The sequence below is a fragment of the Mastacembelus armatus genome, chromosome 16, assembly GCF_900324485.2.
Source record: "Mastacembelus armatus chromosome 16, fMasArm1.2, whole genome shotgun sequence".
In the NCBI taxonomy this organism is placed as follows: domain Eukaryota; kingdom Metazoa; phylum Chordata; class Actinopteri; order Synbranchiformes; family Mastacembelidae; genus Mastacembelus; species Mastacembelus armatus.
This window is the reverse complement of record NC_046648.1, coordinates 7,588,456-7,660,544: the sequence shown is the minus strand read 5'-3', so window position 1 is coordinate 7,660,544 and position 72,089 is coordinate 7,588,456. Positions and strand designations below refer to the sequence as shown.

Sequence of the window (72,089 nt, the reverse complement as noted above, 5' to 3'; positions counted from 1 at the left end):
TTTAGCAGTTAACCCGACAGCACTTACCACAGATTTAGTTTGTTTATGCCATCAAGGTAAGACATGCTAAATATACCACTGTAAGTTTGTTTAACCATGTGGTAGTTGTGACGGGTGTGAACTCCCACCATACTTTCAGTCAAGCACTTTAACTGATTCACCATGTATTCCTAAACCCTTAAGTCCATTAGAAGGGCAATACTGCTAACCTGGTATAAATAGAAATACAAAGGATTACAGCAACGATAGTAAAATTCATTCTCTGTGTGTCACCAGCAGGAATTAATATGATGCCTTTTACTGACACAGACTTTTTGGATCATCGGCTTGTCTGTCATTATTTAGCATTTGAACAGCCGAGGCATGAAATATAACATTCATCCCTTCAAAGCTGTTATGTTTGGAACAGAGCACAGCACGAGTGCCGATGTGCTCTATCATGGCAGGTTGTTGAGCCTCTTGAACAGAAACAGCACAAGACTTTCACGCCATACATTTTGTAATGTTGGGTGTTCTGAATTTTGAAATTATTGCTAGTTTCAGAAAGTTGTGGGATTTATTCTGATATGAACAATAACCTATTTTTCTGTAGCTTAACACACTGCACACTGGCATTAACCATAACACTGTCAACAGACATTTTTAGCTATTATTATATATTTTTGGCATAATCTGTATGACTGCAAGGATAAATGACCCTGCTCTCGTAGGGTGTAGTGTGGGACATGTCATATACTCTGCCATTAGCTGAAAAAGCTACTCCAAAACAGAGATGTGGGACTATAATTCCTGTCAGAGGTGCTGCTGAAAATATGTACCACACAGAGCAAGGAAATAATAAGCTGGCCTTACCAAACGGTACTAACTGTTGAGATTTATCACCATCAACCAGATAACCAATGTTAAACAGCAGCAAACATCCAGAAGGCATTGTACAACAGTACAAATAATAGGCGCTGAACTCAAACACAACTTAGTTGCAAAATCAGCCAACAGGGGGTGCTGGGGTCCCTCACCACTCCCTTTTCCTGGTCTATTCTTTAAAACTGACTACACCTCCAAGGTTATTTCATTATTTCTTTCATAATTCCCAATGTCATTCCAACCACAGTTATGAAGCATTTAATTGTTTCACAAAAGCAATGTAAATATAGATGTCATCCTACACGTTTGTCATCCTATATTTAAAAACGGTATGTGAATTTTTAAATAAGTAAAAATGAAAATGATTCATGAGATTGGTAAGAAACATATCTGTAGTTGTATTCAGGTCCCTGTGTTTAGTGTGAGATGGTCTGTAACCCCCCCCCCCCCCCCCCCCAAAAGGCTGAATCAGGTCGTAATGTCAAAAATGTTCTTTTGAAGATCAGGCCTGCTATAATTTTTCACACTTCCTGACTAATTGACCATAATTGCCAAATTAACTGGTCAGTAATTTAATTGTAATTATTCTGTTTTTTTTTTCTTCTTCCGTCATTTTCCTCCATATTATTAGACATGAAGACATGGCCTGTTTGCAGTGTCATGTTCAGTAAAGTGGACTAGAATGGGACCCAATTAATATCATCAGCTGAACCCTGAAACAGAAAAGAAAAAAAAAAAAGGCATCTAATGGGGACACATCCTCAGGACATAATTGAGTCTGATTACATCAGCTTTAATATGAGCAATTATGCCCAAAGGCTATATTGTAAGTTTGCCTTGAAGGTATCCACATTAAAGTACACTCACTTCTCTGATCTTAAATTACTTACCTGTGAATATCCAGCATTAGGCTACTACTAGCAAACCAGATCACTAATAAATCTGAAGACACAGTAGAATAGAAAAAAGTGCTAAATGGCTTCCTAAAGATTTACAAAGTACAGAAAATTGGTGGTACGCCATCTACTCAGAAAAATAAGTTGTTAATCCATTTTAGAAATAAAAGGAGTTTTAACAAATGAAATGTTTGTCCACTTAAGTACTGAGACAGTTCATATACATATTAAAAACATATAAGGGGTTGGATCCACATATGTTAGGATCCCTAGTGCATATATAGCAGCAGTGGGCCACCTCACACCATCCTGAATTAGACTGAACAGGAGCAAGAGCCAAACCAGTGCATGCAAATGTAAAGTATTATTTGCAAAAATTGCATATACAACATCAAAGACTCTGAAATGGTCGTTCACTTAAAGCAGGTTTGAGTGTAAACTGTTACCCTGAACAATCAGACCTTAGACAAAGTGTGACATTAAGCTAAATGCTCTTCAGCTGTGCTTCTTGGCCTGAAAACTCTTCCACCTCTGGCTTTGTCTGTCACTCTGAGGGACTAATAGCCTTACAAGGACCTCTGCACTGTGGACCTTCAGAGTGCATTACCCAGGGCTAGTCCAGACACTTGAAATTCTAACCTTATGATCCTCCAGGCCAAACTTAATGGGACACCAGAGTCCCAACCAGCACAGTGGATTAGTGTTACTCGGATCCGATCACACTCAGGCTTATCACAGAGGCCCTTCAGACCAACTAACTGCAAATGTGAAGCGGCACCTCTGGGCCCAAGACCTGCCTGAGTTTACTCATAGCCTCAGGTCATGTGGCATCGTTGACCAGGCTCAGCGGCCTCAGGGAAGTGAAACGGTAGCAGCAGAAAGGGAGAGAGAGGCTGACCGACCCAGAAAGACTAGCACAGTTAGACACATGATAGTCATGTGATGATGCCTCCCTGTTTTCTGTGGGCAAAGACCACAAGGAACATCTGGAGGGCATCACTGCAAAAAGCAAGAGGCGTGTCGTCGGCTGTGGGGTATGGTCAACAGGGAGATAGTAAAGAAGATGGACAAGTACAAAAGACAGAGATATCTGGTTCTTGGTTCTATGTCCTATGAAAAAGACATACCATCTCAGATGAGGGTGGAGTGGGAGAAGACAAAGTGTTCTAGCTCTGATTGGCTGAACACACCTGATCCAGATAATCAGCAGTGGGTAGGGATAGTTGGAAAACAAGGAAAGCGGTCCTCAAGGACCAGGGTTTCCCACCCCTTTCTTGTATTGTACATGGTTCTGTATGATATGGAACCCCACAAACTAGTTAGTTGATTATGTTTTGCCTGCCTTCGAAAATAAAGCTGCAGGAAGCTACTTTGCAGGTCAAGCCAATTACTTACACTAAAACAGATTCTCTGCATCCATACTTAGAAACTCCAACTTTATAAATATGATGTCCCCAATCCCAAGCTGAGGTAACCGCAGTCTTAGAGAACCACTATCAGTCCTATATGTAATATTTATAGCACATTCACAAAAGTGAGTGTGTTTAGCGTTCAACCTTTGTTTCACCAGCATTTATCCGAACAGCTGTTCAAGACAAGTTATCTGTGAAGGTCTCTAGCTGAGCAGCAACATTCATGAGGCATAGGATACTACAATAATCACTATGACTTTAAAACCAGGCTCACTGTAAGAACAAGGACAGATCAGAACAAGCACAGGAATTGCATGGTGAGAGAGAAAAAAAGATGCTGTATATTAATAAGGTACGGAGGCAGAGGGAAAGAGAGACATGGCTGAAGCTCTTTATTGTGCATGAGCACAAACAGAGGCAGATATCTGAGCTTAATCGCAAAACCCACTAAAAGAACAGCGTCAAAAGAATTAGGTCCTGCATATCAAAGCTCTGCGTAATGGAAGCCAACAAGTTGACAGGGAACTAGTGAATTTGTGGTGGGCGCACAGCGGCTGAGATATCCGGCAAAACTTGTATGTTGACTAGTCTTTTATCTGATTGGATTACTGTTACTTAGCCCATAGGCAGTCAAGCACGAGTAATGCAAAGCTCTTTTTTTTTTTCTTTTAGATTGACTCCCTCTTGTTGTGTTTAAGATCCTGGTGGGTGGAGGTGATGGATGGATGTAGACTCAGTGACCTATATGGGTGACATTTCCACACTCATGTATGTCATTTAAAACACGTATAAGCCTCATTTGGAGCATACACCACTATTACATCTCTAATTTCACTGCCCAGAGGCTCATATGAGTTGTGTGTATTCGTACCAATCAAAATGATGCATTAGTGAGCTGATGCATAACATTTTAAAAGCTGCCCCAGCAAATCAATGCTGTGCATCCTCCGATTGAGTATATCATGTTGGCTAACATGTCTATTCATTAATGTGCAGTTATCTTAAGTTATCGGTGTTGAGATTATTTTCTTTTAAACAACATCCACTTATCCATTCTTTTAAACAACATCCACTTAAATATAGTATTGATGGAAGCACCTGCAGTTTAACAACTATCAAAAAAAAAAAAAAAATCATACAACATTTTTGAGGCTACACTCAATACTTTCGCAACCTTTCATTTGGAACACACTCCCACCTTTCAACAGATAAAGCTTTTCATTTTGAAAGCCCACCTCCCTATTCAACAGCGTTGTCATTGTGAGACAACATGGTGATGATAGACTGTGTTTTCAATTAGGTTGCTCACTGTTTACAGGTATTGTGCTCGGGGCTGCTGGACCCGTGCAGCCTGGCCTCCAGGCCATTGTGCCTGCTGACAATAGCTAATGAGCCATCCACCCATATGCAGCCAGCAAAAGATGGACACACTTATATATATATATATATATATATATATATATATATATAGATTATAAATATACACACACACAAAGAGTAGGGTTTTACTAAGACACAAACACGCCAGCCAGTGTTATCGTCGGTACTGAGTCTGATGTATTCTCTTGCATTTATAGATTATTATATTTATTTTCATACAATAATCTGACCTGAGCTGCCTTCTCTGAGTGTTTGCATTGAGATTTGGGTTTGGAGTGGAGGAAATCACAGGGAGCATTCAACACAAGGTCAAGAGCCTCATCACGTACTCTTCACAGGCCAGAGCCATTCAGTGACCAGCATGACAAATAACTGTTTTAAAGAAGCTTTGGGATATAAAATTTGTTATTTCAGACTATGTTTGTAGATTCTATTCAAAGAATTATTTGTGGAGACGACACAGGTGCATCACCGATATTATAGGAAGTCTGCCTGCCTCCATGATGGAAGTCCAGTGGAGAGTTTGTCTGTATGGTTGTTTTGAAATGGCCAAATTTTACCCTAATTATTCTCTAAAGTAGATTTTACTATAACCTGAAACTTTTTAGTTGTTAGCAAGCTTGTTAGCAAACTGTTGCCAATAAACAGCAAATATAGAGCAAGATTAGCATTCAATGACTGCTCCACAACCTTTGCTCGCCTTTTCTTTCTGGCTTAGTCTTTACGAGCACCTGAAGAAAATTTTGTGCTATGTGCTAACTTTGTCTGCCTGCCAATTGCTGCTGAGCAGTTAGTGTATAACAAGCAACCAATAGTCATCTTTCAAACAAGAGTGACTACCAGAAACTCCCAGTCTTCATTTAAAATGGACAAAGAGTTTCCAGCATTCATTTTGTGTAAACTTTACACTACTCTAGAACAGTGTGTGATGTGGTACGCTACAAAGTATTGTGACATATTGATCAAAAAGAAACAACAGTGGGAGTGTGGGAGCTTTAATTTATCCATCATGTGGATAAACTCAGGTGGACCCTTGAGCAGTTAAGGAGATAACACAGCAGGCGGATTTACATGCCGCAAGTGATGCAAAAACAGGGGCCACCTTGCTCACACATCAAAGGGAACCTGGTTATTAATGGGCAAGGAGAGCACTGGAGGCTGCATTACCATCACATATACCTCCCTGTCCTCATCTCTAATCAACAACACACATGCTGACCATACGTTCAGCTTCATGGACCCACCATAACCACCCAAGCTAAGAGGCACAAACTACTTTTTATATCTATAACAACCAGAAGCTGTTGCTGCCTCTCACAATTAATTAGGCAACTTATTGAGCTCAAGATGCAATATGCATGTTAATTTAATGGGATATGTCTGGTTTCAGAGAAAAGGAAAAATGCTTTGATGTTCACAAAATTTGGCAGTAAATCGCTGGCAGCAGACAATTGCAGAATTAATGAAGATCCAGAAAACAATAGCAAAGACTATTGTTGCAAATACATGCATGTTAATATCTTAAAATGCATGCATGTTAAATATTTCTCAGCCAATAGTGAGAGCCTCACTGTAGTCAGGCTTATTATCGGTGCTCTCTTACTGGTCTTGAGTCTATCAGGTGGGATGGTGGGCTTACTTTCTTCTCTCTGGCAATTAGTTCAGTTTATTTTTGATAAGGTCCAAACGCATTACACGATACATAAAATAATACAGGTAAACAATGCAAAAATCATAGACCTATTACGCTCTGCCTGTACATAATACTCACTACTGCATGGTACATTACATACAAAGTAATAATGTAAATGTACTGTAGCATGATAGACAACATGATAACAACTCAACTGCGCTTTCAGCCATACTAATATCATAATGGAGCACAAGATCATGTAAGTATGGAAAATCTGAACCAAGCACTGAGGACACCTCAGAGTGAACATATAATATGCATTTTAAAGTAATCAACCAAAATCACCTAATTTAAACGGTTTCTAATATGGAAAAACAGACTGCACAGTTCTAATCTAGGGTCATTAAATAATGTCTTTAGATTCACTTGTTTGCATGGTGGAGCGGAAATGAGGGATTTAGGTCACATGCAAATGTCTTGCTTGTAATATTTTCAGCATGTGTTGATCCATCTGGAGCTTGCAATGGAATGATAAGCACAAGCCTGACCGGCATGTGCCGACATTCAAAAGGCAGCAAAGACATGCTAAAGAGCTAAAGGCAATGTGCTATGTTGTTTAACTAAATTAGGTTAGAACATGTTCAATTTTCTGAGTTTTACATTTGTAGCTATGTGAACAGAATCTGTGTCTTAAAGTACCCAAACCTGGACTTGTCACTTGTTGAATTGTGTCAAAATTCTGCAAACCTACATCCAGGAGTGCTACAAAGTGGCCTATTTTAGTAGAACATTGTTTTTTTCCAGTGCTTAGAGCTGCGGGGAATGATGTCTTTGCACTCCATGTTGCAACAAAAATTAATTAAACACGACTTTGGGTCGTGATCACACATGTCATGTTAGATTTTAGTGCAAGAATTGCCAGACTGAGCCAAGGCCTCATCTAATTATGGAAAAGTTGTCAAGTCGTTGGTGCTCCTGCTTGGTATCTGCGTGTGGTACCCGCCTGAGAAATAACAGGCTGTTGGAAACCTGTGCTGAGCACTGCCTCTCAGGCTAAAACCTGTGCGACGTACAGGCCTCGTGAACTGTCTGTGAAACAGGGACGTCTCTCTAAATTACTCACAAAGGTATAAAACTGCTGAGCAGCAGTGGTTTCTTGATTATAGTCCTCACTTGGTTCACCACCAGCCAGACAGGGCTGAGTTAAATTTGCTGAGAAAATAAAGGTCATTCTGCCTAGCAACGCGTCTTTTCTCACACCACAAAACAGTATTAACTATGAAAACTTACACCAGATTTTTTTTATATAAAGTATTTCCAGGTCTACTAAAAAGACAAATAAATAGCATAAAGTATCAAAAAGGTAATGAAGTTGCTTTTCAGTGTTACAGGTCCTCAAGATAAATTGTCTTTTAGTTACAGACTAGTCTCAATAGAGAGGTCAGAGGTCAGGGTTGAAGCTGATAATGTGCTGCTCAGGCACCATTCAGTAATGTGAAAAAGTGTCCACACCACACTATGCTAAATGACCATGCTGTTTTTGAGTCGCAGCTAAGACGTAAGAAAACATCACATATCATAAAATATCAATTGCAGACAACTGGTTAAAAACTCAAGGATTTACAGTGAGGTTTCAGGAAGAAAACAATATAGAGTTCACATTCTGCACAGACAGAATGCATGCAGAATGCATGTAGTGTTGAAGGTTGTTCTCTGAAAGGGTAAAGCAGAGATGACTTATGAAAAGAAAAGCAAATTTCAAACAGTACCTGCTTAAAACGCAGGTTCAGGGAAAAAACAAAACGAGATCTTACTCTTTAGACACCAACTGAATATAAACAAATTGATACTGAATTCATGCATTAAAATAATGTAATCTCACATTTAACACAACAGTGCCTCTTAGAAAATGACTGAACTACAGTTATTCATTTCCAAGACAGATATTAAGCTCATCCCCCAAATTAGTGTTTTTAGTGAAAGTGAAAGTGAAAGTGACTTGTGTAGCCAAGTATGGTGACCCATACTCGGAATTTTTGCTCTGCATTGAACCCATTCCAAAGTGCACACACACAGCAGTGAACACACAGTTAGCAGATGCTCTGACACTTGGAGGGGCTGCACAGTAGTACTACTTCACCACCTATGCAAGGTAATAATACGACTACTCCAGCCACTCACCTGAGAGCACACATAAATACCTCTGTACTGGCAGAAGTCCTCTGCAATTACAGCCATTTGCAGTTTCCAAACAGTAAAATCAAGACGCAGAGGCATCCTGAGACTTTAGTCTCGTCTCTTCATCTTACACTTTCTGATGTGGCGGCTTCTGTAAAACTTCGATTTTTTTTAAACAAGTTATGTATTGTATCTATTCAAGACTAAAAAAGGAAATTTAGAATGAATGAAACATTCATGAGAATGGAGGGGATACTAGCTTATTCTTCCAGGGAGCTTTTGTACTGTGATGGTTTCACTCCAGACAGTCATCATGAATGAGTCTATTTCAAATGGGCACAGACAAATTGCATGACGGTTACATATTATTAATATCTACTGGTTGTACCATGCAAACAATATATTTTAAGTTCAGCGCAGATAAAGTGCAATGTGTACTTGGCTGTATAAAACCCTGAATGTGTGAACTATTGTCCAGCAGACTGCCACACTGCTTTACAATAGGAGAAGATACAATACAGCAGGGAGCAGATGTTAGACTGCTGAAACAAACACAGCTGTTAAACCCACAGTTTGTCCAGGCGGTTTGGAATCTTATAAAAACTTCAAGGTTTTTGATTAGAAATAACTTTCTAATCTTTAGGAATAGTTGCAATTTCAAAATATTACAACAATACAATAAAATTAGTATTTATATAATATATAAGATACATAGGTAGTATCTTAACAATATATACCACAATTTGGAATAAAATTTGGACATATTACAAAACTGTCTAAAAATTATAGCCTCTTATTCCAGACTACTCATCTGCTGAATGTATGTGGCTATTGAATGTATGTGGCTATTGATCTGAGATATCTTGGTTTAGGTAAGGTGTAAAAACAAGAGTAGTAAAAAAAAAAAGTTCCCAGAGTTTATCCAATGTTTAATCAGGTTTGTTTCTCGTTTTAGGTTTGAGGTTCTGTGCTATATAATTATATATAGGCTACATATTAGTCATAAATTAGTTCTGAACAGAGCGGCAACAGGATATGTTAACATAATGTACTTCAATCTGTTTTGCCATTTATATATAATTCTGTTATCCATGCCTAACCAGAGAAAATGCAGCAATGCTGAAGTATTACTGTATTTATACCGGTCATTATTATTATTATGTTATTTTATCGATATTATATTAGTGACACAAGTTGCAGTAGACTTCCAGGAAAAGCTAATCATTAAATATGATGGCAAGGAGAGATGATAATAGACAAATGTGTGCTTTTAAATCACTATAATCAGAAATGTTATATTGCACTGGCACCTTTTGAGGCTCATCACTGACCCTTGTTCAAACAATATATCAGAGCACCCTCTGCTGGTCTTTTATCGACAGGTGTTCTTCACAGACCTGCAAATTTCAGCATAACCACTTAATGAGTAAAATTTGAGAACTGTACTGTCCAGTAATAAATCAATATATATGGAACATTTACTTAAGGCAAACTGAAACAAAGTAAAATACATCATAAACTTTGCAAGCAGACTAAAAAAGCAAAACAACAAATTGATATCCCTGAAAGGAAATTAATACTGTCCGATGCCGTGTGAACCATGATGTGTGAGCGGTGGCCCAGCAGATGGGTGAGGGTTTTGGGGGTTTAAGGACAGACATGCAACAGGGAGGATGGGTAGACAGAATCACACAGGCGACATTACCTCAGGGCCTTTACTGATTGGCACTGATCACAAGGTCTTTGCAAGGTGCCATTTAATGTGAGACTGTAAACAAGGTCAAAAGGATGTCAGGTTACAGCTGCCAGTCCCTCAGCCAGTCTGTGACCAGCAAGGTGCCACAAAGCACAGCAGGGTGATGTGTAAGGCTGAAAGAGGCAGTGATCAACAGCACAGTATATTTACTGAGCATTAGCTTTGGAAAGGCACATACATTTTGAGGAACAGTGATTTCCAATCACCTTGTACTCCAAAGGGTACAGTGTGCAGTTGTCATGGGGTATGTGGAACGACTGGAGTAGCACAACTAATTTAAAAGGAAAAATATATACTATTTAATTAAACCTAACTCTAACCCTAAGCTAACCAAACGACCTAACCTAAAATCAAGTCTTAACACTCAAGGTGAGGACCAGCTAATATGTCTTCACAAGAGTAGTAATAGAGTAAAACACACAACCATAGAAAGATGTGTACATACACCTCCACACACACAAGACATATATTGTATAAAGCTAAAAACATGTCCAAACAACAGTTTGAATGGGGGAAGAACCAAGGAAAACCAAATACAAGTTGACCTTGATGATTAACAATGTCCAGTTGCACTGTAGCTTTTTGAATGAAAGTTCAGGCTATAGAAGAAGATCCATGAAGCGACCACGTTTGAGGAGCAACACAAAAACTGATATGCTACAATGCTTGTGGGAGATTGAATGTTGGACAGATGAAATAAAATGAAAGCTATGGTAGAGACGAAGCTTTCAAAGACGAGAACACATGGATGTTAAACATGGACGAGGCTGTGTTATGTTATGGAATTGCTTTGCTGCATCTTGCACAGGGTGCTTTGAAATGTTGCAGGACACAATGCAATCCGAAGATTATCAAGACTTTCTGTAGAGAAACACTATCAGAGAGGTCTGTCTAAGATCATCAACCAGATAATGGCCCAGAACTCCCTGTGAGGGCACAAACAGTAGAAACAGGGTGTTCTGAAATGGCCTGCTATGAGTCCTGATCTTAATCCAGCTGAACATCTATGGAAAGAGCGGAAACAGGTGGGAGAAGGTACACATCTAATATAAGAGTTTGTTTAAGACAGAGCAGAGAGCAGTGGGACCAAACTACCAGTTGAGAATTCCAATATACAGAAAATAACCAAGGCATTCTGGAGAGAAACATAAGAGCTACCAAAAACACATTCCCCATACCAGTCTTATATGTGTTATTTAAAATGATACTGATGAGCTGATAGCAATGAATAAAGATTTGAAATGGTTAGTAAAAAGTAATGAAAGAATAGTTGAAATATGGAGCTAAAGCTAGAGAAATGATTGTTGAATTGTTAGATAGAAGAAAAGAACAATGGGTCATAGTTACTTTCAGTTAAAAAAAAAACAGTTGAAATGATTTTGGATAAATGGTCCAATAGTTAGATGAAAGTAAACTAAGGGACAAATTCTTAAAATAGCCTCAGGTAATGGAAATACAGATCAGGATATAAATACTAAAAAAAAGGATAAATAATTGAAAGAAACTTGAAACTTGTTTCTACCACTTTAAGAATGTTTATAGTATCCTTTTTATATGTAGTTATACTGTAAAATCAGCTTAACACATTTGTAACAACACGTGGGGTTGATGATGAGCTGTCAGGTCTGTTTATGTCTGACAAATAGTTTTTGGCACTGATGTACTGGCTCACCCAGGCTTCCTGGGTTCAGATCACCTTCATCTTATTTTTTCCTTAAACTCTTTCCTGTTTCTCTTAGAGCAGGAAGCTTATTCTCGTATGCACGTGCACAGCCAATGAAAGGTTGTGCATGTGTGACAAATTGTGACCCAGACAACTAACTGACAACTGGATGGTGTTGACATTGAGACATATTGATCATCATGTCAGAGCAGTGTTTGCCTGGGGCTGATCTGTGGATTTAAAGTAGAATGAAGCAAGGAAAGGCAACCAAATGTTTGTCTAACAGTCCTGCTCGGGGCGAAACGCTCATCACTGAACGCTGACTGGTCTGGTTGCTTCTCTATTGATTTCAGAATGGGATGGCCAGCGGGCCAGCCAAGGCCCCTGGTACTGACTGTCTGGCCTGAGATTGATTCATTAACGTAACATAATCCTCAGTTTAATTCAAACAGCACCAGAAAGACATAAAAAAATAGAAAAAGTTGCTGTCACATACTTTGTGCAATAATCAGAAATTGTGAGCATCAAAATATATTGACAATTGGTTACTTGTTTGTTAGTGTTAATTAAATCACCTCTAAACAGCCCTGATAAAGAAGATCTACTTATTAAAAAAATATCTAATATCTAATATATTAATATCTAAATATATCTTGAAAGTTCTTTTTAATGGTGCAGCTTCAGTTGTTGGATTGAGGTCATGGCTTTTAATCGTCTGAAAATTTTCCTGTTAATATCTGATGAGAAATTCAAATTTAAAAAAAAAAAAAAAAAACACAAATATGTACATAAAAAATTTATACTATATTTGCAATTTGCTTATCCTATTGCAATGATAATGGTTGACCTCTGGAGGGAGTCAGAGAACTATAGTAGACATTTTTAGAGACCCTTTGCCATAGCATTTTCAAGTTGGTTACTCACAATTAAACACACAAGAGATTATGTATTATAAAGTATGAAGTTAATGGAGAAGAAAAGGAAGGAAAGGAGGAAAGGTGGAGAGAAAGGTGGAGAGAAACTTCGGAATAGGGACCTAATTTCCCTCTTACCATCAGGTGCAACACACGATCTGTCAGCAGAGACGTAATAATCAAACATGGAGAACATTATATCAAATCTTTTTTTTTTATTTGACAGTGTTTTTGGATTATAGCTGAGACAGTCATAATGCCATACAATTAAAAATAAATTGTGTAGGGTTTTCCATAAATATATTATTGTAAAATATAAGATAACCATTAGTGCAATATTTTATAAGTAGTACAAACTGCTGTTTCAGGTTTCATTAGTTTAGAAATTATTATACATTGTTATACTATTATTAAGTATTCTATCATACTATCCTTTTCCTGAAGGGGAAATCAAGCCCAATAACTTGTAAAGAAGAAGCAGGAGAATCATGAAACATCACTGTACTGGCTGTGTTGCTTCCAGCAAAATGTACTGTCACCATTCATTTCACAAAAATATATTTATGAGAAAATTCTACACAAATCCTCAGCATCACATCTTATGATGTAATTGAATACCAGTATTTACCTTGCCCATCCAAAGCTCATCATTTCTGTGCAGTGAATTAAAGTTTGCATGACTGCACAGTCATACTGTCCTCTGGCCAGCGGTAAGAGTCTACAGCAAACTCATCATAGTCAGTGGTATAAATGAGCGACTGCACATATGCTTCTTTGTCAGATGGCTCAGGGTGAAGTGTTGCCATGTTGTGCTCATAGGCATATTCTGTGATCTGTAAGGCACAGGTTTCAGGAAACTTATGTTTTTGCAGTTTCACAAGCCCCTGAAAAACTGGTCTCAAACAGCCATGGTAAGGTACATCTGCTGGATGCTGTGTGTATGAGCGCTCACCTTGACAGCCAGTTTCAGAGAGACGTTCCTGATGGAGCTGAGAGGAGGATACAGTCTTCCCTCTGCCAGGTCCTTCTCTGTCACCAGGTGAGCAAGAGCCTGTAAGTGAATGTACACCTCATGTTACAGTGGAAAAGAAAATATGTTTATTAATGTTTGTTTTATTATTATAAAAGCTAAAAGTTAGTGCCACCTAAAGCATTTAAACATAAGCAATTTTAGTGTAGATATACAATATGAAATACTATTTAGTATTTAGCTTTAAACTGTACTAATGTCACTTAGGCAACATTGTAATATAGGACTATTATAGGTATTGGGGTTATTTTACAGGCTAGTTATGTATATAGTAAAAAGATGTGAACACTTCTATCACTATCAATAATATACCATGAAAGGTTTAAGACATTAATGACACAGTGTGTGTATTCTGTATATGTCAATGTATTACCTCTGCTGCAGTAAGGAAGATTTCATCACTGATGTGTGGAATAGCACAAGCCATGACGCCCAGACCCACACCAGGGAAGATGTAGGCATTGTTCCCTTGACCAGGGTAGAACGTCCTCCCATCAGGCAGGGTGACAGGATCAAATGGACTGCCACTAGCAAAAATGCCACGTCCCTGCAGCACAGAGTAACATAGAAAAGTGAAACCATCTTAACGCATTATTTCTCCTATTTTAGGATAAAAGAGAGAAATCATTCACAGCCATGAATGGGAGTAGAAAAAGACTTTCCAGTGTCCTGAGTAAATACCTCTGTAAACATGTAACACTGCTCAGCAGTGCATTCAGCTTTGCTGGTCGGGTTGCTGAGGGCAAAGATGATCGGGTGTTCATTGAAAGAAGCCATGTCCCTGATGATCTGCTCAGTGAAGGCTCCAGCAACAGCTGCCACACCTGAACCAGAACGTCATCAATGTTCAACCTGTTTGGTTTTAGAATATTTCTTAAGCACCTTTTCTAGCTGAAAGACGGAAGAACTTCAAAGACAAGCTGGTCCCCAAATTACCATAAGCAATCAATGAATCACTACAAATGCAGCCTACTATCTCTTCTTTCTTTCAGCGAGGCCTTGAATCCAGTGTATCAGTATTATCTATGTGAAAACAGCTACCAGACGCCTTTTGAAAGAAATCATGCTTGTTTTACCAATGATCGCAGTGGGTTTCAGTTCTCGAACTACATCCTCCAGTTTCTTCATCTGTGGGTGCTCATGGGCAAACCTCTCCTTCTCGTGAGTCAGGTGGTCTCGATCCTGAGCATTTGGAGAGGACGAACAAAGACGAGGACATTAAAGACATTACACCATCTGTGGAATAACCAGACGCTGCAAAACATGGCTGAGTTTTATGTGAGGAGTCACTGTTACTGAGTCCTAACAGTCTTGTAAGGGAGAAATAATTTATTGAAAGGGTCCCTTTCGGTGGGTGAATCGCCAGTTGGAAAAAGAAAGGGAGAAGAGATGAAGGTGAAGAGAGGAAGGAGGAATAGATGATGAATAACATGTATACTGTTGGACAGAACAGATGTATAATTCTCCGGAGAGCCTTTTGCAGTGATTCCAAGGAAAGATATCTGTCAAATAAATTAAGAAACCAAAGGAAATGTTTTTACATGATTGTGGATGTAGCTCTGATGCTAAACCTATATGGGGTAACTTACTTGAGTGAACATAAATCTGTCATGATTTTGTTGAAATACAAATACATCCATTTTGCTCAGTTACAGTGTAAAGATTTCACTAGACTGGTGTATTTATAACTGGTTGCATACACTATATATGTGTCTTTGTAGGACTGTAATAAATACCTTGACAATAAGACCCTTGGAATCAACCATCCAGATCTTTTTCAAGCACTCGTTATGAGTAAGTCCCTCCTTCTCCATTACCATGGTGATCAAGTCGGCAATTCCCATCGCTGCCTGGGAACGAGACAAAAACAACGACTTAAAAACGAAGGGCGGACGAGGAGCTGTTTCATCATTGTAACAGCTTTAGTGTCACAAAATCATATCAGCCTCGTTCAAACTGAAATCATGTCAAAACCGAAATCATAATGTTCTTTTTGTGCCTGACAATCTTGTGGAGGCACAAAAGGGCGTCACTAATAATATTAAAACTAAAGCACTAATATATTGAAAACATTCCTCTGCACATAAATCAAACAGGTCGAAATGTTTTCTGGCTAAAACCAGAAACCCCATGCACACCCATGCATGTGCACAAACACACGCACCCACACAGTCTTAAAACGCTATACCAGCAGAACATGACTGACTGAATCTGGACACAGCGACTGTTGTTCAGCCAAACTTAAATAGTCTGACTGTCCTAAAGTGTGCTATGCCTACCTCCCCTGCACCTTGGAACACAATAGTGTGGTCACTCATTTTATTCTTGGTGATCTGTAGGGCAGCCAGGAGTCCAGCTACTGCCACTGCAGCAGTGCCTATAGAAAATGATAAAACATTAACACAATGGAATCTTAATGGTAGTAAGGATTGTTCAAAGCAGCACCTCAGCTTCACACTACTTGTGAAGCTGAGGTGCTTTGGCGTTAGCAGGGCATTTGTTAAAAAGCTGACGACCAACTGTTCACTCACAGGGTCCCCGAACAAAGTTCATAAACATATTCGAAGGTGGCTAATACCATCCTGACATCGTACCATCCTGATATCTGATTCAGGCAAATACAGTTTAGCTTTTTTGTCATCTCAGCAAAAAGATATGAAATGAGAAGCCTGAGGCCCTTCTTCCTGTATCCTTGTTCTGACTGGGTACCAGCATCACGCACATGTGGTGTCATAGTTGGTGCACAGTGTTGACAACACTGATGTGACTGCATCCTGTCTGTCAGGCTCACAGGATATGGCCTTTCTCTTTCTTTTTTTGATAGTTAAGTGAAAATATAGTTTTAGCATATAGTTCTAGTTTTAAAAAACATACAATTCATATTTACAGATACTATACTTTTTTTACACTAATACTGTGAGAAGTGAATGGGGGGGATGTCAACATGCTTGTGTCTGTTGAGGTACAGTACCTTGTATGTCATCATTGAATGTGCAGTACTTGTTGCGGTACTTTCTCAGCAGACGGAAAGCATTTACATTTGCAAAGTCCTCAAACTGAATCAGACAGTCCATTCCAAACCTGCAAACAGAAGAGCCACATTTAATCTCAATCAACCAACAGAGAACTTAAGAAGACAGAAAATGAACGATATAGGAGGTAATCATGCTAATTGTTAATTTAAAGTTGAGAGGTTATTTAATAAACACTTGCACACATTCGGACACACACATAGAAATATTAGGAATTCAGCATCTCCTTTCCAATACTTTATTTCAGTCCAGACAGAGGCACTCTGTCCCTACACAGCACAAAGGAAGAGATGTGATGCTGGTTTCTAAGTGCTCAAACTTGTAACTACAGGCTGAATTCATTTTTCTTAAAAATACATAGCTGTGTGAAAATATTCAAAAATAAACAGAAAGTAATATTCTTACAGTTAGAAGTATTGACTAAATGAAAAATAACACACCTTTAATTCAATAAAAGAAGCCAAGCCTCTATAAAGGAGAAGAATCACAAAAACTCTGAAATAGAAGTGATAGAACCCAGACCCCTACAGTAAACATGCAGGGTTCAATTTTACGAGATGCTGCGCTGATAATTTGTCATATATAGCCAATACAGAAATATGTGCCAATAAGTGCCTACAAAAACATCATACAATAAAAATAAACTATAAGCCAAACATTATGAGTCTGTAAATTAGATTTAAGAGCAAAAAGGGGGAATCCCAGGTTCCTAGACTTCCAACAGATTAAACTTTAGTTCAGGAATTTACTGGATGTTTGCAGAACTGCTGATGTGTCTCGAAAATAGAAGGGAGGTAAAAGAAAGCATGACCTTTTGAAGGCGTGCAGGATAAACAATGCTAATGCTAATGACAGATAAATGTAGGAAAATACTATTTATTAGTGGAGACTTTTTACAGTGGCTATTACAGAAAAATGTCTGCCTTAATTTTGTGATATTCAGTATTAAAATCCAGTTTGCCAGAAAAAAGGATGTTAAGAAGTGCAGTAACAAGTTGGTTTGCAAATCAAACAATAAAAGTCTGGTTGGGCTGCTGTAGAATTAATATCCACAAATACATTACACAAAACACAGAGACGGGGCTGCTAACTTTCATCTAAGCTCTCATATAATTACTCTAGCAAACGGTCAAATTCTGTTTAAAGAAAATTCTCCCACAAAATCAAACTGCATTCAAGGTAAAGACTCTAAGATTCAATAATAGGCGACACAAGACGAATCTTTTTGCAACAGAAATGACAGGAGCAGGAGATAACTGATGTTTATAGGAACAGCATTACACACAGTGTACCTATACTTTAGCAGTATTTTTCTCAACTAGAAACAATGGGAGGAAAAAGGAGTGGTTGTCTGAAAACTGCATTAACAACAGCAGAGCTCATGTTCCATTAAGTGAGTGACGGAGGTCAGGCTGAAATGGGGCCAGGCAAACGGAGCGAGCTGCCCTCAGACTCCCCAGCACCTGCAATCCTGTCGATTAACTGCACCATGGGGAGCGGTGATGAGAGGATATGTGTTTAAATCCTTCCTCATCACATTTGTTTTTGTCTGCTAATTTCTTGCTTTTTATCACTTTTCCTTTACAGTCTTTTAAATATCCGTTCTCCCCAGTTGTCATAAAAACCCAATTCATACCACATGGAGAACAGGAATGTTATTTGTGTTGTTTTTGTAGAATGCACTAAAGCTGTTTCCCACTTGATACAGTGGCTGCTAAACTCCTTAAAATTTCAGCAGGAGGAGGATGAAGCTGAGCGGAAGCAAGAGGAAAAAAAAAAGAGACGCAGCAGGAGAAGCAACTAGAGTTCCGATGTAATAAACTGTCCTGATGAGAGTGCCACTGCTAGATCAGTGTTTATCTTTCCCTCTGCGACACAGAAAAATGCTGATAACTAATGCAAAGACTGACAGCCCAGCTGACTTACTGCCAACATGGCAGTAGCATTGAGGGGAGAAATGTGTTTTCTATCAAGCAGAGAGCCTGTGTGAAGAGGAGGTATAATGACGCCAAGAAGGGAGCTATAAACTTTTCATTGTGTTTTTGCTTTAGGAGACAGAGACAGGAGACAGGCAGGGATAGATGCGGCCTTGTCCCAATGCCTGTGCAGCGCCCTCTGGTATGGTTTGGTATAACTCCCAACTGGAGAGGTCACATGAGTTCACCCACAAACAAGCTGTTCACGCAGAGTGTAGCAAGCCAGATTTAGGAAAAGGAAAATCATGCTGAATATGCCGCAACTATTTTCATCATACAGTAAAGTCAGAGGATTATGTGGCCTGTCAAACATCAGATTCACAGCTTTTATCACGGTAACAATGAATAACGTTCAGGGACTGTAGACAGGTCTGAAAATGACTGAACTGTGAACACATGCATATTTATGGACATCCACTGACCAAAAACCACAGTGACTATCTGTAGCTGTGGGGTTTCAGAAAGAAAGGAACATCTTCCCGCGGCAGAAAGTTCTTTGATTCTCAGCCTGAGCCAATAAAGATAGAGGGAGTGATTTTTTTTTTTTTTTTGGACTGTGTGTGTTGTCTAGAACAAACCACCTCTTAGAGACCATTTCTGTTTGTCGTCGACCTTCAGCCTGAAAGTCTCTTGCCTTTCCCTGACGACCCTGTGAATGGATTTCCATTTCACAATGCAACTTTTTGCCAGCTGAATAAAAACCGAAAGGCCCTGGACAATGTAGCGGGATTAGCTTGTGAGTCTAAACTGCTGTGTCAAAGGCAGTAACCTAAGCAAGACAGACACACCCAAAAGATGAAAAACACAGGCTATTTTTAGCTGTGCAGTGAGAAATTAAATCCATTTATCTCCCAGCAACGACTGAGGCTAAAATTGCTCTCACACAAAATATACAGTTAAGGAAATGAAATATCATACAATAAATAAAATGCAAATGTTTCAACTAGAAATAGGCCCTGGCAAGTAGGGTGTATCTTTATAACTATAGCTAAAACTATTTACAGATGTTTTAAAATGAGGTCAAAATACTGGGGAAACATACTGCAGTTTGGGGTCCAATGGATCCATCCAGATCCATTGTAAAAAAAGTAAGTAAACATAGTTTAACAGAAGAACCTAGAATAGCTGCAGATGTAGTGACGTGTAAAGGTTATACATATGCTTACAAATGAGAATATACACAATACGCAGATATGTGTTACTCACAAATACACTTAAAGTGTAACCATAGTTTTCTGTAAAACTACTCATACAATTTGTTTCTTACTATTACAGTTGTAGAGGAACAGAATGAAGTTTTACTAGTGTTCCCTCATCAACAGAAGATGCATACTGCAGATTTGTGCTGCCTGTGACCTTTCTGACCATGTGTGGTATCTGCACCTTGGACATTTGTGTACTTATGTTCATTTTCTCAAATACGGGGGACATCAATGTTTTTGTTTTTCCTCAAAGGAGTCAGATTGATGGAAAATGAATAATTATTGATTCAGAGATTGAATGAATGAATATACCAGACATATTCTCACTTCTCTTCACTTGTTAGTTAGACACAACACCCACCCCAAAACTGTCTTTGTAGTCTTCCAGTACGAGGTTTCAGCAGGTTTAAAGGTTTTTCGCTGCAATCTCTGGTAAAAATTAATGTCATTACTGTGTCTGGTTGTCAATTTTTTTTCTTTGCAACTGCAATTACTCCTCACAGCACATCAAAAGAAGATTAAGTCACCCTATAATTATTTCTCTAATACCTTCAATATTCATAATTAAACAAACACCAAACAAACTTTGATTGGAAGTCATCCTGGTTGTTATTTGTTAAAACTCACAAATTTAGCTAATATGCTTCATCAGGGCTGTGGTTTGATTAAATCTGACTGACAGTTGCCTGGCAACAAAGCCTGTACATTATTGTACAATTGACAAATAGTGATTTGAGCTCCAAAGTAGGTGACATCACCTTTTTCCAGCTGTGCCCCACCCACTACAAACCAGTGAAAAAGCACAGGCATGAGTCTTACATGACAACCCACACTGCTCTAACTCTGGCAGAAAATATTTTGTTTCTGAAGACTGAATCACTCACAGTAACACATTGACTGAGACCTTTATAGGCTACAAAATAGTGCTGGCTTTGTCTGTCAGCCAATCACTCATCATTCATTTATACAATATAAATTAGCATATGAAAGCAGGTGTTTTGACAGATTAGGACACTGGAGACTTCCAGAAAGAGAAAACAAGCAGAAAGGCAGAGAAAACAGCCGTCTACCGTTCCTGCCCTGGGGCCATTTCAGCTACCCGAATGACACAGAGCCCCTTTGTGCTTGAAAGTTTTATTTTGCTGTGATTTATGACTTGCCACAATAATACGGGTAGTGGAATGGAAGACAAACACTCAGACACATTGTTTTCTGGATTAGTATGTGTAGGGGTTTTTTTGGTTCTGACTGCCAAACCAGTCCAACGTACTGAGAGTAAATGCGTGTCACACTACTAATAATGTTTGATAGCATGAAAAAGAGTCTGAGACACGTGTGGTGAACCACTCTGACTTTTGGTGATGTGTCTGGGTCAATCTGCAGGATGAGAGACCCAGCTCTTTCAAGAAGCACAATCTGGATTCATCTGAGACTTGATGAAACCTCAACCTCAAGCTAATAGGAAGTTGGCGCTGAGGGGTGAATCTAGAAGCAGAGAAGGCATGAAGTGATTCTATTAGCTCGACTGCTACCATGAGAGCCAGAGAGGACCTCGGCAAAAAAGGTCACAGACAAGGGTGCTCTGTCCAAACACAGCTGTCGAACCCATGTGCATATGTGTGACTGTATATACACACAGGTTGTCTGTTAATCACCTTCCCTACAGGGCTTCATGGTTCAGGCATTAATAAATCCCCAGCCCTCTTTCACTCTGCAGAGCCAGCATCTCTCAGCACACATTATTTCTCAAATCCCTGAGCGGTCATTAAAGACAAAGACGCATTCTACATTCTTTCTCCTCTCCTCTGTTGCACATTTTATCCATCTATCCATCTATCTGTTGGTTTGTTCTGTAGTCTTTTAATGCCAAGCTTTTAAAATTGTTGATGACATTCCTGTAGTCTTTGCATGTCACTTAAATTTGTATTGTGACCCCAGTGCCTGTTCTGTCAAATACTGTAACAATTTTTATATGAACAGTTCTGGCATCATCATCATGATGACAAGTATTCCTAACTAAATAATCATAGTCCAATAATAATAGTCATTTTAAGCACAAACATTTAAATGAACTGTGGAGTGATGTTTCCTGCTGCCATATAAGACCAAATCCATCTATGACTAACTGCAGTATTGTATTTATAGCAAAAGCCTGATTGTCTTTTTCATCTGTGATACCCAACTCAAAAAACTATAACTGCACTGGGGGTGTGTGTGTGTGTGTGTGTGTGTGTGTGTGTGTGTGTGTGTGTACAGTAAACACATACACGTATACTTTCTTTTAAGCCTCACAAGCACTGTCCTGCTGCCAAAAATACTCCTGACAGAATCAAATGCGTGTTAATCCAGAGCTGAAAGCAGTCTGGCACATCCATCAACACCAATGTCATCTCAACATGTTTATGCAGAGCAGTCTGAACAGACCACAAAAAAAAGCATCAGGAATAAGGTGAGACAGGAAATGCAGAGTTCAAAGTTCTAAAGCCACAGCTGAGCCTTAGTTAATGCATTTTAAATTGTTGTAGGAGTATACAGGAGCAATGAGATTGAGACATTCCATTTCAGACAAAAGCAGTAGACAATGTGTGCAGATTGTTCAATACTAGCAGATTATTTTGTGTTGCATCACTAGCCATTCTTCTAGATCAAAGAAGTATTTTTAAATAGTGGATTAAAAAACCCTTCCAGGCTTCTGCTTATTGATGTTGAGTAAGCTTCTTAGAAAACTAAAAACGAATATTACTTCAACAACTGCAGAGCTGTAATCATTCATTCAATCTCTGAACCTAAAATTATTCATTTTCCACCAATCTGGCCCCTTTGAGGAAAAAAAGCATTGCTGTTCCCTGTAGTTGAGAAGCCACCCAGTTATTAGAGTCATGGCTTTCTATTGCCAGCTGGATGGGACCCAGTCCCAGGCTTCTCCCTCTGGACTCTGGTCTCTCTCGGTTAGGATGAGGCTTAACAAGGGCCCTATGTGTGACAGTGATGGCTGCATGAAGCACAGAGACACAGACATGAAACATGCAAAAGTCTCATCACATACAGCACTGCAGTAAAGATAAAAGGTAAAAGTTCTGAGGGCAAGCACAGTGCATGCCTCTCCAAATGCCAGGTCATAGAATATGAAAAGATAAGATCAGTTACATGTGAACCAAATCAGTGATAATGTGGAACACTAAACTTCCGTGCCTTACAATGCCTCCAAGTCAAACAAGTCACAGCTGACCCCTCACTGTGATCCACTGTTGAACAAGCCATCACAAATCTATGAATTATTTTTCATCTGTGCTTCGGGAGGCCATGGTGAAATCATTTCCCCTGTACTATCCCAACACAGAGAAAATAAAAAGGTCTCCCACTGGTTTCAAATCAATTATTTTCTCTTATCTTTCAAGAAAATCAAGTACTACATTCCTAAATATTCTGTGTACCACCAACAGAGAAGCACTTATTGCATTCCATGTAAGAACACTCATTGTGGACAGTTACAAAATAAATAATTTTATGTTGTCAATAATGTGTGAAAAAGGAGTTTAGTTAAGCTGTTGACAATCACCGATGCCCTTAACCATCTGCCTGGAGAGAATGGAGCATGGCAATAAAATCCCAAAATCGATGGATCCAAATTGTTGCCAAGGCTCTCTGATCACTTTTCAATAAGCTTAGGTTGCCTGAATCCCACCAGGTTTGGCTGGATCACACTGTGTGTGCTGGCCACGCTAAACTGCTGAACATATTTCTTTTAAGAGCCCCATGTGCTGTCTGGATTAAAACCACAAACCATACCGTGTAAAGGAAGTGGGCAAATAAAGAACTGAAGGTTGAAGTGATCATACCTGTCCGATACTGCCTTCATAAATTCATCCAGCAGGTCATCATATGCCTGACCCCGCATTCTTTTATGTCTCAGGCCGATGTAGAGAGGGTCCTTCAGCAGCGCCTGCAGTAACACATGGAGCAGAAAACAGAGTGACATCTAAGTAATAGTAACAGGATAGGATGAATCTGTGACAGAGACAGCAAAAGCAAAAGCATCTCAACTTATTGTTGTGTTTCACAAGATGGTAATTCAATTTCCAAACTTGAATTATTTCAAATTTTAATTTCCAGAATATTCTCTAATGTGGTAAACTCATCACAGTACATTAGTTTAATGTCAAATTTAAGGACTTTCCTCTATCTGACTATACCCAATCTTGTATGTCAAAACAAATGCAGCGCATTGCAAAGCCTTTTGATAAATCAAGCCAGGCACTATTGAATAAATACAATACAAGATCTGAGTATTATGCCTTATTTTGTGGTTAATAATAGTATTTTCCCAGAATCTCCTGCACAGAACTATGAAATCCAGTACTAATTATTAGGGAAACAGAGAAAGTGTTCAATTGATACACTTCTAAACAATTAATTCCAGCTAACTGCTAGTGTAAGCTTGAGGGTATTTAGTCATTTTGTCTACTGCCAAGCATATACAGTATGAGAAATGAAGCTTCCAATGCCAAATGAATAATCAGTGAATGTTTACTTATATTTGCTGGATGATGGTCTTCAAAGACAATTCATATTTTCACTCTTCAGTGCCAGAGACAGGACAGTTACATCAGAAGAATAAAATATTTTCTAAGGAAAGTGGTAAAGTGTGTGCTCTTGTATCCTCACATTAAGCTCTGCACCAGGGCCAACAGAAAAACACTTCATATGTGTGAGACTGAAGAGTATGTGTGTATGATTTCTGTCTAGTCTTAACATTTTTTGGATATGAAGGAGGAGAGACAGTACAGTACACAGCACATATATATTGCACACAGCTCTGTCTCTGTGGACTTTAGACCTCTGCTATAATATGAACCCTGTGTGTGAGCCTGCAGCACTGAGGAAAACCACCTGTTTACATACAATATGCAGATATCATAACCCTGTTGCAAATGTTGTTGTTTTTATTGCAGTATGTGTGTCATAATGACACCAGATAAATGAATTATCCTGCGTCTGGTAATACTAAACAATTATGATAAATCCTGTTATTGTCTTATTGTGAAACATTTTAATTTCAGTCAATTCTGTTCCTCATATTTTTGCAGACCAAGTCATATCTGCACAGGCAGATTAGAAGATAAAAGAGGCTGAACTTTGAGTTTCTACTGTGGGACAAAGGAGAAAGAAGAACGTCAACAGGTGACTTTAGCAAAAGAGTGGAACCCTGTTTTTTTTCTTTTTAATTACACCAACTATACAGACCTTCAAAGGTGAACTAACAGCCAGAGGAGATGGAGTGAGTGAACAAATAAGATACAGCCTTGAAGTGAGAAAGTTAAGAGCAGAGGCTGATGGGAAGGTGTGTGTGTCCAAGACAGAATGAGTAACAGAGGGAGACTGTGATGAGTCATGTAGAAGTAAATGCGACTCAGCAGTAACAGATCACTTGCAATCTTTGCTTTGAGGTATCAGCACAGATTTCATTTGATTTTTACCCCTTGTACCTCCCTGACATGAATGTATCTTCGTGTACAACAAGCAGCAAATTACTGTAGAGAGAGATTTTAGATTATAGGTTCATGATTTAAATGTGCTACACCCTGTAAACCTCGACTTGCAGGGAATTTTGATCCCAAAGGGCGGAGAATTGATCCAGAACGCTGTCAAGCCTCATTGAGACAGATGACCTTTACTTCTGGAGATGGATAATTAGAGGGTGGCACTAAGATGAGCGGTGCTTGGACAAGGCAGAAGCCACCTTTCCATGGAAGGGTGAAAAGCTACCATGCCCAACAACTCAAAAAAATTATTTAAGGCAATATTTATTTGACAACTCATTTCCTGGCAAGCTTTAAATGGACTGTAACAGGCAGGAGGTGGCCAAGTTCAACTGAACCCAAAACAAGTACACTCATCTGATCCCACAGAGAAATGGACTGATATTAGAGAGAGACTTTGGTGGTAATTACACAAGATGGTGCAACAGCATGGAAAAGGAAAGAATAAAATTGCTATAAAAACATGAAGAGTTGTTAGGCTCAGCAGTGGAGCTTCACTTACAGTTATTCTACTGAGTCATAATGTATGATGGTGAGTTTATGTTTTATCAATTTACACACTTAAACCAAACTGCCTTTTGAAAAAGTGACTGTAGAGGTGACTTGGGTAGACCCGAGTGAGTTTCTGGGCTGACCTCGCTGACACTGTGCTGAACTGTTGACATGAGTTGTCTTTCTGTCCCAGATTATCTGCCGTTGATTGGCTAAGCTGTCCTTTGTGTTCTACAGCCCCATTTCTCTCAGAGGGGATTAGTCCTCGTGCATGGTGTTACTGTCCATGCTTTCTAGAGACACAGGAACTCCAGTTTCTGAAATGATGACTGTTGATGTGGGACTCCTGATGAAGGAGTCTAGGTAATGTAACATGCACCTTTTAGGGTTAAACTGCAACTTTTAGAAAAATGTACCAACTTTTAATTTATAAAAGCTCATGCATGCACACACAAACAATATATTGTCCAGGATGACATTGTTGACTCTTGTTTTAGCAGAGACAGGTGTGTGTTAAGGTTACTCCAGCTGACATTAATCCAGGGGATACACAGATACAGTTCAGAGAGACAACATCATAAGGTAAAAACTGGACACCTTGAAAACATTTATTTTTCTTCATGCAGTGTGTGTGTTTTTGAGCCTCTTCTTGCACGTGTGTCTTTGTGTGCACTGTTTGGATGCAAAAGATAAAACTTCTAGATTGGTGCAACTGCCCTGCAGGAGTGAAAATTTATTGCTCCTTCTTACGCGAGGGCACACAGCTACTACATTCCTCTGCAGTAGAAAAATAACAGTTCTACAGGGACTTATTTTCTCAATGTTTTAAGCCATGAAAGCTTAGATGATGATAAAAAAACAAACCAAATAGCAGTCATTTATTTATTTTCTCATTTAACACCTGGCAAAAAGGAAAATTAGCCTGTGTTCCAAAATCTCAAACTATTTATAAAAAAAAAAAAAACAAGAAAAAGTAGGTTTTTAGGGTCTGTTGACTTGACTTTTTGGATTTCTGCCATCTTGCCCCTCTCACTACCCTGACATCCAGTGAAGGACAAATATAATCCCATAATAACACTCATTTTAATAATTAGTCAGAGCTACCTCAACCTCATAGTCTCTTCCACCCTAATTTGCTCCAGTCATGGCTTTACAGTCAGGACTGCCAAGTGAGGCAGGGCATTGAGGGGTAACAGCCTAGCCCAGAATAATTACACACACAAACACACACACACACACACACACACACACACACACACACACACACACACACATAGTGAGTTCATTTATCCCATTAAATCTCATTTACACTGTCATTTCTTTAGATTAATAAAAAAATTAAAAGACATCCACAGCCAGGCAGACTATAGCAAATTCTCTTTTAGAACTATTTCTTTTAAAGTAGCATAAGTATCACTATGTATGTTTGTGCCCTTGTTGTAAAATATGTCCCTGTACTTATACAGTGGCAAAAAGTATTGTTGTAAATTTTAGAATTGGCAGATTACGCTAAATAAATAATCTACAATAAATAACCCATAATGACAAAGTGAAAGCATTTTTTTTTTTATAGATTTTGGCAAATTAATTAAAACTTCTACACTAAAATATCTCATTTACAAAGTTATTCAGAACCTTAATTCAGTGGTTCGTGCGGTAATTGGCAGTGTTTACAGTGAACTGCCATCTTCAGGTCACTCCACAGATGTTCTGCTGGAGTCACAGAATGACAGTCAGAGATTTGAACTATAACCACTCCACCATGATTTTGGCTGTTTGCTTTAGCTCATTGTCATGGTGAACTCTTACCCTGCTGATGCATTTGACAAGCAACAATTCATCCATCCATCCAATGGGGTACCATACGGCACCAAATATGAACTTTTGAGGTGTTGGCAGCCATTCTAACTTTGCAAAGAACCATGCTAGCTGTTTCTCCAACTTCTATTCTTTGTGCCAGGTTTTGGGGAATTGCCACCTGGCTCCAGCTCAGCATGTGACACACATGCATAAAAGCAGTATCAATCTTTTCTAACTTTTGGAAAGAAAGCAAACAAGTGTATTACACAATATGCTGCACTATTCCTTCAACATGTCTACATTTTTAAAGCTGTTAGGTTGATATCCAATAGCTATCCATGAGCTCAGCATGCATGCACATAAAGTATTTCCTGTGTTTCCTGCTCCTTTGGCAGCAGGTACAAGGACACGGGCAAGTATGGATCAAGGACTCTGAGGCAGCTTGTTAAAGTGGTGTTGTGATTCCCGTAACTGTCTTAAACTGTTGTCATGCACCCAAGAATCTAATCTGCAGATGGTATTATCACCTTAAACCAAAGTTATTCAGAGTCAATTTGGAAGCCCAGAAAGCATAGTGAGTCCAGTGTAGGTTAAAAGGTACAGCTAGAATAAGCAGGAGGGCTATAAAGATAAAGAGCTGGGGTGGGAAACTTGGCAATCCCGTTTCAATGGCACAACAAGGACTAATGCAGCAATATAATATATTTTAGGGTCTTTTTGGAAAGACTATGGTGTTTCTGTTGCAAATGGCTTCTGATGTGACCCTGAGAACTTTGATGAAGTGTGTATAGGGTAAATGCTATCACTGACCACAGACATGCCATGATCTCAAAGTTTTTCTTCATTTAGGTCTCTGTCCAATCTAACTACTCTTCAATATTTTTTCTGCTGCTTATATTTTGCATTTAATTTGATTTGCAAACTAATCTTCCCTCAGTAACATCTCGCATCCTTAGTCCACACAGATTGAATGGTGGATAAATTTGTGCTCTTCTTGACAGTAGAACTATGAAAGCAAACAGATTCACAAAAGATGCATTAATGCCAACCTACTGCTGCACAGACTCCTGTGTTCACAGTGTTAGGCTTGTGATCATACTGTTATGGCTGGATATATTTATATGTAGGCTTTCCACAGGCGAGCACCTATCAGCACCTCTAAAGCTTGTTAATTAATGTGTGGTTGGTTCAATTAATGTTACTCTCCATCCATAATGAATATAATGTATGAATCAGGTTGCTTACGCAAAAGTTCCATGAGTAGTTATTTATCTTTAGACTTCAGCTCTCACCTCATTTTCTGTGCCCACGTCCAGCATGACAGGCAGGCATTGCTGTGGCGGCACGCCTCCACAGGCTGTGTAGAGAGCCAGCTTGCCCACAGGGATGCCCATCCCATGACAGCCCAGGTCTCCCAGTCCCAGGATCCTCTCTCCATCCGTCACACACACAGCCTGTCAATCAACATACGGTTACTGTAAGCCTTAATTATTAGTTTTGTGGATATCAATTCTTCTATGATATTTGGATATCACATTTTTAATACACACAATATAGTCAGAAAAAAAGCCACAGCCCTGATCTACCTGCATGTCACATTAATTCAGATTTTCTTTATCAAAACAATCCCCCCCCCCCCTTCTTTTTTCCCTGGTATAAGCCAGGCCAACCTACGCCCTCCTGGTTTTCCACTAACCACTCACTTTACTCTTTAAGCAATAAATGAATTCCTCTGGGTTTATTCCACAGCATGAAGCAAATCAACTGTTTAACACTTAATATTACTAGCAGAAGTTTTTAATTTGAAATGTTCCTGAGTCTTTTCTTTTTCCATGATCGGTGTGACGCGGATATCTCTGGCACTAACATTTTACAACCTGGTTCTTCCTGCAGTCTGGCAGATTTAGATAGTCTTTAGGTTTCCCATGCAAATACTTAAAATGCATAATGACCATACTTAACACAATTAGTAGCATAATTTCTCCTAACTATCACTTGTTAATATGTGACAGAAAGGCTGCCAAGGTGTATCGGTGGATGACTACCTTGGCTCCCATTTGCCCTCTCTCTACTGAAATGTTAAAAGTAGGGCATATTGGGTGAGTTTATGATAGACCACCCTGACAACGGGAGGCAGAATATCATCGCTGAGGTAAATGCCTAGCTGTTGACAGCTGTGAACAGGTGGCTGAAGCTAAGGTATATCTGACATGCCTGAAATGCCTGCATGTTTCGTCATTCAAAATATGACTAGATTACAACTACTTGCTCTATTTATTAGGTTACAAGAATATTCCAAGGTTTTGAGAAACTGGCCAGTACAACACATAAAAAGAATGACATTTACCTTGATGTCCTTTTCTGGCCAGTTCTTGAGCAGTAAAGCAATATGACCGCGATCATGAATAGTGATGAACAACCCCCTGCAACACAGAAAAACAAATATAAGTTATAAAAAGAATCAGACCACACGTTTAAAGGCACCCCAGGGTATGTTTTTTACCCCCCTCTTTCTCACTCTCTAAGTTTAATGTCATGCTCTACCAAATGTCACTAAAATAATATTGGAAAAACAATATCAACACAGAGACTGTTTAAAGTTAAGCTGCAATTTCTTTTGTGTCTTTCTTTCTTCTAACTAAGACTAATGAATACTGAAGGCACATGGAATTTCATGTATGAGGTTAGAGGTTAGAGCCCAGGGTCTCTGCAGGGAGTTTGCTTTGCACCCATATCTTAGTATCAACTCTCCATCCCTCCATCCCCCTCCTTGGTCCCTGGCATCAACGTCCTTTCCTTCAGGACAATCCTAGGATAAAGAGATCATCTCTCTGTCTGTGAGGTCCAGCTGCAGAGTCTTTCCTATCCAACATCCCATCTGGTTATAGTATGGGGGAGCATCATGTTGTTCATTTGCCAAAAAACATCACTATTTGTAAAAGTCTGCTAATAAAAGTTAAAATCCATCCCAGGTCAGTGCTGGTAGAAAGACACCACAGGGGAAAGTCAAATGCTAACAGTATGATAGAGTCAAAGGTATCAAAATATATCATGAGCTTGAGAAAAAGACATAAAAGTGCCACATAAAAATTATTTGAGGGATGAGTTAGAGCACACTGTCATAATAGGTTTTCACGTAACATGTAGTAAAAAAAAAATAGCTTATCCCACTAGTAAATTCACATGTATTGAAATAAAATGCTTTAAAGTAACCTAATTTCTACACAAAGATAAATTTTCCCCTGAAAAATGTGCGTCAACTTTTTTCAGTTCAGATTTGTTTGTGTGTATCTATTTTTATCAACTGTACTTATATTTTTTACCACATGACACTGAAACTATTCCTTGAAACAAGTCAACAAAGTGATTAGCTGAAGATTAATCACCAGTCACCTTTGATAAGCAAATGCATTTTCCCATGTTAGTCAGGCACATCTAACCACCATCTACAAATAAACTGAGCTTATATTGGTGTTATATTAGTCCATATACTAACACCTGTGACCTTTGGATTGTGTCAAATGCTTTCAGCAAGCAGTTCTTTCAATAATACAAAAAGGGGAGGAGACATTCCTGTCTCGTCTTGTCCTGTCTGACATTTAATCAAGTAATTGGTTAATTAATGAACAGCATTTACCAGATTAATGAAATCATTAGCTGCAGGAACGATGAAGAAGGAATAAAAGACATCTTGACTTTTGCAAAGTTTATAAAAGTGTCACGGGTCTCCCTGTGCAAAGTGCTCTAGGCCTCGGACATCTGGCATCTGTCATTTAAACACCTTTCAACTTTCCTTGCAATATAAACACGCACATCTGCACAGATGAGCAGATGAATGTATGCATGCCGTCTGAAATCCACCATATGTAGGTCATTGAAGTTTTTGAATGATGACTGTTCAGTTGTAAGAGACTGTTTGGAGCTGTTTTGTCGTTTATACAATAAATGTGAGTGTGTGACAGAGGAGAGATGGGAGAAAGTGAGAACTGTGGGAAGTGTTTACCTTCAGCCAGAAGCCTGCCCCCAGTATGAAGTTATTTACCAAAAGTCATGTGATGGATCAAAGCAGACAGGCAGGAGCAATAGAAATTCCTAATTTCTCTGTCAACTCGAGTTCAGATTTCCATAATTCCTCTCCTTATTCAGTTCTCATTTAAAGTGAGAACTTTAGACTCCAAAAAGCAGAGCTGTAGGAGTGAGTGTGACACTTCGTAAGAGTCCGAAAAACACACACCCATGAACCAAATTCTCAAAGAAATTCCCTCACACATCTATAATACCCAGCCCAAGAGAGAGCTACTCAAAGTCAAGTGAAAGTCAAAGTTAGCATTATTGTCTTTCTACTAGACTGAGGTGTGCAGCATAGAAGAAAAACATGTTTCTTCTAGCTCCAGGGGGAAAAAATGCACATAACTTCTTCACCGCTCTCTGCAGAGCCTTCAGTTCTAAGAGCTTGCAGCTACCAACCCATGAAGAGAAGTAGGTGGTCAGTCCTCTACGGTGCCTCCGTGGAATGAGGTGAGTATAGCAGGGGAGATTTTCATCCTCTTTATCAGCTGCAGAAATTGTATGCTTGTTTGACTAGCAAGGTGGTGTTTACAGTCCAGCTCAGGCCATCTGTGATGTGCGCTCTGAGAAACCCGGTGGTGCGTACTGACTTCATAGGGGTGGTCATAAAGTACAATGGGGCGTGCTTGGTATGCTTTTTTTCTGAAGTTGACACTAAGTTCCATTGTGTTGACATTTCATAACAGGTTGTCGATGTTGCATCAATCTACAAGTCGGTTCACCTTCTCTCTGTCGTTGTTGTCATCACTGATGACGCCTATCACTGCTGTGTCATCTGTAAAACTAATTATGCAGCTTGTGCTGTATTTGGCACAACAATGATGGTCTGGTCATTAGGGTGAAGAGCAATGGACTTAGGACACACCTTCGGGGGTGGGGGGGGGGCGGGTTCAGTGGTACAAATCTGTGCACCAGGTGTTGTAGGTTGAGCTGTATTATTGTGTCGTAGTTTAAGCTGTATTATTGTGTCGTAGTTTGAGCTGTATTATTGTATTGTAGTTTGAGCTGTATTATTGTGTTGTAGGTTGACTTGATGTCTATGAAGAGCAGTCGTGCTCTACAGTATCTCTTGATCTCAGGAGCCATGCTGCTGTAAATCCATCATCACTGCCTGGCAAGATAATGATGATCTTTTCAGAGCAACAACTCTGAAATATTAAACTTTCTGAATGGATCATTGACAGAGTACAGCAGCTGTGTGTTTGGTATGTGTGTCAGGTCATAAGAGATAAAAGAAAATTCTGCTCTGTGATATGTTTATAGTTGTTATGCTGGCACACTGTAAAAGTAAAACCACAACATGCCCTACATCATTTATAGTGTATAAAGACTGCTGTTGAAGGACAAATTGATATTTCTTCATCTACAACAGTGGTTCCCAACCCTTTTCGTCAGAAGTACACACAGTCCTAGCATATGAGGTAATGTTTTGATCTGTTTATCCTTTACTTTGAGTCATTCCAACCATTATCAGATGGTTACAACCTGACTTAATGTGGACATGTTGATTTGAATTGATTTATTCACATTAGCTCAGCTACTCTATAACCTGTATAACCTTCATAAACAGCTCTGCATCGTTTTTAATACAAGAACCTCAGTTTACTTCACATAGCGTCTCTTCTTATTGGGGTTCTTAGTTACAATCTATGTCCACAATGACCACAATCAATATCGGTCGTCTCAGTTACAAGACAGAAAGGCCACAAAGCATTGAACTATTATGTGTTGGTCCTTTTGTAAGTGTGGCAAGAGCAGGGAGGGTAAAGAAAACAACATGATGGCCTGAAACAGCACTGCCACTGACCTGCAGCCTGACACAAAGCACACCCCAGGGATCATGTAAAGGCAGCAGGGGGCTGGCATAAGGAAAAACCTCTTTCCACACCATAACCCCAAAATAAAACCTGAGACCTATGAGAAAGCTTGCTTCCAATTGCTGACCCGCATCCACACAAAACACACATTCTTCACCCACACAGCATAATCTCAATCTTCACACATTCAGTTTAAAAGCTACATAGGGTTTTACTGACACAAGGGACAAAATCACTGACAAAAGAAAATAATGAAAATAGTGTTACAGATGACATGAGATTTCTTCAACTAATTATAGGTGAAATCCGACACAGCAGCCGAGACTTAAATAAATGGTCTGTGTCCCTTACAAATACTTATGACAGGATTTGGCCTAATTTGAGCTAAAAGGTGCCAAATTCATGCAGTGTGACTCTATCCAGAGGAAGGACGTAAATGTCAAGGAACTGAAGAGGACAAATACTGTTTGGATTTACTAGGTGTAACTTTTGCACTTACAAAAGCCTGCCTGAAATTTTGTAATGCTTCTGAAATGTCAACGCTAATTTTAACTGAGTGAGAGCCAATGTTACAGTACAAAACAATGAGTACAAAACAACCTAGTATAGCGATTCCCATGCCGCTTTGTGTGATGTGATTCTATGTTACTATCACACTCACTCCATTACCAACGACATGCATTACACCAAGATCCACAAGAATAAGTTGTGTGCATGCACAGAATGAGTGCAGAGAAAAAACAAACTGTAATCTCTAGCACAGTATGATACTTATTAATAAAATAAAAGCTGGGAGACATCCAAGGTACAGTCTGTCTTTAACTGAAACATGTATTCAATGTGAGGACCCCCTGGTGGAGTGCATGGCTTTTAAAAACAGTTTCAAACAGGAACATCACTCCAAAATGAACACACTGGATCCTTTTGCCAGACCAGCTGCTGGGATATCCGAGACATCATTTTGTTAAAGCTTGGAAGTTTGACTGAGCTTCACAGAAACATAAACATGCAGTTGCCAGTAATAAGAGATTGATACATAAAATTTCATTAGATTGGATTAACTGGTCACCTCATCCAGGGTTCAAATTGTCACAAACCAAGACCCAGCATTAAAAACACAATAATAAAGCACAGGTTTTGATATGTCATCATTTGCTAAAAAATGTGTGATGTCTACTTTTAAAAACTATGTTAAACAGTAGCCTGGGAACAGACATTTTTCATAAAAAAAAAGACAGAAGTCCTGTTTAGTCATGATTAGTCCAGGAACACAATTTGCCAAATCTAGTCAACATTACTAGTTTATATTCTGCTTATCTTGTGAGGAATCACATATATTGACTGACATTCATGGATGAAAATCACTGAATGGCAGTTTTCTGACAATTAAATCTTGCATTAGAACTTAGCTTTGCAGTGACTACAGCATTTCTGAACTTACTTATGGTTATGTTTACGCAATCACAGCACTCGGTTAAGGTTAATCAAGGCTGTGGTTTGGTTTAATGCAGGGCAATGACTTCAGCTGCAATGTCTTTACTTACATGTAACAAAACCCACAGTCCATAACTAACCTTAATCAAAATATGTTTTCCTTTGGTTAAGTGTAACCACAGACAGCTTTGTGCCTGGGATCCACCCCAAACATCTCCAAACAAACCCTGCAGGTATTTGGTCGTACAGTAATTGCGAAAGTTAAATTTTGACCTTGCTAGATGAAACGATAACAGGTTGAAAAGGATCATAAACGTTATAACATTTCTAACTTCATTGGTTACAAGCCACAGTGGTATCCTTGTTGTGTCTATGAACATAAGTCAGACATGTTTGCCCTCGCTGTGATATGAGGATAAACCGCAAATAAAAAAGTGATTTTACTCCCATGTTGTAATTCATCTTGAATAACTGGCCATTACATAAAAAGACATTAGTTTGTGTACGGCACACTCCTGCCTGTCTGTGTCAAGTAAGTACAGCATCTGTAAAGACCAGCACACCAGCACAACCACACATCAATACAGCAGACGCACAAAGAGACAGAGGAATCCCTATGACTTGACCACAAGCAGCAGAAAAGGACTGACAGCACAATATTAAAAAAATTATACTGCTGGTTTCAACTTTCTTTCTTCCTTTTCTCAGTATTACTTAATAAGTGAATAGCTTTCCATGGAAAGAGATCTTTTTTGTTTGTTTTGGTAAAGATTATTGTAAAGGGGAATCATCTTTCAATAAAAATTGAATTATATTCCCTGACAAATTGGGTTTTATTGTAGTTTTTGTATCTAGATGTAAATATCTCTAAACTATAACAAGACAGTAACTCAGCTTCATGATTTATGCTGTACTACTGGATTAGTATTCGGCAAGAGAAACCAAAGCAACAAAGCTGTTGGCATTACAAATAACATTCATGCAGCAACACATAGACAGCCAAGCAACTGACTCAAGCAATAGAGAAGAAGAAGAAAACTCAGTGAGATCAGGGCTCTGGTAGTGCCAATCAATAACCATGTTCATGCCACAGCCGGGGCCGACGCAAACACTGCTCAGTTCAAAAATAACTAAGTGCAATGGAAAAGATGATCACTAACGTAACTAAATATGTAACAGAGTTCTGGGAAGAGGAAAAAGTGCTCTGTTAATACAAAAAGAAAAAAAATATATATTTTAGCATTAGTTCAACAAACACAGTTGTCTAGACCATAGTCCTTCTCATCATCCCAGTCACATGTAAACCAATCAGATGTCTGAGGGGAGTGTTTTTAGGTGTTTCTTCTAGGAATTTGTCATATAAGAGGGAAAACGGTTCCCTGTGTTTCTTGTACAGCTCTCATCACTTGGAAATAAAATACGACAGGCAGGAATTCTCATTCCAGTCCTTTTTCTTTCTTTTCCCTTCACATCCTCCTCTCTCCATACAGTATGACAATGCACTCTTCTTCTTCTGCCTCCCACCCTCAGTGGCACGCTCAGACTTTGACGGGATTCCAGCACTTTACAAATACTCAACACATTGCCTGAATCAGCCTCTTTTTTTATACAAGTGAGGACCAGCTCCAGTCCCTGGCCTTGGAAAACCATAACCACCCACACCTCATTCCACTGCAGTGCATTGAATTCAGCCTCCACGCAACAACTAATCTCCCTCATGAAGCTTTTCCAGGCTTAAAGAAGAGGAACACTGTAGCACTTGAGGCCAAAATGAACAGTTTAACTAATCTGATCAGCCTTTCATCACTCTTGGTAAGATGATGAGGCAAAACATAAAGAGACATGGAATCTTTGACTCAGGTCAACCTGCAGGTGATAAAAATAGTAACGAGACTCAGTGAAGTTATGGGGTTTCAATGCCTTTTGTCTGCTGTAGCTGTCTGAAGAAAGAGAGGCAATCAAGGGGCCAGATGACTGCAATGGATGTCTACTTTCTTTCTTTCTCAGCCATACTTACATAACTCACAGGGCAAGAAACGGAAGGAGAAGGCCCATTCCAGTAGGCCCTGCTAAAGGAATCAGAGGCACAGACCTGATGAACCCAGCTGGCTATTAGATGAGTTTCAGCCGTCTGCTAGCTTTTCCATTCATTCTTTTTGGGTATGCCAGTAATGTTTCGTGTGGGATGCAAAGTCACATTCAAGTCACATTTAAAAGCTATTGGTTTCACCTCAGCCATCAACTGTGAAAAAACAATTTGTATCATGCCTATTTACAGATGCTGCTTTGTTTGTAGCAACAATGGTAAAACAAGATCATATTATGCATGTACAGGAAAATTTGTATCATCTAAACATGAAATAGACCCTATTTCTTTATGAAAAACAGACATGCAGTTCAGATTTGAGAATTTAGAATGGAGTGAGCTGCATCAAGTTATTTTCAAATTACGTCCTCTGCCCTCAGTTTTGCCTTTCAGGCTCATACAGACTGTCCTATACCTTACTATTTAAAGTTGTTAAGGTTATACTGCATACAGCTTGACAGGGCTAACAGGAGACACTACCCAGAGTTAAAAAGCTTTTTGTCCATATAGTTTTTATCAGATGAAATAGTAATTTAAAATATTTTTATTAGCAGTTAATACTGTCCAAAAGCATGCTGTGCTGATCCTCAGTTGTGTCAATAAGTCATGCACAGAGCTCTGTGAAGCAAAATTTGGAGTAAGAATTATCTATCAATCAGATACCTGAATAGGATTTTAAGTTACACAACAGTAGATTAAAAAAGCATTTAGTGCAAGCGCTATTTTCTTTAAAAATAGCTTTTTGACATCATGATTTGGATTAAAATAACTAGTTAAAAATGTACTATTTTAAGGTTAAACTTTAGATAAACCACACCATCATTTCTGTGGAGATTCTCAGTCATCCAGGGAAAGTTATCTCTTGGCAACTGGACTTCCAGTTTTTCTAGTTTTCTCATCACCATGGATGCAATAATAAACATGGTTAACCTCAGGAGATGATTGTGGTCATCCTTTTTAAAAAAAAAAGGACTTGTAAATGGCCCTGAAGGTTACATATTTGAACTCTCTAACAAAAAAACTCTAACTGATGCCCTAAATCAAAGTGAATGTTCAGGGTGCCCGATAAAAGGTCACGTCTCATAGTGAAAACAGATCAAAGGGACGTAAAAAGAAAAGTCCCCTGGGGTGAAACTCCATTTCTGCAGAGGTCAGGCAGAGTGCTAGTCTACACCACTAATACCCACAGTAATACCCGGAAACTCAACGTGCCACTTTTCTCACAGATTCACTGCTTTTTCCTGCAAATAGACATGGATTCAAGAGCTACGATGCAAATCCACATCAACATAACATTTGCATTTTATGTAACATAAAAACCCAAAATGTGACCTTTGAGAGTGCCATGCACAAGATAAAATATTGATGCAATGAAAGAGAAGGACAGTTTAGAAATCTGATTTAAAATCTAGTGATCTCTGTTAAAATATCTTGTATGTAATCACATTCATCAGGCATGCTTTTTGTATAATTTTATTACAATACATAGACTGAGATCAAGCATGGAGAAAACTTTGCAGCATGATTTGCTGAGGTGCATGAATTTCTGAACTTCTGTGATGGACTGGTGACCTGTGCAGGGTGTACCCCTGACTGTCACCCAAAGACAGCTGGGATAGGCTCCAGCAGATCCCTCTATACCCTAATTAGGAAAAAGAGGGTATAGATGATGAATAAATGAATGAATTTCTGAACGTGTAATAATTACAAATAAGACTATTAGACAGTTTCATTGCACAGTGGAATTTGATAACTTAGCATTATTTCCACAGAAATCTTTTTGAATTGATATTTAATATTATGGGACTTAAGTTGTAAAATGCTTAAAGTCTAAGTCTTAAATATTAAAATCTTTTAGGTGTATTGTCCTATTATGTATGTCAATAAATATGCACCATTTTAATTATCAAATTAACATATCACAGACCCTGAAGTCTGACCTCCAATAGCATTATACACATCTAATGCGATACCATGAAAAGCCTATATTATGTTAGCAGATTGCAGCTTTGATCCCTTTGAAATAAATATGCAACAGTAGTTCATAATAAGAGGCAATAATCTGTCCCTTTTCTTCTCTCTGAATTCAGGTTTCTCCTGTTGGGTGTGACTTCAGCAGAAAACAAGCTGTTGCTTTGAATTCTCAGTTACACATAATGCTGTGTTTATACTAAGAATATACAATGTTCTCTAATATAAGCACCAGAGGAACTAATAAGGACAAGTCATGGAGGGCAGTGCATGTGGATGCATTCTCACAGAATGATTTCCCATTTGAGCAACATACCAAACTAACAAATTTTGGACGAACTCATGCATTTTATAGCCTTGAAACAAGCTAAAACAGTTGAAATAAACAGTTCCAGATTGTATTTACTAAAATTCAAACCTGAGTACAATATCTAAATGTATTACTGCAGTAATATGACATGTCTCAGTTAAAAGTGTTTATATTTTGGAAGCCTGTTCATAGATTCATAACTCACATGGCCTATAAATGCAGACGGATATTGTCAAGTTTTCAATTTCTGACTTGAGCCAAATGCTTGACAAGTCTATGAGATTTCACAGCCAAAGCTGACCTAAGTGTTGATGGAGCTGTCCAAACAAAAAAATGAGCTTTTAGTGCTTTCCCACCACATCCATTAACTCTGCAGAGCGAAGTTAACAAACAAGAGGCAGAGCCTTTAGGAGATATTAGTGTCAGATACTGCAGGTCTCTTTATTATTTACTGATGTATGATCTTATCCACAGTAAGTGCAGATGTAGATTTGACTTGCTGGCTTTAGATGGTGATTCATGTCTGATATGTCTCATTTACTGAATTTCCCCTTGGGGATTAATAAAGTACTTCTTCTTCTTCTGATATATCTAACTTAGTTCTTATTGTTAGTGAGGGGTGTCCCATGTCAACATGAGGTTGATCAGAGTTTTACTGGTTTTCATAGAATGTAATATACAATACAATATCATGTCTCCTAAATTTGACAAGTATTTTAAAATAAAAATCACTTGTCTACTCTTTTTCACTGTCCATTATACTAAGTGTTTTGTGATCACTTTGGTTGGAGTTAGCCTAGTTTTAGGCCCCAAACTGACTTTTTTAGGGATAAGAAAATCTTAAGTCATAAAAAATTGATCTGCTGTATCAATTTTGATTCTTTGTTTTTAACTCTCACTCATTAGTCTAACAAAGTAATAACACTTGAATAAAATGAAGTAATACTCTTTCAAACCAGATTAGGGTGTTTTTTATTTTAAAACTGCGTTTATGTTGCATAGTGAAAGCACGTAATGAGATAAAATCACTCCATGATTTGTGTTCAGATTTGGAAGTAAAGCTCAAAGTGCCACACCTGTAGTAGGTATTAAAATAAATCACATGGAGTGATGAACAAACATCTCGAACGAACGAATGAATGAATGAATGAACGTCAAGCACCATTGTCTTCACTAATCCACAAAGTCCAGAAACTTTCATTAGACCATCACTGATGTTACATGATGACAGCATTTTGTATCTGATGGGAGATGACAAAGTGACAATAAGGCTGAGTGATGAAAGGGAGGTTCAGGGTGCAGTTTAAGCTTCAGATTTATACTTGCAGAAACCACCTTTCTTTGTACCTGATTGTGGAAGAGAATACTGGAAAGCATGGCAATGAGGGAAATAATTATGACATAGCTTGAAATATGCAGCTTGTGGATATTAATTTGTTCACACATGGCCGAGATTTAGCCAGTGCAAGTCAGTGGTGTGAAACAACCACTGGCAACCCTCCTAGATCAGATTTTGAAAAGCCACCTTCAACATCTGACACAAGACGATACACACACATTTAAAACTTGACAGGTGTAAAAAAGAAATTCCAGAATTTTATTTCAATTTGCAGTCTCTCTCTAGATTTATAAATCTCTCTCTAGATTTATAAGGCCGCAGTACAAGCACTTGTGAAGAAACGATAACATCATAAAAACATACACACATAGGAACAAAGTGGTAGAAGTGACCAACATTTTCGAAACATAGAGTTATTCCATAAGTCATCATATTGAACTCACCAACCCCTTCCACTTTTATAGCTCTACCACATGGCAAGGAAATGAAGACTACAGCCTTCCGTACTCGTTATTACTTCAGAAAAAACATTGAAGTTTTCTCTCTAATTTTTATACCCCTGTGAATTTCACATTATAGGGCTTCTGACATTATTGCCAACTTGTGTAAATCACGCTCAATTTATTTTCTGACAATTTTAAGAGATCTTTGTTTTTGCTTTAAAGCTGAGTGTGATTCACTCAGATTAAGATAAGCTAAATGGCATGAGCATCAAGTTGTATTTTCCAGTGTGGGCTGGTAAAATGTTTCTACTGAACCAAAATTGGACCAGTGGAGACAGTAGGTGAATTGCAGCCAAACAGAACTGTGCTCTGTAATTTTGTCTTTGGTGAGGATGGAGTCTTACATAAATGCATCCTTCAGCAGCTCAACTAAATTTAAGCTGAAATCACATTAATAAAAGGATAGAGAAAAAAAGGACTTTTGGGACATATCACAAATGTTCCTTTTTGCGTCATTCTGAAGGGGTGTGTCACTGGCAAAATTCACTTGACAGACCTCTTCGACCTGCAAGACAAAGCTCACACAACCATCAGCAGTGTGCCAATTGTGTGTAGGCCCTCTCACTTGTGTGCTTGAACCACAGAAGATGGTAAACAGTCATTGATTTAGTTTAAACAATGATAAAACTGACTGACAGCAGATCAGCTGACAATGCCTGGGGTTGTTAACCAGGCATTTATGGACTCTTGATTGCTTCCAGACCAACAGTGAGTCAAGTGAAGCCAAATATCTCAAAGGTGAGAGCGACAGAGTTCGAGCAGCCTTTTATGGAGAAAACCATTACTCCAACCAAAACCCCAAATGAAGAGGTTTGTAATAATTTCATGGTCATTTTTTTAAAGACACAATGGAACAAACGGGATTTTCTCCTGAAGAGCCAAATCCAACTATGTTGCTCTCAGGGCATGCTACACCACTCTCAGTCACGGAAAATTAATGCAGTTTGAATTAGCAATGCTCCCTGGATCTGTAGCTCACAGATGATTCAGCCACATAGTTTTACTCAAGTACACAGTTATTGAAAACACATATCTGGCTTGATTACTTTCTATGTATATACAGCAAACCACAACACTGCTGTGGATTTCAGTTGAGTAATAATTGATATATTCATTTATTTTAGGAATGCTGCAAGAAAACTGTATCCTAAAGCTCTTTGCTTTCATTGGCTCTAAAACTCAAACATAAGCTCCATATTGTTATACAAGGTTCTCAAAGTAGAGGGTTGAATTAGTCCCAAATGTTTGCTACGTTCTTTATGAGGCCATTGTAATTCCAAACCATCTCTCTCCTCCACACTTCTCCATTACTTCTCCCAAAGATTATGCTAAGCTTCTCTCATAGTCTAACAAAGAGTAAAAATGTGGTGAACAAATACATCAGTAAAAGTCATGTAATCTACCATAATTAGGAAGCAAATTCTCTCTGGACTTGATTTATGTGGAATAGGCAGGGTCACAGTTCAATAATCATGTGTGGGTTAATGATCCAGGAAGCAAAAGTACTTGCTTGCCCTCAGTGCTCATCAAGCCAAATGAAGTTGTTTCTCGCACTCAAATCAAAGTATCAATGTGTGTGGGCCCAAATGGTGTGAGATCACAGCTCAAAAGCCCCTAATCTGCAAGGTTGGAACACTTCATCATATAGCACGTGCCACTTCAGAGGTGGCTGAGGCAGCTTCAGCTGATGCCTTTTATTAGGCCTTTTTAAGCTCCTGCAGCTCATCCTCCAGTTTAATCAAACACCAGCGTATCAAGACACAAATATGGCTGTATTCAAACTACTTTACTGAGCTGATATTGAATCCAAATAACTCTTTAATTCTGTGTGCTTTCATACCAGCCAACCTCACACAGATAAAGGTATATATCTGGTAGGCTATGGTATACACGATACTACCTTTCTAAAATGCTAGGTCATCATTGACAGATACAGTAATTTTGTGGCATGAATAGATAAAAATCTCCCACAATGTGTCCAAATATTGATCTATTCTCTTTTTGGTCTAGTGAAGCTCAGTAGACCAAAAAGCAGTAATAATTTTCATAACCATTCCTTTCAGCATCTGAGCAGATGAACATGACAAATGGACCTGATAGTTGCTAAGTTTTTTCAGATCTACAAATTTTGGTATAAGGATAATGGCAATAACCAAGTGTACATCAAATATGTTTATGTCATCAAATCCTGTTACACGCCCAACTTTCCAATTTTTCTACCTCTGACTCCGAGCCTAACTTGTTCTAATCAAAGAGAAATACTGTAAAATGGGTCACACAAACATAGTTTCACTGTAAAAGAAGCCCAGAATTTCCTAAAACAGTATTGCATTAATTAGCATTGCAGTTTTAGCAGAAATTAGTTCAACACAAGTACACACTACATACAGTACATAAGATATTCTACATACTACAGCATTTTCAACTTAGCTTATGTAATTTAAATGCATTTGTCCATGTCAGTTACCTAGATATCTCCCTGGATATACTCTTTGCTTTAACACTCAAGTGTATTTAGAGTGGTGCACCACAGAAGCACATGGTGACCATGGAAATTATTATACTGAACCTAATTATTTTCATCCAAACAAAAACTTTGTCATTGATCACAGAGGAGTAGTTTCAACTGTAAAACAAATTGAACAACCCACATTTATGGGGCAAACAAGAGCAAACTTTGTGTGATGAGACATACTAACTCTGCTGCTTAAACGCTAAGCAAGCATGCAAGCAGCAAGTAAGCATGTCCATTAATCTTCTAATGAGGTGAATATGTTCCTTTCTTTAGCTCTGTCCTGCCTCTGCCCCATTTAAAGATCAATGAATGAGCCATGTTTTGACACATTATAGTGCTTGACCTTTGACCTCCAGTACAGAATGTGGTGTCAGAGTGTTTAGTCTCTGTGAGCCAGATTAGCTGGCAAAGTCAGTGAAGACAAGGAGAGGATTCTGCTGCTTCCACACAGAAAGTCTTTATATCTATGAGCCAGTGATTAGAGAGCTAATCTGCTGCTATGGTGGTCCCAGTGGAAGACACACATATGAACACACACACACACACACACACACGCACACACGCGCACACACACACACACACACACACACACACACGCACACACGCGTGCGCACACACACACACACACACACACACACACACACAGAGTGGCATAACTATTAAACTGCAGGCATATACACACAGCAATGGAACAAAATTTTACAGACCAGACCCACTGAGCAAAGATTGCTGCCTCTGCAATGCTGTACTAAAATTCACAACCGTCCCTTTAGTCTCTAGTGCTTTTCAGTATGGCTTTGTGCTAAATAACATCAAAACGCTAAAGTGCTCACACTCACAAGTCTAGCATGCAGATCTTTAGCAGATGCTAAGCAATTAAATGGGCCTATGGCCACAGTCATGCCAGAGGCTCTGTATGACTGTACTTACAGATGCCTTGAGCTTAAAGGTGTATTAACTAAAGTTTTACACACTGTCTGATAAATCAAGAGAAAATGAGACAGTTATATTATTGCCCTCCATGACAGTGTGCTACTTACAAACCTCCTATTCCAGCTTCTCTACCTTATGTTGTCAATATACAGTTGAAAATGACCCCACCTGCCAAACAAAGGCCTTAGGAAGCATTTTTTTTAACTGCAAGGAGAAACGTTGCACAGCCAGTCATAAAGGACCTCTCAGCAACTTAATGTGTGTTTTGGGAACACTAGTGACCATATTTGTATTGACCTGATTTGAGTTCATTTTAATTTGGAAATAATCTTTAGGAAATAGGATCGGATGAGCCGTTTATAGTGTATGTTAGAATCTGACTAGACTGTTCAGCGGCTATTAAGAAATTTGGCAGAGTACTTTTAAGTGCTAAAATACCAGCATGCTAAAATAATCGCTGTGACAAAACTGAGAATTAGCTGGTATGTTCACTGTCCAGTGTTAGAATGCTAATTTTTTAACTAATTATTGCCAAGCACAAATATATGAATGTAATTGTTTAGCAGGTATTTGGTCAAAAACTAAAGCACAATAATGGATAAAATGTATTTTGACATGATGTCACTAGAGGGAAAGTGCATTGAAGTTACCAAATTTCATGGTATTTCATTGAATATCTATAAGACATGACACTCAGACCCATATAGATTTGCATCATCTGGGCACGCTGGAAATCTGTACACACTTTTGTGACAATCTGTTCAGTAGGTGATGTTATATTTCACTGAATATGTGACAAGGTTTATGCTGAACCTGCTTGTAGTGCTACAGCAAAGATTAGAGGGCATTATAAATCATCCTCATGGCACCAAAAGATATCAATACTAAATTTCTTGACTAAAATCCTAGTATATACTATACACAAGCTTTATAGTGGCACTACAAGAAAATGTTGGAAGATCGCAGAAATCAGTGGGCCTCATCTTCTGGAGACACTGAGCATCTTTAAATTTTACTGACAATCTAGTTAACATAGAGAAGAACTTGAAACCCTAAATGTATCAGAGATTCATCAAACGTTTTTCATCAAATGTGTATTCTGCTAACTAACCCCTGATGTACAACTCCCAACCCTGGGGCTCTGGCAGTAGATCTTGGCTCACTGTACTGTGAGATTGAGGAAGGGAGGGAAGGTATAAAAAGACTCCTCCAGCTAGCTTAGTGTGAAGAGAAGGGAAGCATGCTAAGAATATTTTCCACATAGTTCAGCAGGGATGAGAAAACTGGGAGCTGTTGGGTAACAACATTGCATGGGAAGTTGCATGTGTATGTGAGAACTGGGGTTTCCCAATGTTTTAAATGTTCCCAAAGTACACATTTCTAATAAAACTGCTTGAACACAACAGCTAATCAAACAAATCCATGGTGGTAATATAAAAAAAGCCATCACTGAATAAAGTGTTTAAAGGTTTTTGGTGTTGCTGGGCAGTAGATGCACAGCAGGGGAAAAACATGGCAAACGTCTGTGGCTGCTGCCCACACTAATATGAAACTGGTACTGACATATCTGACCAATATCACACCGTAAGTTTACCATGTGGCACTAGAAGATGGTTTACTATAGTAGATCAGGCTAAATGTCTAGCTGGTTTCTGAAATCATTGCTGGTTATCTACCACAGCTCACCACTTCAGGTTGGTGAGCACAGGAGCCCGTGATGAAGAGCTGTCCAGGATGGGCTTCTTCTGATCTTATTAGGGTAAAAACAAACTACAGTTTTAACCCCTTGAACAATTTTCAATGCAGGGAGGCAAAGCCAAGTAAAACAAACTGTGGCCCTGAATGCAGCATCCAGAATGAAAACACTATCAACTCAATATCTGTTAGTAACTGCTTAGGGAGTATAGTTGTCAGATAGTGAGAGACTTGGACTTGATGAACCTATTGGAGGGAAAACAGATAAGTGTATAGTGTAGATGTGTGTGTGCATGTGTTTGAGTGAAAGTGTGTTTATACTAGAAGAGGAAACCAATGAATATTTGTCTGCTAGGGACAGAGGCAGATCCACCCAACATAAACCCTGAACCTTGAACAGATTTTGTAGCATTCCACCTTAATACATCAAAGAATTTGACATGTTATGGCTTTATGTTTGCATATACCATAAAATTGATGTAATGAATTATTATTATTATATTCTATTATTTTATGAAGACTTATTATAAGCAAAATCTCTAGTGTTTACATATTATAGACAAATCCAGCAGTTCATTTATGTGTTGTGCTCTCTCACAACATCAATATTACTATTGTAGTAACATTATGACAACAAGTGACAGTTGGTTGATCCATGGTCTGCAGTGGCTTGTTCTGACACAAAATTATTGTAGATACTATGTAGAGGGACTGGACATAAAAAACCCCAGAAGATCACTTTTTATTCATGTTTCTAACCAGGTCAATGTCATTTTGACAATAATTATTCCCCTTTTTTAACAGTCTTATTAGCCCGACCATGTTGTTTACCTGAACCTATCCTTGTCATTTTGGTTAAAACCTAAACAAACTGTAATTGTAGCATTGTCACTGTCAAAAAACTGATTTCAACAGTGATTTGAAACAGTTTTGAAAGGCACAGACAAATGATGATGTCTCCTCCGATATGGGTGTCAGATCAGAACACATTTCTCTTTGTCATTGTGGGTGGCATTTGCAAACGCTGCTGGTTCATTTGGAGGACTTGTTAGTAATGACTGCTTTAAAACTATCCTAAACTCACTTTTGGCTAAGTTCCTTCAGCTAATAAATATTTATGAATGACCAGTGGGTTTTATAAACCAGTATGAAACAGTGGAAATACTGGCCAACACCCAGGGCTGCAACAAAAACAATAAAACAACTAAAATCATGAAACACTGAACTGAGTGGGTGGAAGCAGAGAGAGAGAGAGAAAACAGCATCACTCCATTCCTGCTTATTTCTCACTGCTGTGAACAGGCAGTGGGAAAAAAGATGATTTGATGTGATTTGGGTTTATTTTCAAAAGGGAGAAAAGTCTTATGAGTCTGACTCACCTCGGTCTTCTAAATATCAAGCCGTACTGCTGGCAGGCCAGTCCCACAGTGGGTGTGTAAATGATGGGCATAAACTTTTCTATGTCTGAAATTATCACCCGATAGAAGAGCTTCTCGCTGCGGTCCTGGAGCCCCATCAGGAACACATATCTGGGAATGACAGGGAGGTTCAGAGGAGGAAATTGCCACAGGTTAATCTTCAACATCGTGGGAACTCAGAACTGCTCAATTTAGAAGGGCTAATTAAAGCCAGATGTATTAAATCCTGTGTGTTTCTGAGTAAAGATTTTTTAATATGAGCATTATGATATGAGCAATACTTGTTTTATATGTGAAAGTCTATATTGTGATTTTGGCCACCAGGGCCACCTGGTATGTTTTTCCAGAGTTTTCAACAGCAAGTCAAACTTCCTGACAGATAAAATTTGCTGAGTTGTGATATGCCATGTCATGACATCAGAACTGCTTCAGCTGAGGAAGATCATGCGATCTTTTTTTTTTTTTAGCTTTTATATTCAGTTTGAGGCTTCATGTGAAACACTACATTTCAAAGTTTTACAAAGTTCCCAGCACTCAGATGACTGAAGAAAAACATTCCTTGCTTGTTTGTCTGACCACAGCAACATGATGTCAGCCTCTATCAATGGCTGCTGACATCATGAGGTCGGGCTGTGGTAGACCTACATCGTGTCTAAAGCATAAAAACATTAACAGAACATTTCATATTCTGTATAATAGTTCATACCCATGGTAATTTGCAGTGTTGTGTAAATGAGTACTCACCCCCTCATTTTGACTCACCATGTGGACGATCGTTTTTAGCAAAAACATTTGTTAATGCAATACTCTAAGATATGTCATTTTTTTACATTATGGTAAACTAAATATTTTTTGGTTGTGAAGACGTCACTTTCAGCTCTGAGAAACTTTTATGAACAACTTTCTGATCATTATTTTCCGACCTTTTATGGACCAAATGCTTTGACAGTTGATAATGATGTTGATAATGTATATCTTCTTAAGTTTACATATAGCTGTCAATCATCATCACTCAGACTTAAAGAGACCTATAAATAAATAGCCACATCATATCCATAAATGCTACTGCAGGGTACTATTGATTGATTTCCTGCTGGCACAAAATATTTCTTTCTCCAGTCTTGACCTTAAAAGGTGTGAGGACTACCCACACCCAGGAAAGAGGACTATTCACAGTACACACTGCTTTATAAAGGAGTATCTGTGCTGACTTACTCAGTGCAGTGTTTCTTTTAAAGTCACCATACTCAGACAGCCAAGACATGATTTATCTCCATCCTAATCAATTTTAACACGAGTGATTAACCAGCTTTGCTCTATCAGGCTTGTTATGGCTTTCTAACAACCTCATTGGCTATAAGGTTTCTCCTTTTTTTTTAACACTGTAGTATTTTAGCTGGCAAAGCCTTTGAACATCCATTTCCTCTGTTGACGACGCAGTCACAGTAGGTACTGAACTCACTCTATTATCCCAGTTCATAAACACAGTGCTGGACAGTACTTTGCCACCATCATTCAAAACTGCGACAAATTCCACTGAAAGAAAAACGCCGGTGTCAGCTGATTCAAACAGAATGATAAGGAGCGAACGTTTGTTGTTTGTTGAAGGTTGTAGAATATAAATGGCATCGCAGAAAATACCAAAGAAGGATTGAGAGTCAGGGAACAGAATGTATGTAAACACAGCAGGTTTGAGCAATGGCAGACAAAATAGCAGCTCTTAATCCATGGGACCAAAGCCCAAAGCTGGAACGCACTCCAGGCACCGAGACAGATTGTCAGTGACACTGATAGGGCATGGGAATGGCAACGCAAACCCCATAATGCCCGTTTTTAGATGATGATGATGCTGTCATGTTGCTATGGTGGAAAATGAGCTGCTAAGATAATTCCTATTGATCCTAAATCCCGTCTCACAGGCAGCTCACTCATTCTTGACATTAGGAGTGACAGCTAATGGAACAGTTGACTGAGAGAGAGAGACTGAAATAAACAAAAATTTCACATAATCACCAGAACCAGAACAGTAACTCAAAACAGTGAACCAGGTTGAGTCCCATTTGAAGTCTAATCATGGTGATTAAAGAACCCAGGCTGAAATGTTAGCATGTGGAACAATCATTACATAATCCTGGCCTATATCAGGTACAAACTCTGAAGCATTTAACGAACTGTGTAACTGTGTATGTTTTTATTTAATCACTCAGAAAAAAAAAAAAAAAAAATCTGAAAACAGTCCAACACAGATGCAGGAGCACAGGGAGGAGAAAACTGTGTGGAAAATATATATTGTTAGGAGATGGATGTAGATGGACTGATCACTAATCTGCTGCTCATATTCTGAAGTCTTCCAGATGTTAGATGTTAGAGAGTGCACAGAGAGAATCCTCTGTGAGATCAGTAGAAATTCAACTCTGTTGCTAACAGGAGATCAAGGTAGCTAAAACAGAACAGATTTGTGCCCATATTTTCTTGTCTCACCTGTCCAGGTCATCTCTCTTCATTTCATAGTTCTTTAGCACTTGGAGCAGCTGGACGTCCTGGCTGAGGAAGCAGGGTGGGAGCAAGCCATGGATTCCCAGTTGGAGACGCTCCTCCAGAGAGAAAGCCATGTCCTGAAAACACACATACAAACCAACTCCATTATCCTCTACCTTATACACTGAACCAGTGTTTCCCAGCTGATTTTATGCCTGAGTCAGCAACCTTTAATTCAGACAGGCACAGTCTGATTCACTAACCCTTAGGCATCTGACTCTGCCATGACTGAAAGTTGATATACAACACAGGACTGTCAGATCTTTTGATTAAAACACACTCTTTAATCCATACAAAGCCAAATTTATTGGCTGGGTATAGTGACTTAATTCAAATGAAAATTGTTTCTGCTTTTCTTTAGCCAAAAACAGTTGGTTTGCCACCCACTGCACATGCACGTTAGAGTTTCTATCCCTGGTCCTGCACCACCCATATTCTTTACATTAGAATAATGTCATGCTACAATTACTTTGGCAAGATTTTACATTTAGGAAACCTTTGTGACTTAAAAGTTCAAATATTGTTGAGTGATGAAAAAGGCGGCAGGTCAAACATGTTCTCTTCTCTTGTGGGGTGTCTGGTCTCAGATGGGCTTTCTTCTAGCCAGTCATTGCTCAGAGAGGCTCCTGTTACCTTACACACCAGTGTGATGTCTGCTTTCACCATTGCACATCCTTAAAACGCACACATTCTCAAATGCAACAAGGCCTAAATGAATAACCTGCTTCTCGTTGCCCATTGCTTTGGCTTTACTCTTGCGTTCTCCTGACCCTCTGACCAGGAATACTGAAAACAATTGCACATTTATGTCACGGTTGGAACCCTGAGGACTCAGCTCCTGAGCTGCACAGTAATTAAACACACACAGTGTGTGATAGAGATACTTCATCTACAGTTCATTTGTTTTTAAAAGTAGCACAACTGTCCTCAAACTACCCTATGCAAAACAGAATTATCTACTATTCTCTGCAAGTGAGGCATACTATGGTGGGCATTGTCATTTTAGTTCCATCCATAAACGACCAGCGACCCAGTGTAGCTTCAATCATAACTTGGCAACTCGCTGAGACAAGCAAAGCACATTGTAAACATTTCTGTTTTGGACCACGTCCACGGATGCTTGCCCTAACCACCACAGTTTACAGCTTTTCCAAGCCACCAGCACTTTCTATGTATCTGGTTGTTTTAAAACAGGCCTGAGTTTGCAAAAAAATGCACTTGATCATACAAGAGGCAGTATTAAGAGGAAAGCAGAAAAGCATACAGCAGAGGATGTTGTATGAAACTTGATGGTCTTGAAGTGAGCTGGACCATCAGTGCTGGCCACAGACATATTCACAAATATTATTAGACTACTTTGAATAAAAAAGCAGATAGCTTCTAAACTGCAGATTTTATATTGAATCTCAATGATTCATGAGGGCAATGAGGGAAAAGAATCAAGCACAAACATACCAGTTCCCCTCAGGCAGAACATCTGAAAAATGGCTTGAGTGTTTGCTTACTGCTGACAGTATTTTCAGAAATTACTGTATGTCATTACATAAGATAGCAAGTACAAAATGTAAGCAACAATCCTCACAAACAACATTACTTATTTAGCTGACAGCACTAAATTATCTGTGCCTGACTGCAAAAAGGGCACCGGTTATTTCAGACACTAAGTATGAGTCCCGATCCGTCTGTCATTCACCGAGGCTCAGCCTGTACTTAACGGGCCTCAAATAGACAGAAGCAGCTCTGTATTACAACCTTCCCCAATTATCAAAAAATAGTTTCTATTTTTCAAAAAGCCAGCTGTTCACTTCAGGCTTGATGTGCGTCTCGGGTGGCAGCGGGCCACGAATCAACAGGGCACTGCTGCCTGCCACAGCTGACCATGAGGGATATATGGAGAAAAGTCTTAAAATACATGAGGCAAACTGAGCTTAATATGAGGCTGTAAAATGCAATTCATTCCTCACACAGAGCCACACAGCTCTTTCATTAGCTGATATACTCTCAGAATGGCATTTTTCTAGCACTCTGTCTGTCTTCATTCAGTCTCATGATGGATCTATCAGCAGTGACTTCTGAATTCACAGAGGACTGAGGTGTGTACAGTGAGTTGCAAAGGATGTCATGGTGCACAAGGCTCACAGAATGCTGCTTGTAAGTACAACACTGAGCACTAAACAATAAGCAAAAACTGGGCAGGCTCTATTTTTAAAAATGTGACTAGGATAAACAGGAACAGGGCGATCAGGGAAGGTAACAGTACAAAAACAGTTACACATGAAACAGCTGAAAAACTAACAAAACAGAACAAAACACAGAAACATGACTCAACACACAAAGTCAGAGTCCCATTGAAAACAGTAAATATAGAAATGCAGACCAAAAGGCAACAAACAAACTGATACCTGTGGGGTAGGAAATGGCAGAGTACAGCATACAGACAAACAAGTAAAGCTGGCAGGACTGCAGGAAATGGAAAGAGTCAAAAAGCAACTGGGTTGTGACATACATGTACCTGACTAATGAGTAAATATGTACATCTAACACACTGGTTCTTACTTACTTACTTACTTTTGTGACACAAAGCACCAATTATGATTCAAATCTGAATGAATGCGACTTTAATGCGTGTGCTTGTACCCACCACACCCACTGCTGTGTTCCTACTGTGAATTGGTGATACTTTATTCTCTATACAACATGTGATTTGTATAGTTTAATAAAGCTTCTTACACACGTTATGTCGTCTCATCGCATTTACTTAACTTCAGCTCTACACAGACTTCGGAGTGCCTGTTTACAAAAAAAGGAATTTACAGGTGGTTTAGACATAAGGCTAGTGTGGTAGGAATATAAAAATAATTACTGTATAATCAAGACCAGTGAACGTGAATGACTGGACCCACAAATGGCTACCATGGCTCATGGCAGGAAAGATTAGCACTGCGCACTTTGCAGAGCATGTTCGGGAAAGCATTTGAACCACTGATGCCAGTTTTGACATCTCTGATTTGACTTTTGCTTTGAATATGGAACATTGCCTTGAATATTTCTTCAGCGCCTGGATTCAAAATGGTGTAGAGGAAGGTTTCCTCTTACTGCTTAAAGTTAAGAATATTTGAAGTTATGCCTGTTTTCTCCTTTAGCTTGACAAAAAATGCTCGTCAATCTCATTCCAACATGTATTCTCCCTTAGAAATAAACAAAGAAAAAAATGGCCATAATCGGCTTATAATTGGGAAGTGAGAACCTAAATGAGCCAAACATACAAAACACAAACCAACGATTCAGCAATTTATCAATCATATATAGAGCAAATGTCAGCATTCTCTTGCCTTTTTTTTATTTTTTACTTTATGTTCTTCAAAACCAGCAACAAAGTACATGTCTAAACATCTGAAACCAAAACCTTACAAAAATACCCACACATACACTTGCACAGACTTAAGTACTGTATACACACAAGCCATCCCTATGTTTGTTTGTCTGAATACAGGTTTTCAAATGTTTGACTGCTGCAATGCTTGCTCTCTCTCCTCATGGGAGCCCTGAACTGGGCTGGGCAGGGTAAATCTTAGAAAGCTTCCACATGTCCCTGACCACATCTGAAGTGCCCGCACCCCGTGCCAACACATGTGATGCCCACAGCTCCATGTTCCAGAAGCCGTCGTAACAGCCCAAACCTGTAATCTACCCGCTGGGCTGTGCCACCCCTTAACCTCGGACCGCTGCCATGTCCACCCCAAAACACTGAGCAGGGAGGAAACAGCTAATTAGTTCACCAGAGGCCCAAACGAGAAAGATGAAACTGATAAAATGCCACTCTGTGCTTCCCACAGAGATCAAAGGGTGGGTTTGCTGCAACTTCTAAGTGTAAAGATAAACTTAAACACTCTGCTACCTCACCCTTTTAATTTTCATCTGCCACGCTCACACAGAGCTCCGTCTAACAGTGGGTTGGTAAGCAGGCTAACAGCAAACACTCCCTTCATTACAGTTAAAGTTTCCACTGATCTCAAAAGAGTTCAATTCCTTTATGCCACTGGAGGAATGTAGTCCTTATCGCAGCATAAACGTTTCTCACAGACTACCCTCCTGTGACGTGTCATCTCATATTTCACTCTCTGTGTAAAAAGCATGAGTCTGATTAAATTCTCAGATCCTGTACTGAAAAAATAGTCACTAGTCAAAGGCCAAGCAGCTCTGTTGACTCTATAAAAACAACTGGAGAAGGTTCCTAAAGTAAGAAATGAATCTTCAACCATGTCATCAAGGCTTGGGGGAGTTTTAAAGACAAGTTTTGGAGACGGGAAAGAGAGGTTGAGCCTGACAAAAGATTTTATCCAGTTATATTATGGGAAATGAAGGATCAAGTGTTTATGGAGATTGATCCATATTAGGGATAAAAAGTCTTAATATCTTTACCTGTTCTGCTTCAAATTTGATCACTTTTTTAAATCAGGTTACATGCATCCTACAAAAAGACCCTTGCAAGCTTTTCCACCTTTAAAACTTTAAAATGATGTAATTCCAAATAAAGCCATAATTGATTATGCTTTTCAGATAAGACAAGGTTCCCTCCAGCCCTTCCCTTTCCCTGTGTGAGCTCTGAGCTGGAGCTTCAATGGAAATGGCCTTTACTCTAGGAGAAACAACCCCTATTGAGAGAGAGACCTGAGCCTAATACAATAGTGAGGCTTTTCCCCCATTGAGTCTGATTCAACTACAGTCACAGATCAGACAGGGAGACAAAAGCTCACAGGGCTTCAGCAGGGAGAGGGCTCAAATGTTTGGCACCGAGACACAGACCTGGCAGAGATGTGTGTGGCCACGGGGAAATTCTCTATTCAACACTGTGTAGGAGAGGGAGCACTTTCTTTTCAGGCACTACAGGAGAAGGCCTTCTTGTATGCCTTGTTTACGAGTAAAACCACTTGCTGAAAATGATGTATAATGATAGCCATCTTAACCCCGTTTACCCTCATTCATCTGGGTTGCATTCATCTTGCATTAGTGTCACCACAGCTTTTTAAAATATTTTCTTTTTCCATGTTAAACTTAATGATTCAGGTAAGTTTAACATTTTTATGAGGGATTTAAATATCAAGTGTTTTATGAGGTTAAGAAAGAACAATGAAAAGGTAAATGGGCTAAAAGCAGGTAAACCACATCAGTCACAATAGAAAGCTATAAAAGAACTTTAAAAGGAGTTAAAGCAGGTCTGTAATCAACAGTTTTACAATAATGATGAATGCTGTAAAAAGTGCATTTATTACTTTATAATAACATCTATGGATTAACCTTTACTAACAGACTGGTCTGTCACTTCTGTGGCCCAGTCACAATCATTACAATCATTACAAGCTGATTGCTTTTGCATGCTGCCATTAGATATGCCATCACCAGAGTCTTGGCATTTGAATATAAGCTGGGGTTTCGTCTGCTGTCTGTCTGCACATCTGCAAAAATAAAAGCCCCATTCTTCCTACTTGTGTAACGTGACTGGCTGCTATCAGATCGATTGCTGTTTTTTTATATGGTTCATTCAAAGAAAAGATGGATTACCAACCAGTCTGAGTCGGTAACTGTTTGTGGCCCCTGAAACCTCCATGTTTATGAGGTGGGAACTGCTTTATGGTACTTTTCCTTATTGCGATGGTTGGGAACATTAGATGACATTAGATAAACTGTATTTATCCCAAAAAGGGAAATTCAGGTAGTCTTGTAGTTGAATAGTTGAAGTAATAAGTAGTCAGTGGTAAGAGTAGGAGTAGAAGAGCCTGATGGCAGTTGGGATGAAGGATCTCCTGTATCATTCAGTCCTGCAGCACAATGAGATGAGTCGTCCACTGCAGCTGCTTCTTTGTTCCATCAGGATGTTGTGAAGGGGATGGTAAGGGATGGTAAAATGGTAAGGATGGCTTCTGCCTTTTTCTGTGTGCATCTCTCAACCTGGAGAAACCAGCATATTAGCTGAAATTATAAGGGCCTTGAGGTTGGTTGATATCTAGACCTTCATTATTTCAGTTGATATTTTTCTTACACCGTGCAGGACCCTTAATTCATTTACGTCCAATTTGTCAAGGCAATAGTAATCAGCTTTGTGGCTACAGTCTGACTAAAATCTGAATTTATATGATTCCAGTCCACAGTTCTGTAATAAAATCACCTTTATTAAGGCAAAATTATTATCTAAACAAACTTGCCATGCTGAATGTAATAAGTGGAGTTTAAAATGTGGTTTACCTGATTATGCCTGCTTACAGTACATACTGAACAACAGCTACAATGGTATTTATTATTACCACTCGGAGAGCAGAAAGTAGAAGACTTTTGTGCACAAAGTGGAACAATGGTTGCCAATACAAAAGCCGACATTCCAGAAACCTGAAAGTTCTCACAGGACCGTGAGAAAGTAATCTGCAGCTGCTGAGTTTGCCCACACTGCTGTTCCAGCATATACCAGTGTATCTGGATTCACTTCTGCTGGTGATGTCAGAGCTCCTCAGACCAGCCATCTCTCTGCAGCTGACCAAACAGGGAACACAGCGGTGCTGAGGTCGTTCCCATAAACACCATCATCAGCACCATCTACTCTACCCCTCTATTACTGCCACGTGTTCTCCCACAGTGCACCACGACTCCAGCAACACTGTTTGTTACAGTTAGAGGAGGAGTATGCAGAGGTAGCTCAGTTACTCATATGAACTTGTGCAATCAGCAAAAAATGAATGGTATCCATGCAAGGAAAAGAAACAAACACTAAGATGGGAATTTGGACTTGGCATGAAAGTAAAGAAGTTACTTGCCTTGAAGTTCAGCCATGCACACATATATATCTTTATTCTTATCCCAAATTCAATATGTGCCCCAGACATGCAAAGTAAGCCCATTTGGAAACCAAAGCGCATGCAGGAGGCCGCTAAATGCTGAGAGTCAGCAGAAACTGAATTAGAAACCTGCTATCACAGGAAGCCTCCTGATGAGTTCACTATTTTGGCCAACAGTGACCCATACTGGGGGAGACTCTGGCCAACAGCTGGAGGAAAGACTGAGTCATATGCCTCCCATCCTCCATCCCCAGTCCAGTATTTATAAACACATACACACAGACACACACATATGCATGCAGACAAATACATAGTTATGTTATTGCAGATTTAGGTGAAGTGTTCCTAAACACAGCCCTACACTTATGCATACATACACACAGTGTACACACATACATGTTGCATCAGCACCCACACTACACTCTAAGCTACACTAAATCCAGATTTAAAACACAAAAAGATCAGCAGTGAGTCCATTTAATCCTGCCTCAGCAGAAGACCCGCATTCATTGTCCAGCAGCACACCGTGGTGTCCTCTTGTTTTATCAACAGCGCTATGTGTGTCTAGACACTGTAAAAACAGCTGGTGGGCTTAAGAGAAAGGATCGCCTGGTGGAATGACAGAGGTCCATAGTTATCATAGTTAGGATTAAAAGATAAGGAGTCCAAAGATAACAGAAATGGTAGGATGAAGAGTGACAAAAACAAAGAAAAGAGCGGGAAAGTTAGAAAAAAAAATTGTCAGATAGAGACTTTTCTGAAGGTGAAAGACAAACTGATCAAGCCACCCGCTTCTGGCTGGTGGGGAGACTGGTTCTAAAAGACCTACAGGACTTGTCCAGGCTTTTAAGCTGTGATCAGCCAGTTGATCTAGCCCGTTCTATAACAGCAAAACCACCAGGCCACTCACCACCACCACACTAAGCTCAGCCTCTCTGTGGTGTTGCCACGTAGAGAAAGCACCAAACAAGCAGTACTGCAAAGTCTCTCAGAGCATGTTTACTGCTCAGAAGTGGTCTGAGCAGGAAAGGAACTGTGTAAATCTGCACTAAGCAAGAAAGATTGTTAAAATACACTCACTTTAATCCAAAGTCCAAAACTGGGAGCTTAACATTTTCCAAAAACATATCCACCACAGAGATATCAAGCAGGACATTTTTTCAGGGCATTTGAAGCTTTAAACAAATAAAAGCACTATTGGCATTTTATCCATAGGACTGACTCATAAATGATGGGTGAACCTCTTTAGTTTCCATTTTCACTACCCCTTTCATACAGCACATACACATAATGACACTAGTGTGCTTCTGTGTAAGGTATGAGTGTAAGGTCCTTCATAGTGCTTCATTAAACATTAACCACTTATTTATTTTCAGCAAATATCCTTATCCACCGCTATTTCAATAATGTATCCATTAATTATATTATAGAAACCATTAGCAGCTTCAATCCAAAATGTTACATGTTACATGAAATGTTGTTGCCGTTGGCATAAATATATTTTGTCAACTCTGGTCAAACTCTTAAGGAGATGCAAAGACAAAAAAACAGGTGTTAGACCTCAAAACAGTGCTCATTGTATTTTTTAGTGCACAGTGGAAGCTGCCAACAAACCCAGTTTCATGCGTTCGTTATGAATTTACCTTAGAATAAGTTGGCGTGTGTTGGAGGAGTGATGAAAGTGAAGAAAGAGAGAAAGAGGGAGCGAAGAACACAATGAATGCAGTCATTCATGGCGGTATGTGCATGCAAGTTCAGTGCTCACCTCCATTCATAGCTGCTATAGGTTTTGCAACTCAAACGCAGAAACATGAGCATGGACTGGTTCTTGTCCAACACAAATACTGACCCACATACTTAAATCACTGACCCGTCCCTCTTTACTCTCTCCAGTCTCCCCAGAAATGTGTCCTCCTTACCCATAAATTAGTTCTAGCCATCCATCTAGCTCTTCTCTTATTTCTGGAACCATTTAGAAAGACCTGTGTGTGTGCATGAGAGCATGGCTGCTGTCAATCATCAAGCTTTTACATTGAATGATTGGCTATCTTTCATACTATAGGGACGTGGGGGTCTCAGGATGCAGATGTGCTTGAATTTCAAGATCAATTCTTTAGGTTTCAATGTAGACTTAAACCACATCTAGCTAAATTTTGGGCTGGCATGTCACAGGAATGCTTTTTTTTTTTTTTTTCTTTGAGGACACCAATCTAACATACAATCACTGCACTCACTGTTCCTGGTGGGCATAGCAGTCATCCGTGTCCTACCATAACTACGCAGTTGACAGATGAATTTCAACAGCCACATTAAATCAATTACATTATCAGCATTTTACCTGCTCAAAAACATTGCCAGAATCAGTGACTGTGTCTAAGGACTTGGAGAGACTCATCCATGCATTTATCTCCAGCAGGTTAGATTACTAGAACGGCCAGCTCATGGGGCTCTGAATACGAGCCGTATGGCAGCTGTAGTAAATTCAGGATGCTGTTGCTCGGGCCCTGACTTTGGTCCTGACAACCACATTACTCCTGTTCTCAGATCTCTGCACTGGCTTGCTGTCACTCAGAGGCTAGACTTTAAAACAGCACTGCCTGTGTATAAGTCGCTTCATGGCTCAGCAGCAGAGTACATCTGTGACATGTTGGTGCCATATGAACCATCTCAGACAGGCATCCTTCTCATGCCCAGAGTCAGGACTGAACAGGGAGAAGCACCATTTCAGTTTTATGCAGCTAAAATCTGGAATAGACTATTCCAGATTCTATTTCCTGATGATGTTAGACAAGCCTCTGAAAATCTTTTATCTGCACTCATTCTCTTTCAATTTAATTTAACTTCTCATTAAACTTTTTTATTTCTGTAATGCACTTTGAATTACAACGTGTATAAATTGCACTATACAAATAAATTTGCTGTGCCTTTAATGTATTCATGTATAAGGCTGGCGTTAATCTATATTTTTGCCAATATTTTTATTCTATATATTGTTAGAAAATAAGCAGTAGTGCATTTTTCAATAGTACCCTGACCTGTGGCACTCTGTTAGTTAAATATTGAGATATACTGGAAATCATTTAAAATAGTTCCCAAATATATTGGTCATTATTTCTTCACTGACTTCCTGAAATGTTTGTTCACTGTAGTTTTCTGCAAATGTTACTCAAACAGGAGTAAACAGTGCATTTGTTGGGGACTATTTTGAGCCGCAGATGAATAAACATTTGGTGTTCTGGTGAGTGTTTATAGGACTAGGGCAGAGTATGTAAGACTAAAACTACAGGGTTCACACTGATGAAGGAGCATGTCAGCCAGTGCAGCAGTGACAATCAGTGATGTTTTTTCATATTTATAGGACAGCAGGCAACAATAACATATGTCATGTTTTTGCAATGCTTCTTAATAGGATCAAATGAAAAATGTCAAATATCACAAGTATCTCCCCTCCACAAATCTAGGCCCTCTATTTACAGTACTGTATCTGCTTATGTTTAAGACAGGGACAAACATGACAAACACAAGCATCTGTGCAGCTTTGTTTTGGAAATAATTCAATTAAGGATTTCTCTGAAAGTAGAGCCAGGAAAGTACGGATTATTTAATGGAGCAGGCAGAGTAGTTTGGCTGACACACAGTTACCACATGTTCATTGAAAGTCCCTTAGAACCGGTCAAAAAAGAAAAAAAAAAAAAAAAATCACGTGGCTACAAAATCGCTTATATATTTCTAAAATAGCCACAGAGTTAGACATTTGCTCTAAGATATTTCCATCAAAACAAGCCCAAACATAACACACGGTAACCTCAACATTCAGAAGACAAGAGCTGGAAAGTCTGAAACAACAATACGACAATATAAGTCAGAGATGTCAGGGCTCATTTCCCACAGAGGTGAGGCACAGACACATATCCTGAATGCAAACAAGAAGGCCTTCAATAGACCCTTTCCTCACTGACTTCATTTTAAAAGCCCACAAACTGATGTGCAAGGTGACCCTATACCCTCTGACAAATTTTAGTGTCAACAGCTGCAACTGCAACTCCTCTCGCACCTCAGTCTTTTTCAGTGTATCATCATACCAATAGAGCACCTTGCTTAAAACTGCACAGTAGCAGGCTGGGTGAAGAGGTCCAGCTACTTCATAAAGACCACCTCAAGAGCAACAAAAGTATTTCTTCTCATTTCAAAGAAAGAATGAAGGTTTTCTAAAATGATTAGATTGTACACAGATAGTGAAGGGAGGTTCTGATTTCTGCCTGCAGGTGTAATACTGAGAATAAAAAACCCTGCACAGCCTCATGCAAATTGTATGTGCATGCTTGTATGCATGAATGAATGTTCAAGCAAGAATATGTATGTGTAAGAGAAAGTGAGAGCGTGTGTGTGCGTGTGTGTGTGTGTGTCCACTTGGCGTACTGAGAGGAATCTTGAAACACACCAGACATACTGGTCTACTCTGTTCTCTCCCTAGTGGAAATTCCATTACAAATGGATTTGGTCAAGTATTACATTTCATCTATATGTATTTGAGAGAAGTTCAAGTGACAACTAATAATGAAGATTGCAATGCTTTTAACAAGTTATAGCTTTTTCGTATGGAAATACAAGAAGGTATTGAGTGTGGTAGAAGATCCACTGCCGATAAGCGGGGTGGCAGTCAGTCATATGAAGTGGACTGTATAGTCTGCTGCATATTAGCAGCTAGCACTTGGCTAGCCTGTTGGGGTGGACTCTCATTCCTGAAGAATGAGAATTGATCCCACAAAATACTGAAGACAATAGGTGGACGGAGTTTGACCTGAGGGACCAAGAAGCGGGGTATGGGGTCAGCATATCTGAAATGAATTGTTGGGCCCGAGCCATGAAGAACTTTTAAAACAAACAATAAAATCTTAAAATCAATTCTGTATTTGACTGGGAGCCAATGGAGTTCTGCTAAAATAGGGATTATATGATACCTCTTTTTTGTTCCTGTTAAAAATCTAGCAGCTGCATTTTGTACTAACCGCAGTCTATTTTCGATGATTATAGCAGTCTTATAATAAATACAGTGAACTGCAATAGTCTAGTCTACTAGACTACTGTAACAGAACCAGTTCTGTGCTGTGACGAGTGCGAAAGCTCAACTGAAATTTATCCAGGATGTTAAACTGATTAACAAAAGATGAGATCTGTAAGAACTCTATCCCTTCTAAAAGCTTTGAGATGAAAGGTGGCTTGGATATAGGCTTTTAATTTGACATTATCTTGGAAGCCAGATTGGGCTTTTTAAGCAGAGGGTGCACAATAGCTTGTTTATAACATTCTGGGATGACAACAAACCAGTTGACAATGAAGAATTCATAATTGCTAAAACCAAGGGATAAATAGAAGTAAAAACATTTTTGAAAAGCCGTGCAGGTAAAATGTCCAGGAGGCAACACATGGGTTTCAAGTGCACGACCACCTTGGACAATTAAGACAGTGTCACCTGTTTGAACAGAATTTTTCAATGGGGTCAAATCCTTGGGGAGAGATTTGTGCTCTAATGGCCGCAAGTTTGTTTATGAAGAAGCGTGTAAACGTCTCACAGGATTTTGTTGAGTCAGCAAGGCCAAGGTGCAAAGCTGGAGGTTGTAAAAGTGTTAATCATCTGAAGGAGGACTTGGGGGTTTATGGGCATTGGCACTGATTAAATTTGAAAAGTATTCAGTCTTTGTTGCTTTTAATGCTTGTTGATACCTTTTTTAATGTGACACCTGTAATTTACCTTTTTTCCATTTTTGTTCTGCTTTCCTACAGACCTGTCTCAGAGCATAAGTAGAGGTGTGAGTCACAGTCGATATAAATGCACAGATAAGGTCTGTACGTTCATTTAGGTAAATGCTGTCTGAACCTTTTAACTGATATTAGAAATGGTTTCCTAGATGAAGGTCATAATTTACATATTTAAATCTAGATCTTTAGGCTACATTCACTATTTGCCCATCCTTCACAAACAGTACAGGACAGAGCACAGGGATGTATTGGCCATGGATGTCACATAAAACACAAAAAACTCTTCATTTGTAGAGCAAAGTGGAAACACTGCCACAGTGTACAAATAGTGCAATGTCAGTGTACTTATATTTTGTACCTATTGTTGACAAGACTGACCACTTTGATAGAGTAGGTGTATCACAATAGGGAAAAGGATCAAGGCTTTCATTCAATAGTCTGTCATAATCATAATCAGCTCTCAGTTCTGAATATGTCTGTATTCAGTGTAAAGCCATAGAGTACCAAGCTGCCCTATCTCAGCACATGCCAAATGGCCCCCATCTGTTTCCTGCTAAAATCACAGCCAAAGCAGGGTTCAAAAGGACCACCCTGCAAATAAATCCCTTAAGTCCATCCCTTCCTCTCCAAAGGAAGAGAAAAAAGCAGATATCAGCTCCTGTCCTGGATCTTACAGCCTGACTAAACTTTTCCCACTAATTGCGTCGCAGCATGTGCATTCTCAAGCTTAAAAAAATTCGGTCACTAACAAGCCAAGCACTACTGCATTCAAGCTTTGTTCAAAAGACCAAACACATTAGGAGTGTAGTGTAGTGTAGTGTAGCTAGGGTCGGTACCAAGACAGTTCCAGGTTAAAACTGGTTCCAAATTGTCTGAGCCATTAGAATCGTATGCATGGCATGTTTATCTGACAGTTGGATGTGCATCATGACCCTAACTCACTTTCTGTTGTATCAACAAATTCTGCAGCTCCACTGCTGGAGCTAACTCAAGACCAGAAGGAGTCAAGGCCGAGAAGAAGTGGTCCACAGCATGGCTTCATTTCACAAAGAAAGATGACAACAGTTTTGCCTACTGTAAATTAATCAAACCACCTGCAATATGCTGAGAAATCTTTCAATGCAACACCTGCATGAATGCCAGAGAGCATGTCCATTAATGAGAGCAAATACCCTGCATTATGACAATAATAGCCCCATGCAGGCAGGCTGAGCAGATCTTTATTTGACTGAGAAAAAAATAAATGCTATTCACCGATTTCATCATTTTAGTAGGTGACATACAGACTGTTATTACACATAGCACTGATACTGTGTCACCACCAAAACAATGGACGTGCAGCATGTAGCATCTTACACCAGACTCATGTTTGTTGTATGTTGTAACGGGTATGTCTTCACACATGGGAGCACTTTATTTACAAAGAGCACACTGAGGAACCCACAGGAGTATAGAATTGTAGAGCATATTTTTCGTTTATTTTGCCTGTGATAACTAAGGCCAGGGATAAACTGGTTTCACCAGCATCTATTATAAAAATGGAATTCAACAGCATATCCAAATCTGCTATTAGTTAGCAGCAACTCAGCCTGTAATTTACGTCTCACTTTCATAAGTCATGTTCTCCACCTAGCAACAGTGAGATCTGAGACTGACCATAATTTTTTATCCACAGCAAATATGCAAGCCAAAGCCACCTTAATTAAATCAAGTGGTGTCAGCTTGTGAATGTACAAGACAGGGTTCTTGGTCAAACAGCCTTAAAAATGAGCCGCTGTTGACTTAGGGAGGGCGGCCTTGAGTGGGTGGAGGTAGCGGACATGTAAAGCTCTTCAAATGCACCCAATTCAGTTGAGGCAGCTTTTTCATGCTCTGTAGTTCAGTTCTCTTAAGAGCCTGAGTGTTGCTGGGAAAGGTTCCAAGTGTCAAATAAATTCAGCAGGTCTGCTGACAGAATGGGGTTCAACATCAATGTCTGACTGCACAGGTAACTCTCTACTGATGAAAACTCATTTGTAATTATATCCTTCTTCCAAGGAATACTCTACAGATGATTCATGTGGTGAGAATCCATCAGTTCAAACAAACAAGCAAAAGAAAACAAGTGTAAAGTAGACACTGCAAGCAAATGAAGCTACAAAAAAAACATCCTTTACTTGTTTAGAGGCTATCTGAAAATAACTGCCTAATTCAGTAGTCAATATCAATCAGTAACAAGGATATTTTGATTGATATAGCTATTAATTAGCTTTCTGTTGTATCAACACATTAGCCTCCCCACTCACATCTGTGACTTCATTCAGAAGTGAATGCAATAAGCAAAGGTAAGGAACCCACTGAAGTGTCTTCCTGTTATTTTAGAGATAGCCTAGGGTGGATGGAAAAGCTTTAAAATGTAGAAGATGAAAAAATAAGGCCTAGTCACCCTAGAAAGTGTAATAGCAAAATTAATCTGTGGAAAATATGCAGTGTAGGGATGGATACTTTGTGGGCCTACTATTGCGGTCACACTAACTGCTGATGGGCTGGTTAGCACTAGTCAGTCATAAGCTTCCATTTTCTCATCACTCCCTGGTATTTTGCTTTACCTTATTGTACACCTCATCATTCAACATAGAGTTACAGAAGGGAACAAATTAACATGTCAAACTTCCCAAAATTTGATCCTAACATGAAAAATCTGTGTTGATTTACTCTGCATTTATTTCAAATGCTGGTTTACCTTCAGCACTTAATACTAACCTACTAATTGTAGCAACTACACAACATCTGTCAACCAACACAGGATCAGATGTAACATTGCTGTAACTATGATTGGCCATAGGAAAACCATAAACCATTTACAATGGGGATACAGTACATCCTTTATACTGTATAATGCTGAATTAAAATACTACCTTTAAATTCTTCCTGCTGTGTCTTTGTTAAAACACACAGAAGCCCCGATCATTCTAATATAACAGACAAAAGCAGCAGTGAGGGGCAGACGAGGGAAAAAGGCAGAGGGGGCTGAAAGAGGTGGGACGCTTGAGATGAGTTTCATAGGAAGGTGATGAGGCATTGACTGTCTCCCTCTTTCTGTCTGGGACAAGCTAATGGCTCCTCCGTTGTACTCACATGAATGAGGACCATCTTATAAAAACACAAAAGTGAGCTGAGGAGGTAGGGCTATTTAGATGGACCTGCTGCTGAATAAACAGAGCACTGGTGTGTGTGTGTGTGTGATTGTGATTGTGTGTGTGTGTGTGTGCATGTGTGTGTGTAGAAAGACAGCTGAATTGACAGCCTGATCACATTACACTCAGTTTTTTTATCCAGCCCTGCAGAAAACATGTCAGAGTTTGTGTTTGTGTCTGTGTGTGTACACGTGCGTGTGTGTGTGAGTGAATCCCAGGTTAGCAGGTTGGTTAGTGGAGGGGAACGAGGGTGCACTTTCAGTCTGGCCGATCCACTCCAGTCCATCAGAGGAATTTCTGGTTACCAGCAATGTGTGCAGTCTACCTGAAACACCTGGCCCCACCTGAGACACCACACACACACGCACACACACGCACTATAGAGCTCTGTGGTCCACCTAGTGAGGGGGGCAGACAAGTGCAGCTCCTCTACATAAGGCCTGAATAGAGAATGATTTATCCCATTTTCACTGTCATCTCCCTGTAAGCACCCTGTGACACACACACACGCACACACACACGCACACACCTATACTGGCATTTACATTTCATTCCTACCTCACCCAGAAACTGTGAAAACTGAGGTTAGTATCCTTTTTTCTTTAGGAAAATCACTTACTGACACGTCAATATGATTGCCAATAATTTTAAAAATGCAATGGCAACATAGCCAGTGTTTCAAGACACATTTGGATATTAAGATATTTTATGTTTGGTGACATTTAAAAGGAATAGTTCTAAGGAAATATGGGAAATACCATAGCTAGCTTGGCTCTGTCAACCAAAAAGAACAGGACTACATACGTATAAACCTTTCTCGGAACAAGTTAAGAGTTTATCAACTAAACGCTAATGTCAGCATACAAAAATACTCACAATGACAATATTAACATGCAGATGTTTAACAGTTGGATGTCATTCTTGGGGGGAACCATTAGTGTTGCTTTTATTAGTGTTTATACTAAGCTAAGATAGTCTCCCACTGGCTCTAACCTCAGCGTGAAAGCAAACACTGGCTTAGCATCATTAAGTGCTCATTGTTTATTCCTGGATTTGTCAAGTATAGACATTTTTCACTTTAAAACCACTGCTCTAAAATCATAAGAACTCATCGGAGGAGTTCCCTTTGGATGTGAAATGGTGTATGTAGGATAGTTAGGGGCCAGAAAAGTAAGAGACTGATACATTTATAAAGATTACCAAGGTCCGTGGGAACCATGGGAACCTTGGCGAGCAGAACAAACACAGCATTGCTCTAATGCTTCGTCAACACGGAAAACTGTCAGCACAAAGCTTTTATAAGTCCTGACTGTGCAGAAAACACATTTTGTCCTCACGTCATGCTGACTCTGTGACTCAGTGGAAATCAGAGTTCCAGACTGCATAGTCTAAAGTCAGAGCCAGGTCATTAAGCAGTTTTCTCAATGGCACCTGTTACCAATTGCAATATAATTCTATTAGAGTGCATGCACTTTATCAGGCCTTACTAAAGACACAGACCGGCTGGAGCGCATTAGGTTTCACATGGAAGACTTAGAAGATCAGTCACCGCAAGGTAACCAAGTCATACAGAAAGCACAAAGAAATATTTCTATCTAAGAACCTGAGACCGATTTTTTGCCATTTGTTTGTTTGTTTGTTGAAATATGTATTTATGTGGGTCTTAGTTAAAGGACAATTCAAACCTAATGGCGAAAAAAAAAAAACTTTCTAGGGATAAAACACACAGTGTAGCTGCCAAACCATAGTACTGTAAATCAAACATGAGAGCTAAACGACTTCCAGTCGATGCACAGGTTTATCAGGACAGATGCCATTTAGCATACCAACACATCCTCAGTACCCATCTGATCCACTGTTGCTTAGCGCTCGCCAAGAGCAAGAGATTCTTCATTTTAGTCTTTCATCTGATGGGCCATCTTGCAATGTTACATGTGGAGCCTGTGGTTACAAATGGGGCATCCAATTACTGCCATGTCTGGGCAAACACTCTTCATTTTATTCAGCATTTGTAGGCTCAAATGATGCATAATGTTAGTGGTTTTAAAAACCCAAATAAAACATTGCGCTGTTTAATCAAGGGGATCAATGTGAGTTTTCTTGGCATTTAGTGCTAAAGGCATGAATGACAGCACCATTTCTCACTGCTGGGCTGCTGTAATTGAATCTAAGTCTGGAGAGAGAACTATTTCATTAGTCAAGCTTGTCAAGCTTGCTGTTATTGTGCAAACTGAAATATTCCTGCCAGAGAGCCACGGTGAAGTCAACAATAGAAGTGACAGTTCTTAATCGCTTCACCTTTACAACTAAGTGCACTCGTTAAAGTCATCATCACCTACAGTACTGAGTTGGTGAATGGGCATCTGTTGGTCACTGACACACTGACAACCCAGTTCAGTCTTAGAGGTGAAACTGCATCCCTGATGGGGTGCTAAAAGGGTTTTTAAGGAGGCTGTTGGTGTTGGTGTTTTTTAAGGCTGCAACAGGCGGATCTGGCATCAGAGAAACGTTCTTAGGGTTGTGATTCACACAGATGCCTCATTAATGTGTGATCAAGCAGCAAGACAGAGGGCATCTGTGGAGCATGGCCAGAGCTCCCTTACTTCCCACAGAGGACCCTTTCTACACCTCATATGCCACTTCATCTCTTTATTGCATGTTGAGCACACACAAAAACACCTATAATATCCGGTTTCACCTCTGAGGTGAGGGGGGAGTGGTAACTAAAGAGTAAGCTGAAGTTGTGTGTGTGTGTGTCCACACATCTGCGCTGCATGTACATGTTTGTGCATGGATAGCTTTAAAGGAAATTGAAACCTGCCTATGCGAGGACAGGCTGCTTTCAGCGCTGCGTCCCTCGGCATCAATTAGTAGGTTGTGCTGTGACTGGCTCCTGTTAGAGGTGAAGTGAGCCAGCTGAAGGAGGTAAACACACCTCATCCCCAGGGCTCCCTGAAATCAGAAGGAGGGCCTGAGCTACAGAAGTCTGCCTGTGCCTGGTCATTAACAAGCTTTAGCAGTCATTTCCTACCTTCTCCTCCAATTTCCTTGTCTTGGGTTCATGCACAGGGATGACAGTGGATGGTTCATCTGACTACATAAGAACCCTTTTTTCTGCTCTTACGCTGTGTGTATTTGAAGGTGCCTGTGTTTTAGGTCACTCTGACCAGCTGAACAGAGGGTCTGGCTCTGGTTCATCAGATACAACAATCAATTTTGTATAAAATCTATGTTTTCCTATCATTTCCAAACCAGACAACGTCATTTTATAATAATGTACAACTCTGGAATACACCAGAGTTTTGTTGTTAACAAAATAAATACATTTTCAGGAAAGAAACAGAGGCCATGATTTTAACCTGACCCCTTGTTTTTCCTTACATTGGTCTCATTGAACAAACTGTCAGAAACAGTTTTCAAAACTGGGGAATGTAACAACACAAAAATTAAGCTCATAAGGATGGCTCTCCTAACATTCACTCCTAACAACACTTAAAAGAAAAACTGAGAAGAGTGATTTAATTTTTGAAATTTTCCGATATGACACTTAAAGCAGACAAAACATAATGTAACATCTTAAATGTGAGTGGTATACTGAGCAGGCGATCACATTAATTTAGATGAACCCCTCATTAAAAGACCTTTTGAACATTGGGTCAAGGTGTAAATCAAGATTTTAACAGTTTAACAGGCCCAGTTCAGGCAAAGCTGTTAGATCTCCCATTATCAATATTTCCCATCATCTTTCCCAATCACTGGCTTGTGGTTACAAACACTTCAATTACAAATGATGGCGTAATCTACAGGTTACAGGTTATAAGGTTTCTGTGCCACACACCTCACCTCACATTGCCACACCATGCACCCTTTGCACATGCACAAAGGTGATGTGCAGAATGTGATGTTCTCATGAGTGGAGTCAAATAATAAATAACAAACAGTTTTTTTGTGCAGCAACTGACTTACCACCCCTCACCCCACACTCACAGGCCTGTTTGAACTCCACTGTGTACATATTTAATATGTGACATTGCAGAAATCCAGTCATAGGGGAAAAACATATTATACAAATGTTTGAAAGTATCTTAACTTTGATAAAGACAGGTCAGACTACTACCACTGTTTGTCCAGCATATTTGGTTTAAGAATGACCCTGAGTTCAGCCAGTTGTTTTGATGGTCAGCCAGCACCATGGACAGAGACCCTGTGACCACAGGATGACCTGTGTGGCCTAAACCGTGAGAAATCACCAGAAAGGCTCAAAGGCTGACAGAGGTTTTCTTTTGTTTGTTTTGTTTTGTTTTGTTAGGGATGTATGTTTGAAGAAGCATAAAACAAACAAACAAACAAACATCTGTCTAATTTAACAGCAAAGGTTGTTCATAAAAATCATGTAATGTCTGAGCAGGATAGGAGAAAAGCCTGCCCCTTACCACATGATCTATAAGGAAGCTGCTCAGCACTATTTATTGCATGATTAAGCAACTTCCAACACTGTTCTTCATTGTACTTTAGTTAAAGGAAGTGTGGTAAAGTCTTACTATAGAATATCTCTAGTCTATTAGTTATGTGACATGATACCAGCTTTCACAGTGAGCTCACAGCCGCTTGTCACAATATGCTGAAACAATAGTGTTTCTGTGGAGCGAGATGGGCTTGAGTCGCCATTTATCACCAATAATGCACAATTCCAGCGCTATGTGTGAGTGTGCAGCACTAAGTGAAAGGGCAACATCAACAAAAGCCTCTGTGTGTGTGTGTGTGTGTGTGTGTGTGTGTGTGTGTGTGTGTGTGTGTGTGTGTGTGTGTGTGTGTGTGTGTGTGTGTGTTTGTGAGTTTGTGACAGCAGCGTGTGGTCACTTTAAATCTAAATATAAGCACGTCTAAAGCTGATACCTAAAGCGCCTGGCTAATGTTGCGTTCACTTGCTCCTCAAGGGCTCCGGCCGGTGATGTAGAAAAGAAAATGATATATTTACTATAAACTTCATAATGCAAATATTTTAATGGTTAAATTTTTTAGTGGGTTGAGAGGGACATGTCTAAAATGTGGCAAAATGTAACGTTTTAGTGAGCTAGTTGTCAATCTTTAACATTGATAGCCTATAGTGTAGCATGTCATGCAGCAAAACGTTTTGTAGGCCTGTAGTGTATCACTCGTTGAGCATGTCAATCTAAATGTTTTTTAAACCTCGTAAATGATGATATAACAGAAAATTCGTGTCTTTCTTTGGCCTTGCATTTGCGGCTCTTGTTTTCTTATTCAACCCAACTCTAATATTTCCTACAGCGCCTGAAGCCAGCAGCTAGCTTGCCAACCTTGTAAGTTTAGAGAAACAGCCTGTGATTTTCACAGCTGTCTCTCCACACTTACCTTGTTCAGGAGAGGGTTTCGGGTCACATCGTAGCCCCTCTTCTTGGTATAAACGAAGGTTTTTTTTTGGTCTTCCGACTTGTGCATCTCCGTTTCCACCGACTCCCGTTTGGCCAGACCGTGTGCCATGTTGTTGCCTCTTTAAATAGAGCGACGCCGGTGAACTGTTGTGAACTTCAACAAGTGGACGCGCAGGTCCAACCGCAGGGCTCCCTGGTCGCACGACTGCCTGCGTAGTCACTCAGAACAAAAAGAGCCGGGGCCTCCTAATAAATGACACTGCTTTATGGTTGCACTAGCTAATGATCTGAAGGTGTTGATATGGAACAAAGTCCCTCTGTAACTCTTAACATCGCCTGGCAAAGGTGAATGGCAGTTACCATAGTAACATCTAGATGCAGTATGGGCTACATGATTTTACCCCTTTATGCTTTAATTTATCAATTTAAATATTTACATTTAAATATTACATTGAATCAGTATTGTAGATATTTGTGTTTTTATTGGGGTGGTTTCTGGGAGCTGTATTAAGAGGTTTTGTCTGATTTCTGTGAGTGG

The 72,089-nt window shown here is 39.3% G+C and overlaps 1 protein-coding gene across 1 annotated transcript; it reads right to left on the bottom strand.

Annotated features, from left to right (window-relative positions):
- Nucleotides 1-12,891: 12,891 nt before the first annotated feature.
- Nucleotides 12,892-71,807, bottom strand: me1 (malic enzyme 1, NADP(+)-dependent, cytosolic). The gene is made up of 14 exons (XM_026294327.2): nt 71,532-71,807; nt 50,339-50,472; nt 47,819-47,968; nt 30,116-30,191; nt 29,061-29,222; nt 23,776-23,879; nt 16,698-16,807; nt 16,006-16,103; nt 15,463-15,576; nt 14,803-14,908; nt 14,408-14,550; nt 14,100-14,273; nt 13,649-13,747; nt 12,892-13,529 (listed from the first exon to the last, which is right to left on the bottom strand). Exons 1-14 carry the CDS (start codon nt 71,658-71,660, stop codon nt 13,362-13,364), a joined length of 1,767 nt encoding a protein of 588 aa, XP_026150112.1. The 5' UTR covers nt 71,661-71,807; the 3' UTR covers nt 12,892-13,361.
- Nucleotides 71,808-72,089: the final 282 nt, after the last annotated feature.

Bases quoted from the DNA above. Each gene is read 5' to 3' on its own strand.
- me1 (XM_026294327.2), bottom strand. From the start codon at position 71,660: ATGGCACACGGTCTGGCCAAACGGGAGTCGGTGGAAACGGAGATGCAC. The intron at 30,192-47,818 runs GTGAGTCAGACT...TCTGTGTTGCAG, and splicing joins TTGATATTTAGAAGACCGAG to GGGGTTGTTCATCACTATTC. The intron at 29,223-30,115 runs GTAAATGTCATT...GTTGATTGACAG, and splicing joins GGCCAGAAAAGGACATCAAG to GCTGTGTGTGTGACGGATGG.